The 60,948-nt window shown below is 40.5% G+C and overlaps 3 protein-coding genes, 1 long non-coding RNA gene and 1 other non-coding gene across 5 annotated transcripts; 2 read left to right on the plus strand and 3 right to left on the minus strand.

Annotated features, from left to right (window-relative positions):
* The first annotated feature begins 7,525 nt into the window (after nucleotides 1–7,525).
* Nucleotides 7,526–8,443, plus strand: LOC106362768. The gene has a single exon (XM_013802615.1). It carries the CDS (start codon nucleotides 7,526–7,528, stop codon nucleotides 8,441–8,443), a length of 918 nt encoding a protein of 305 aa, XP_013658069.1.
* A 20,423-nt stretch (nucleotides 8,444–28,866) lies between these two features.
* Nucleotides 28,867–28,973, plus strand: LOC125593574. The gene has a single exon (XR_007329477.1). It is a non-coding gene; the product is annotated as a small nucleolar RNA R71 (small nucleolar RNA).
* Nucleotides 28,974–50,748: 21,775 nt separating this feature from the next.
* On the minus strand, nucleotides 50,749–52,702 carry BNAC09G26950D. The gene is made up of 3 exons (XM_013803822.3): nucleotides 51,640–52,702; nucleotides 51,293–51,357; nucleotides 50,749–51,214 (listed from the first exon to the last, which is right to left on the minus strand). Exons 1-3 carry the CDS (start codon nucleotides 52,271–52,273, stop codon nucleotides 51,047–51,049), a joined length of 867 nt encoding a protein of 288 aa, XP_013659276.1. The 5' UTR covers nucleotides 52,274–52,702; the 3' UTR covers nucleotides 50,749–51,046.
* Nucleotides 52,703–54,428: 1,726 nt separating this feature from the next.
* On the minus strand, nucleotides 54,429–58,561 carry LOC125593348. The gene is made up of 5 exons (XR_007329271.1): nucleotides 57,272–58,561; nucleotides 56,444–56,880; nucleotides 56,311–56,358; nucleotides 55,751–55,992; nucleotides 54,429–55,660 (listed from the first exon to the last, which is right to left on the minus strand). It is a non-coding gene; the product is annotated as an uncharacterized LOC125593348 (long non-coding RNA).
* A 609-nt stretch (nucleotides 58,562–59,170) lies between these two features.
* On the minus strand, nucleotides 59,171–60,471 carry LOC106364199 (NAC domain-containing protein 41-like). The gene is made up of 3 exons (XM_013803823.3): nucleotides 60,025–60,471; nucleotides 59,666–59,937; nucleotides 59,171–59,573 (listed from the first exon to the last, which is right to left on the minus strand). Exons 1-3 carry the CDS (start codon nucleotides 60,209–60,211, stop codon nucleotides 59,451–59,453), a joined length of 582 nt encoding a protein of 193 aa, XP_013659277.1. The 5' UTR covers nucleotides 60,212–60,471; the 3' UTR covers nucleotides 59,171–59,450.
* Between the last annotated feature and the right edge of the window lie 477 nt (nucleotides 60,472–60,948).

The raw sequence follows: 60,948 nt of genomic DNA on the forward strand, positions 1-60,948 counted from the left end.
ATGTCTGAGTAGTTTACTTGTTAGATTCAGGGTTCAAATAGGTTAGAGGGATTAGCCCCAACTATAGAATTGCTTAGTTGTGATATTCATTGATTGATTGTTCTTAATGCTTCTTCTAGCCTTGCTAACTAGAATATTGAACCTAGGAATTTTCATGTGTCAAGCATCCTTGATCATCCTGTCCAGAATCTAATCTGTCATGCTAGGACTGCTAGAGAGAGCTAACTGCTGATCTACGAGACTAGTGAGCATTATCAACCTACGCCTAGGGCTTAACTAGAAGCTATCGATCGATATCGTCATCTGACAATCGATCGATATTGTGAAAGGTGTATCGATTGATATCCCTATAGGATCATCGATCGACACTTTCTTGTGATCAAAAGGCGACAGTTGAAATCCAAGATCTAGTTAGTTAACCAGTGAAACATTGCCATCGCTGATCACTGTGATTAAGGAGTTGAGCTCTAATATATCATGCATGCAACTGTTAGGCATCTATAGGATTATAATCTCCAACACCTGAATAGAAACCCTGCATCTAATACCTTACAATAAAGTTACACCCCCAATCATCTTGTTAATAAAGTAATAGACTTGCACAATTAGGATTGTTATTTACTTTTAAACCCATAAAACAACAAACACCTAGAATTAATAACCTGACTAGATTTAATAGGTTCCCTAGCTCCTTGTGGATTCGATCCCTAAGTACTGCAATTGAACCTCTTATTTGAGAGAGTAATTCACTCCTTAGGGTAATTTGAGTGGTATCAAGTCTACAAAGATGATCATGGACATGCCCGAGATGTAGATGGACACATCATCCGTGTATCCAAAGATGATATCAGAAGTCTTTTGGAAAGAGCCTCAATGGATGAGCACAGCTACCTATGTCTTCCAGAAAATGCTAGGTCATTCACACAGACCAAGTTAGTACAAGAGACCTACACCAAGGATGAGATAAATGAGATGCTTTGTGGAATCTGTGGAGCCCAAGAAAAGAATGAAGATGACCTCCAGATGAAGCTTGATGGTGTCTACTACCCACTGAATGATAGCATTAGTTGGTTGACTACATGCATGGAGGAGATGAGGCAAGACATAGCCAGTATGCAGGCACAACGTGCGGCCAAAGCAACAACACCATAATTGATCGACATAATCATTTCAACATCGATCGACAGAGACCTTCCAAAATTGATCGACGATGACCCGTAACCACTAAAAATCCGATGAAGTCTCAACCAGATTCTTACACCAGAGCAGAGATTGATCAGATGGTAAAAGAGATCTACAGAACTCTGGGAGCTGCAGAAGAGAGGCTTGATAAGAGATGTGATGACATCTATTTCACCTGGGACATTACCATCAGTTTTTTGACTTCTCAGACAGAGGCAATGCAGAGGGAGATAGTGGAGATTCAGCGATATATCGCTCGTCGACCAGAGGCATCAACATCGATCGACAGACACATCAACATATCGACCGACAGTAACAAAAGGACATCGATCGACGAAGCTATACCAACAAACCGAGGAAGGCTAGTAGCAACGGTGAAATCAGATATGTCTGATACAAACAACCATGGAGAGGAGATCTCAGCTGACGCATAAGCTACACTTGTGAGACATCAGTTCAAACTTGAATTTCTTGGAGACAGATTGCATAGGATAGAAAATACAACTGCAACAATGAAAGACAAATGGCGCAAAGGAGACGAAGCAATGCGAGACTTCACTAGTACATGGTTCAACAAGAGCAGAGAAGAGATGGAAACTTGATTCCCAGCAAGTATTTGCTTTCCACATTACTAACCAAATCGCCTCCAAAGTCAAGCTAAATGACTATAACAAAGCGCTGAGTGGAAGACAACCCACTATTAGGTAATTTCTAATTGGTTTTCATTAGTTTAGTACTTATGCTAGTTTTGGAATTTTTGCAGGTTATAAAAAAAAAGAAAAGATCTGAGTAGACGTTCGCCAAGAGTATTGACTGATGAAACACTATCGACATCGATCGACAGAACATCACCAGCAGCGACCGATGTCAACACCTTTACATCGATCGACATCTAATCCGGTCTAGTATATCGTTCTTACTTGTTCATTTAAGTACTTATGCTTTAGTTTTCACCATAACTCCAACTGAATTTACACTGGGGACATTGTTGTTTAAGTCTGGGGGAGGTTTACTGACATTAGTCTATTCATGAGTCTTATTAAAATATTTTCAAAAAGGTTTTTATTGAGTCAAGAAGAAGATGATGAACTTATTGATTTTGCTTGTTATCTAACCACACCATTCTAGACTTACAAGTTGCAGATAGCACTAAAGATACCGAAGTTGATCAACCTGTCAACTATGTTACACTTGCTGAGAATGTTTGAAGAAACCAAAGCTGACCTCCAACCTAATTGAGCTCAACTCTGCTTGTCTTGGGGTTTGGTATACATGAGATCGGATTCTTCAAACAAGTCTGGAAGGTAAAACCTTGTGTAGATTTATCACTCTCTCTTTCTTTATTTCAAAATATATAGATATGATAAAATATATATATATATATATATATATATATATTTATTTATATATAGTTATAGATAATAACTTTGGAAAAAGAATTTGAACATGACTTGGTGGCTACAACCATTAAGGCTTGATTCAAAAGAATTCTATAGGTAAAGGATTAGAACAGGACTTGTTGGCTACAACCATTAAGGCTTGATTCACAAATAATTATAGGATATATGTCAAGAAGAAGTGAACATGATTTGGTGGCTAAAACCATTAAAGCTTGATTCATGGAAGCATGTCCAATCTTAGTCAATGATCTTGCAATATAAGCAGACTTTGGCTGAGAGAGAAATTAGCAGAGAGAGAGGAAAGAAATTTTTATTTATCTGCAGGTCCAAATACTTGTTTGAGCATCCTTGCATCATGTGATCGATACCCCCAAGGTAAAGCCTACACTTTTATTTATGCAAGAATTGAGGTTGGTAGAGGGGATTGTCAGACAAAATTTGCTAAGTTATTGACTAGATGAACTTGGTTGCTAGACTAGGATATGGTATAATATGCTTCTGAGATTAGGACTTTCTAAGGTGTTGATTCTAAGTTTTAAATCTGTGAGTCCCTGCTGTTTAAAAACCTCTTTCAGAGAGACTGACTGTATGTTTTGCTTGAGGACAAGCAAAAGGGTAAGTCTGGGTGAGTTGATAGGCAATGGATTTTACCTACTTTTAGACATGGTTTATAAGTGTTTTTATAACTAATTATTAAATTCTAGAGTATATTTAGTATATTTATAGGATCATGAGTGATTTGGAAGAAAGTGATGATTTTGGAGCATTTTGGAGATATTTGGAGAAAGCATCCGAGCTGACCATCGAACAAGACCATTGGTCGACATTCAGAGACAATAATCGATCTATGCACACCCTGTGACATCGATCGATGGTGAAGCGCGCAGAAGCCCGTTTGGTTCCAGCCGACGTAGAGACCAAGACTTTACCAATTTACAAGATTACCCCTGACGAGTTTTAACCTAATTATTTATAGCTTGCCAACATGTTAGAGGAAAAGTGTGCTTTCTTGTTTTCTTATTTTCACAGCAAATGTTTTCTAGGATTTTTAGTAGATTGGAGAGAAGATCCAAAGAGATTTGCGATTGGAACCCCACTGATATCTATCTATTTATCTATGCAGTTTTTATACCTAATTGTTGTTATGAATTGCTTAGCCATGTCTGAGTAGTTATATTGTTAGGTTTATGGTTTAAATAGGTTATGAGGGATTAACCCCAACTATAGGTTGCTAAGTTGTGATATTCATCATTAGGATTGTCATTAAAGCTTGTTTCTAGATTAGCTAGCTAGAACTTGATCTAAGAGTTGTAGACTCAAGTCATCACTTGCATCTCACCCTGAATCCACCCTAATTGAGCTAGGATTTCTAGAGTAAGACGAGAGCTGATCTAGGAAGCCTAGTGAGCACAATTCAACCCGCGCGTAAAGCTTGACTAAACGCGTCGATTGAGATTTTAATCGAATAATCGATCGACGGTTCGACAAGTGTATCGATCGAAATTCATATAGAATCATCGATCGACACTTATATATGGTCAGTAGACAAACCTAGAAAGCGAGAGCCGATCGGTTTGTTTATAAGTGTTGAGCTCTATAATATCATGCATACAACTTATTAGACATTTGTAAGATTATAATTCTGAATACCTGAATGGAAACCCTAAGTCTAGCTATTTCATCTAAAGCACCAAAACCCCAATCAAATCAATTGAGCAACTGCCTTACTCACAAACCTGCTATTTACATTTAATCATAATCAACCTAGCTTAATCACTCTGATTAGATTTATTAGGTTCCCTAGCTCCCTGTGAATTCGATCCCTAAGTACTGCAACTGAACCTCTTATTTGAGAGAGTAATTCACTCCTTAGGATAATTTGAGTGAGATCAGCTTCGCCGTCGATCACAGAGTGTGTGTCGATCGATTATCATCTTTGATCATCGATCGCTAGGCTGGTCGATGGTCAGTTACGGGTATTTATCATTTTATATCCAAAATACACCAAAATCACCACTTTTCTCCGAATCACTCCAAAACCTGAATACATACTAAAAAGACTCCAAAACAACTAATATGTAGTTAAGAACACATATATACCATGGCTAAAAATGAGTAAAATCCATGGTATATCACTAACCTAGCTTAATCACTGATGATTAGGATCTATTGTGTGCCCTAGCTCCTTGTGGATTCGATCCCTAAGTACTACAATTTAACCTCTATTTGAGAGAGAAAAATCACTCCTTATGATAATTTGAGTAATATCAAGGACCAACGACAAGTGATCAAATAAATCAAATAAATGCGGAAAATAAAGATAAACAACAAAACAAATTTAAGAAAAAGTAGATCTTTATTTTCAGCTTGCATATGAGCACTCCAGAGACGAAAACGTATAGGAAGTACGTCTGTAAACATGATTACAACATAAATCAAATAACATAGGCAGCAAAAGCTAATAAGTTCGCTAGCATAACCCCCTATGTCGTGAAGACCTATGTGCGCCGCAGCTCGTGTAGAAAAAGATGAAAAATGCGAAAAAGACGAAAAAGATGCAAAAATGGTTTTATTGATTTTGGACTTAACCTTATGAAAGGATGCGTACATACCCTTTCGAGGATCAAGCCAAACGTAGTTCGATTTACAAAGAGTTGAACAAGAGATCAAACTACTTTTGCGACGTTCGTCTAGTAATGGAGTGCAAGACATAGAAAACTAAGCATGTCGAGAATAGTGCCTAAGGTTTCTAAGTGTAGAGAGTTCTAAGAGCCTAAAATCTTCTCTTTCTCTTCTCTGCCCCGATTTTGTTTCTATATGCCTCTTGAGTCGGCCATCTTACCTTATCCATTGTTATGTGTGTTTATCCTCTCCGAAGATTTTTCCTTTTCTCCTCGAGATTTCAGTTTATCATCGGATACCTTCCATTTATCCTCTTTTCCTAAGTCTTCTCCAAGCCAAGTAAACCGACATTGCGATCTGGGTTGGTTCTTGATCGAAGTCAGATTGGGGTTTCATCGTGTTTTCTTGCTTATTTTCTTCGTAAAATTTAAACGGAAACTCTGATTGCGCGAAACGAGAGACATTTCGAACGAGATTCAAAAGAGAACATGATGAGAGCCTCATTTGGCAATGAGGGAGCAAGAAGGGTGACATTTACCTGATAAGGGAGAAGAATGGCGATGTTAACTAAGGAGAGAGTGAGTTGGCCGAAATTGACCATGTACAGAAGGAATGGTGACTTTGACCTTCTAGAGAGAGAGAATGGCGACATTGACCATCTAGAGAGAGAGATATTGGCAACACTGACTATATAGAGCGGGACAATGACGACATTAACCATATAGAGAGAGGGACAATGACGACATTAACCATCTAGACAGAGAGAATGGCGACATAAACCATGTAGAGAGAGAGTGGCGACATTGACCATGTAGAGAGAGAGAGAGAATGGCGACATTGAGTACATGAAAAAGGGTGGTAATGCCTGTTGGACCCAATTTTGAGTAATACCTTAACGGGCCGCGATCAAAGACATGGGCCTTAGGGAGCTGAAGCCCATAGCAAATAGTCAAGCTCGAGGAGGAGGAGTCGAGGTTACAGAGATCGTGGAACAAGAGACAGAGATCTCGGAGCAGTTACGAAGATCCCAAAGTTGGCACACTATAAAGGAAGAAGAAGGGAGGTGAAGAAGGACACATTGAAAACCCTAGAGAGAGCTACACAATAACATCGACCTTGTTTTCCTCCAGACCTTACGGATCTCATTTGTATCATTCGATCTAGTTCAACTCATTGTATTCGATCTTTACGGATCTCATTTGTATCATTCGATCTAGTTCAACTCATTGTATTCGATCTTATTCATCAATAAAGTCCATTTTTGCCTACTGGAAACTGTTTAACATCGTTGTGTTCTAAAGATATCGTTGCCTACATCATTTGTCTTCCCTATATCAAACCCCGATCACTATCAAATACGTAGTGTAGAATTTAGGTTCTACATTTTGGTGCCGACTGTGGGGAAGATAAACGATAAACATTTTTCCTAAGAAACCGATCTAAGTTTCCTAAGCGCGACTATGGATCCCAACCAAACCATCGGAACCGCACCCTCAAGAGTCAACGACATCGATCCCATCGGATCTGAATCCGGGACCAAAGTAACACCAACTAGGTTATAGGGTGCCAACGACGCAACCGGAACAACCCGGACGCAATGAATCCCTCCGATCGCGACTTCAAGTCAAGATCAAAATATTCTGGTCAATCAGACATCGATCCCAGAACGAGTCGGGCCTCGAGTCTGGAACCATTCTGGGGACAGATAATCCACTGATGACATGACCCGATCTCAATCCAGACCAATTTCACCGACCCCTCTAGCACAAGCTCGAGAAGGAATGACAAAACTTCGAGGAATACTCTCATCTCTGATCGACGAAATTCGTAACCAAAGGATCGCCAATCAAACCATCACTAACCGACTAGACCAGGCTGAGAGGGAACTCGCAGAGCATCGAGCTGCAAACACTCGAGATAGAAATCAAACGCCCCTAGATCCGTAAAGAACGGTGTCGAACCCCCAAAGCACCGGTCTATTCGGCACTCCAGAGATCCCAAGCGCTCGATACGGACGCTACACGGGGGAAAACTCACAACGACCCCCGCTGCAGGGCATGATCCACTGAAGCTTAAGCTACAGCGGATTGGACGAGATCGACACCGGGCTCCAACACCCACGAAGCACTCTGATCCACTTCCAGAACGGATCAACGGAAAGACAGGGAGAACCAAGAACACGGATCCCGCCGACGAACCATTCGATCCCCAAAAATCAAACTCCATCCGCCACGAGGACCTTCCACCAAGCGGGATTTGATAACTCTACAGAACAAGCTCGAAGGCATGATCTTCGCGGTCCCGTCAATATCAATCTCCAAATGGAGGACCTAGGGATCACGAGTGAAACCAAAGCGTTTCTGAATTATATCAGGAGGAACGATGCCGAGCTCAAAAGGATACATGCGATCGTGCATATGGCAACGAGCTCTGCCCCTTTTACAAACAGAATCGCCAGCGTCAGACTACATCACGTTGGGAAGTTAAAATTTCCCAAAAATGCAGGAAACACAGACCCAAAGGCCCACGTCCGAGCTTTCCGTTTAGCAATATCGAGAGCACACCTCACCGACGACGAAAAAGAAGCCGGTTACTGCCGCTTCTTCGTCGAGAACCTCACTGGGGCCGCCCTCGAATGGTTCACTGGACTAGAAGAAAACTCGATTGACAATTTCACTCAGTTGGTATCTACGTTCCTCAAACAGTATTCAGTCTTCATAGAGACAAGAGTTATCGAGGCAGATCTTTGGAATCTCAAGCAAGCACCTTTCGAGCCGTTGAGAGCGTACATAAACAAGTTCCGAGAAATCAAGGCCAAGATTTCGCATCCGAACAAGGTCGTTGCCCTAGCAGCATTAAAGAATGGCGTCTGGTTCTCATCCAAATTCAGGGAAGAATTGGCAGTACGAGCACCTATCTCGTTGGATGACGCCCTACACCGAGCCTCTTATTTCGCCACCCACGAAGAGGAGGTCGCAGCCTTGAATGAACAATATAGCGCGAACAAGAATAACGCAACCAAAAAGCCTGCTACTCCAAAAGAGCCAACCACCAAAGGGCAACATTCCTATGCAATAAATAACTCGCCGCAAAAGTCTTCCACATACGACCTCAGCAAATACTGCGCCTTCCATGATCGCAAGGGCCACTCGACCGAAGAATGTCGAGCCGCACTTCGCAGACAAAACAAAAATAAGAAAACCACTGGAGAAGCCGGAGAGGAAGAAGAAGAGCAGTGACTCCAAAATCCAACCAAAAGGCCAAATTCTCAACAAACAAAAGAGGCAGGGAGATCGAGCAGGAATCACCGAGCTCTCCACCCCCAGCTCCGAAGAAAAGAGTCGACATAATTTCGTGGGGGCCAAGCAACAACGCAACCGACGAAATAAAGAGCCAGACAGAAGGAAACATCCGCTTCGAGATCACGGTAGCAATCCGCACATTGGAAAAAACCGATGAGACCACTCCTCCTCTCAGGGTCACTCAGTACAACCCAAACACAGAGTCCCCTCGCGGAAAAATCTCCAACTTCAAACGAAAGAACAAAATAAACAAAATTCGCGAGCTATTAGAAAAACCGATTGCCCAACAGATTCAAAAAAAAGACAGAATGCAGACCCTTAATCGCAATCTGTCTGGGGGGCAGAGACACTACCGACCAGTACAGACTAAGAGATGGAATTTTTCGGCCCACGACGAAGGCAAAAAACGGATCGACTTCATTTACGGAGGTTCCAAGTTTTGCAATTCGGTCAACTCAATCAAAGCGTACCAACTGAGAGACGAAAACAACGTAGGAGTGAGAGAACCCCTATCAGGTCCCGATCATGAAATCACCTTTGACGAAAACGAGACCGCAGATCTCGATAAACCACACGACGATGCTTTTGTGATACGACTCGACGTCGGCGGCTGCAAACTATCCCGAGTAATGATCGACGCCGTAAGCTCGGCCGATGTCATCTGCTACGACGCGTTCAAAAGGATGGGATTCACCAAAGCACTCCTAAAGCAAGAGCAAACTCCCCTCATCGGGTTCGTAGGAGAAACCACTTACTCCCTCGGATCGATCGAGCTCGCGGTAACCGCTGGAGAAATTAGGAAAATCGTAGAATTCATCGTGATAGACCGTCCAGCCCCGTTTAATGCAATCCTTGGGAGGCCTTGGCTATATAGCATGAAGGCAGTCCCCTCAACATATCACCAATGCCTGAAATTTCCAACCCCGAAAGGAGTCGAGACTATCAGAGGAAGCCAGAAGAGCTCCAGGACATGCTACCTCGCGAGCTTTAAGGACATCGAGCAACACCCTTAATCAGGCAGCCAAAATCAACAACAAACGTACCTATGTACACGAAACATCGAACAACAGACCCTTTCCCTGGGAAAATAATCGAACTACATTATGACTTGATTCCTCGTTGAGGGTACGTAGGCAACTCACGACACGAGTCCAGTCACCCTCCAACTACAAAAGCTCGGAGTAAGCATACCACAGCACCCGGGGAACAACGACACGACAATACTAAACTGTCTTCTTTTCACAAATCTGTAATAAAACAAAACCCAACATCTTAATAAATACAGTTCTTAGATATCGCAGCTCGAGCATATCAGATTCCCTATATCTACAAATCGCAAAACCATTACAGTTGACCAAAAACCAAGACCTTGATCAAGTCTTCTGTTGCGGCCAACTCCGCCAACTAGCGCGACAAAGTTAGATAACAAAATCTTTTGTTACACCAAAACAGTCGATAAAAGTATCTACAGCAGATCGACTCACGGCCCCAAAAGATCGGCCTCGCATAAACACAAAAATAACAGCAAAACAAATCGGGACTCACGATCCACTCTTTATTAATAAATAATAAATAAAGCAACAAAAGCAAAAAGGGAAAACAGAAACAAAAAACCCCTAAATCTACTCTTCGATGCCGAATTCGCCATCCTCGAACTGACCACCAGAGCACTTCGTCACTTCATCTGCACCATTCACCGCAGAAGAGTCCCTAGCAAAGAAATCTTCTGGCAGATCCTCCGAAATTTGCCAACGGAAAAATCCGAAACCGCCATCACATTGAGCTCGGACCCGAGCTCGACCTCCTTCGTTCGAAGTCGCAACATTTCGTCAAAGGCGAAAAGATTGTTGTTCATGATTTCCTTAAAGAGATCTATATTTGCCATAACCTCCCTAAGACGAGCTTCACAATCAGTTGCGGCCTTCTTCTTCTCCCACTTTTCCTTCAGAGATACCAACACGTCCAAGTAGCTGTCCGCCAGAGCCTTTTTCGCGTCATAAGCTGCACGACGAAGGTCGTCAGAGAACATATTAGCAGAAGATTCAACCTTCGCTTCCAAAAAGGAAACTTGCTCGAGGGTCGATTTCCTCTCGTTACTCACAACTCGGAGACGAGGTTCGAGCGAAGCCGCCTGATTCCCCAATATCTCAGCAGTGGCCAGTTGAGCGGCATCTGTACGCTCCCGATCTTGAGCCATCTTCAAACCGAGCTTTAGCTCTCGAACGACTTTCTTTATCTCGTAAAGCTCGTCAGAGCGCGGGACATCTTGCAGGCGCTTTTCCAAAGTCACCGCGAACTCGTTGTTAGCCTTCATAGCCTGGAATGTAGCAAATCAGCACAGACAAAACAAACCAAAGATTCAATAAGGATCAAGTGTCAAAAGGAACGACCTTAGCATGAGCCACAGCCATCTTTACACAAGCCTCGCGTTCCGTCATATTTCACAAAGAAGGAAGCGGACATCCAGCAGGTTTGAAGTGCCTCACCAAGTGAGCAACACTATCCGGATCTTCTGTAATAGGGCAATCCTTAGAGTGTGAGAACTGCCAATGAAACGGTTTAGCAACAGCCGCTTCACCTAAGACACCGAGACGATGGTCTGAGCCATTCGAGGTCCTTGGCCTCTTAGGTTGAAGCCCGCGGAAGTCGGGTCTCCTCACGAAGAACTTCTGTGAGCGCTTCGCTCACGTCTCCGGATCGAATGCATTTCGCATTAGTACTACAAGTTCGAGTTTGCACCTTATCGGAATCGCGGAGGTTTGATCTTCTCGAAGCCATGTTCCGTTGACAAGCAAAAAAACAAAATTAAACGACACACTATGGTAAGTCCCAGAACAAAGCAAAGCTTTATAAGGATCAAGGCCTCGCCGTATCTCAACGACCCAAACAAAATCTCGAAGGTTAAAGAAACAAAGATATTCTGAAACATTATGCTTATCCGTTAAGAATAACCAAGATACCACGATCAGAGATCGCGAAAAACAAAAGACATTAAACAAAAAAAGAAAATAAATTTTTTTTAACTGGAACCGGAATCATCGGGGACAGACGATCCCCCGACTTGATCCGCCAAATCAACTGAGACTTGAGGAAGATCAAGCTCGGAGATCGACCAATCCGGCACGTCGGGTGAAGGGACGAGATCCTCACAATCTCCTTCCATCTTCTTTAAACGAGCAAGCTCTGCGTCCTCAGTCAGGCCCCCATCCTTGAGCTCGTTCAGAAGATCGATGTTGGCGATCACTTCTTAAAGCTGGATCTCAGGCGACACTTCCTTCTTCTTGCTCGTCCATTTATCCTTCAAGGACTCAAGGATTTCCCGGTACCGGGTTGCAATAGCACGACTAGCAATACGGGAAGCGCGACGAATGTCCCGATCTCTCTCGATCTCGAGCGCCGCGATTCTTTCCTTTTGAGCAACCATCTGGGTCATAAGAGCCTTATTCTCCAGGTGAATTCTCCTCCAATTTCAGTCAAAGCCTCGATCTTTTCGGCATCCTTCTTCCCTTCTCGCTTGGTGGCTTCGAGCTCCTTCGAAAGCCTCTTGATCTCGGAACCGATACTCTCGATCTCTTTGTCATTCCGAGAAGCCACGACCTAATCTTCCATCACCACAACGTATTCGTTAAAAGATTCCATCACCTGAGAAGAAGTCGAAATAAGCGAGCGAATACCTCGAAGGAAGTTGTCAAGGAAAATAAGGCAAGAGACAAACCTTAGACGATCAACCTTGGCGTAGGCTTGCTTCTCGGCTGAGGAAGCAAGAGATGGGAGACGGCAACCTGCAGACCTCATACGACCAGCGAGGGAAATTAGGTCACTTTGGGCCGCAAACAAAGAACCATCTCCCTCAGGAATGAACCTAGGACGAGATGAACCGGCAAGGCACCCTCCGACGATCGGCGTCGTTTGCGAGTCGCCACAATGGTCTCGTCTTCCGAGCCAGGACTCAACGAGACAGGAGGCCTCCTCTCTCCTAAAACATTTCATCGTCAGAGTCGTGAATCAAGATCAAGGGAGATTTTCCAGAAGATCAGCCCCTTGATGCAGACCCGGAAGTGCGGAACGATGACCTCCTCACAATCTGTCTAGTTAATCGATCTGAAGACTGGGTCTGAACAGAAGGAGTAGCTATTATAACACCCCCGAACCGTTCTAGGCATAGGTCGAACCACCGGCCAACATTCAAACAAGAACATGACCGACGGCCCGACCGTCTACCAAGGTTCGGGAGCGCTACAAGACGGGTTAACGGGCGCTCCGGCCAAGGTCACAAAAAGTGCAATTCATGACTAGGCCAGCCCGCCCACTAACACGTCCCGTCAGGTCAAAGCCTAAGGCTTCTCAACCCGTACCTCAACCTGACGTTGTGTTAGCTCGGACAAGCTAATATCAGAAACAACAAGGCATTTCTACAAAACGTCGATTTTATTTATCTTATATAATATCTGGTTCACAACACACAAAATATTATACAAGTAGTGGCATGCCAAGCGAGAAAAAGTACATACTTATAGTCTGAAAGCGTCTTAAGCAAAAAGATGCAAATCTACATCAGCCAGCCTAGCTTCCCGCGACCTCTAAAAGTTCACTACTGGCCACCTGAAACAACAACGAGTGAGGAGTGAGTAATCTAGCATTACTCAGCGAGTTACAATCCCCAACTAACAAATACAACCCCTCGCTATCCCACCCCAAATAATCTAAAGCGAGAGGTTCACCTAACCACAAGTCAACCCAATTCAATGAATAATAGTAAGCAATATCAGAAATACGCAGCAGGATAGTAAGATAGATAACTAGCATTATCCTAGCTCACAACCAAACTCAACTTCGAAATAAATTAGGGTTTAACGACCCAAAACACGATATAATATATATAACTAACTCGGGGCCCTGTGACGTTAGGTTCCTTCTTCACTATCGGCTATATACTATCTCCCTACCACAAAGGCCGGAAGAAGGAACTTTCAACCGACCGCGGCCCACAGTCCTTCAGGTCACCGCGAGACAGCCCACAATCCTTCGGGTCACTGCCACATTACACCGTCGTATAATACTCATCCATAGGACATGACCCCGTTCGTCTGAGAGTTGGGGTCAAAATCGGTCACGACAGAATCAATTTCTGAAAGTCCCTAAAAATCGGTATGAACGTTCTTACGAAAAATATATCTTTGGAAAAGATTTATTCTTACGAAGAGCCCTGCAAAAGAAACACGAAACATCGGACAAAAGCCCAAAAAGGGTCGCACGATCGCTACGTAGAGACCGAGCTCGAGCTAATCTCGATCGCCACGTAGCGACCGAGCACACGTCCCGCTCGGTCGCTACATAGCAACCGAGCTCGAGCCAAGCGCGGTCGTTACGTAGCGACCGAGCGTCCGTCCCGCCCGGTCGCTACGTAGCCACCAAGCTCGAGCCAAGCTTGGTTGCTACGTAGCGACTGAGCACACGTCCCGCTCGATCGCTACGTAGCGACCGAGCTCGAGCCAAGCTCGGTCGCTACGTAGATCTCGGTCGCTACATAGTGACCGACCGTCCGTCCCGCTCAGTCGCTACATAGTGACCGAGCTCGAGCCAAGCTCGGTTGCTACGTAGCGACCGAGCGTCCATCCCGCTCGATCGCTACGTAGAGCTCAAGCCAAGCTCGGTCGCTACGTAGCGACCGAGCGTCCGTCCCGCTCGCTCGCTACGTAGCGAGCGAGCGTGCGTTCCGTTCGGTCGCTACGTAGCGACCGAGCTCTTCCGAAACGTCGATACGACATGAATCCATGCATTCTCGTCTACCCTTCGATGCTGTCTCCCGAAGACCGTAGCGAACCCATTTCATGTTTTTGCCATTCGAAGTCATCAATCAAAATTTACGATAAAAACCGCGGAAAGTTCATTTTTTCGAAAGAAGTCGTAATAAACGCTTCAAGTCGAAAGACGGCCCAAAGGGACCTAAGGCATGACTCGAAGCCCACCTTATGATTTCTTAACCAGCAGCCCGTAAACAAGTCGAAAGCTTGGTTCGCAAGAAAAGATAAATGTCAAGTTTCCGAAGATAAATACGAAATTTTGAAGATAATTACGAAGATCGGGAAAAATGGAATATCTCCATTTTTAGGCTATGACGGCTTAAGGGCAGAAGGGGAAAAGCGTAAACCGACCTAGGAACGAGTATATAAGGAGTCCTAGGCGAGAGGCATGAGGGAAAACTTTTTAGACTCAGAACTCTCGGCACTTAGAAACTCTGAGGCATTATTCTTGACATGCTCTGTTTCCATGACTGGCACCCAATTACCAGACGAACGTGCACAAGCAGTTCAATCTCTTGGTTCACTCTTGAACTACGTTCGGCTTGATCCTCGAAAGGGGTATGTAGGCAGCCTTTCATAAGGTTCAGTCCGAAATCAATCAAAAACCTTTTCTGTATTTTCTTCGTCTTTTGTTATCGAGCTGCGAGTCAACTAGGTTTGAGCTTTTAGGCCGCTAGAACTAGGTAACTCGCTGACAGCCTTTGCGGCCAAAGCATTTATGATCTCTTGTAATGATCGCAACGCTCTCACGCGGACTTGAAATAAGATCTACTGTTTTCTCTAAACTCGTTTGTTATCTTTTTATGATTTCCGCATATATTTGGTCACTTGCCGTTGGCTCTCGCAGAGATCCGGGACCTCTGGGAAATTTGGGTTTTCCTAGTTTCCTAATTTTAACTTAAATCGACAGTGCGAATTTCGGTTCCCACAGTTTGGCGCTAGAAGGAGGGGAGGTACGGATTACTCTAACTCATAGCCGCAAAACGCTTGATCAAAACAGTGTCTGAAAATACGAAAGAGAAAATCGCAGTTCGCAACAACGTTGGTAAGAAAACTCCAGCCGCCACTGCGCCTATGGCCAACGCCTATGCAAACGCCACAGTTCTTGAGAAAATCGAAAACCTTGCTGCAACTTTTCGCCACTGGAAGTGCAATGAAACGAGCTTACGATTTCTCTTTTTAAACATAAAGGGAAACGATAAATCTTATCAAACCCCGTAAGTTTGGCTCATTACCGAACAAAAGAAATCTCAATGCGTAAGGGTTTTACCAAAACACGTTTTCCGAAAACATTTCGGAAGGGCAAAACTTGTTCTTCCAAAAACCGCAGAAAACCCCTAGGTTAATCGCGGAAAAAAGAAGCGCAACAAATCGATTACACAGCTCGGTTGCTACGTAGCGACTGAGCAAGCACACGGCTCGGTTGCTACGTAGCGACCAAGCTCAAGCCAAGCTCAATCGCTACGTAGCGACCGAACACGCACAAAGCTCGGTCGCGACGTAGCGACCGAGCTCCAACCAAGCTCGGTAGCTACGTAGCGACCGAGCATGCACACAGCTCGGTCGCTACGTAGCGACCGTGCACGCACACGTTAGCGACCGAGCACGCACACAGTAGCGACCGAAGCCAACTCTCCACTCGCTACGTAGCGACCTGTCAGGCCTAAAAAGGGTCTTCCTTTGCGTTCTCTTTTGAATCCTCATCGTAACGCTTTTTGTTTCGTCTCAACCGGAGTTTCCGTTGAGATTTTACGACGAAAACAAGCAGGACTCTTCTTCGCTTGCTTCCACTCGCTACGTAGCGACCTGTCAGACTTACACTCGCTATGTATCGACCTGTCAGGCCTAAAAAGGGTCCTCCTTTGCGTTCTCTTTTGAATCCTCATCGTAACGCTTTTCGTTTCGTCTCAATCGGAGTTTCCGTTGAGATTTTACGACGAAAACAAGCAGGACTCTTCTTGGCTTGCATCCACTCGCTACATAGCGACCTGTCAGACTTCCACTCGCTTTATAGCGACCTGTCAGGCCTAAAAAGGGTCCTTCTTTGCGTTCTTTTTTGAATCCTCATCGTAACGCTTTTCGTTTCGTCTCAATCGGAGTTTCCGTTGAGATTTTACGACGAAAACAAGCAGGACTCTTCTTGGCTTTCTTCCACTCGCTACGTTGCGACCTGTCAGACCTCCACTCGCTATATAGCGACCTGTCAGGCCTCAGAAAAGTCCTCCTTTGCGTTCTCTTTTGAATCCTCATCGAAACGCTTTTCGTTTCGTCACAATCGGAGTTTCCGTTGAGATTTTACGTCGAAAACAAGTAGGACTCTTCTTGGCTTACTTCTACTCGCTACATAGCGACCTGTCAGACCTCCAGCTCGCTACATAGCGACCTGTCAGGCCTTAAAAAGCTCCTCCTTTGTGTTATCTTTTGAATCCCGATCGAAATGTTTTTCGTTTCGTCTCAATCGGAGTTTCCGTTGAGATTTTACGACGAAAACAAGTAAGACTCGTCTAAACTCCTTCGCTTGCTCCTACTCGCCCTTACCTCCATCTTTGTGTTCTCCTTCAATTCTCGATCGAAACGTCTATTGTTTCATCTCGATTGGAGTTACCATTGAAACTTTACGATAAAAAAAAAAAAAAAACCCGCAAAGACTAGTTTTCTCGCGTGTATTCATATTAATCGTATAATACGGCAACGGTTAACTTAACACCTTAGCCGCCTCAACTATACGATTACGTTGAACCTTTTTATTGACTTCGTATCAGTCAAGTTCGGAAGATAAATGTCAAGTTTCAAAGGATAAACACTAATATCAAAAAAGGCGAACATACACAAGAAGAGGAAGGGGAAATGAGCAAGCAAAACTGAGAAAAGACAAAACTGCATCTTCGAGGGAACTAAGGTATTTGCGACTTGAAATTTTTGAAATCAGACTTGGAGTTTTCGTAGGAAATTACTAAGAAATAAAAACGCCTTTGAGACTGCCATAGAACTTTAAGGAACGTAAAACCTAGGTGGATAGTCTAGCGAACTAAGTCTTAGGTGATTTTTCCTGTCTCGATATATAGTCCCATAACTGTTCATCCAGATCTTGCAAACCGATCTAAACTCTCCGAAAATTGAGAAATGATCGCCATGCATATCAAGCTCGCTTCCTAAGGAGAGAAAAACTAGAGACATGAACGTCGTCTTAAAACCGATTCGTTTCTGGCAATTCTCTCGGAGCTGACATATTCCAAGTCTTCAACCTGGAAACAACCAAATCACAGTCCAAGCGTCGTCTTCAAACCGACTCGGACTGTCGATCATTCTATTCCTCGAGAAAAAAGGGACGGAGTAGGTGCGTATACTATACTCGTATACTCCCATACTTCAAAAACATATTCAAACAATGCGATGTCTCGTCAAGATCAAGAAAACGCTTTCAACAAGAAAACGCTTTTGACAAAGCAAACTCTCGTAGAAATATGAGGAAAAATATTCATACAATGCGATGTCTCGTCAAGATCATCCTAAAAGCAAACAACAATCTGAGATTCGTCTAAACGCTAGGAACTGATCCAAACCATGTTGGAAAAATTCCCAAAGACTGTACAGTATCTATCATCGCAATCATTCGTTTAGAAAACCTCTGCCAAACTTCAGAATGAAAGTCGATGATTTTCTGAAGTCACAAAGATATTTTCCGATTTGATAAAACGAGTTTCGCATAAGAATCATTATACGAGAACTCTTTAGGCATCAAAGCATCACTCTCATTTTCCGTTGAACCAACCGACTCACGGAAAAACATCAAAAACATTTGCGACAAAGCAAAATCAAGAACAAAAGTAACAGAAAATACGACAAAGAGAACACGTCCTCCCCGCTCGTCGACTAAGTCTATCTCTGTTTAACTGATTCATTCAAGAAACCTGCAAAAATGTTTCGCGACTAGATCTCGGTGAAATAACCTTTGGTAAAACTCCATGAGTGACTCAGAGAAACTTTCACCGAAGAATAAAAACAAAAGCGAAAACGTTTCTCAAAAATCTGCGGAAACATCGTTATTTTGACATCTCCATATGTCGCGTCAATTTAATAAATTCGTAAAAACCGGTCGCCCGTTACTTACGCAAAAAATCCTTCGTATAATCAGATCATGTCATACGAAGTAACTTTCGAAAGTAAACGTAACAAGTTTTACGAAAAAGTACTTTCCTTATAGCAAAAATCCAAGCTGTATGATCCGACATTGGACGACCAATATAAACTTTACTTCCTCGCATCACGATCTGAAAGGTCTCATTCGTTAGCCCTGCGACTCACTGGCATCCGCTCTCATTCCGCTTGGTCACGTCCGAGCAGGAAATCACCCCACAACTGACTCCGCACGGGCTCTGTATCGAGCTTCTTAGGCTTTATCTCCCTCGGAAACAAAGGAAACAACTTCCATACGAATAAAGGAAACATTATACGAAACTTTCATCGTATAAATTAACCCTAAAGTGGAAAAACGTTTTCTACCACCATGGGCATACTCGGCCTATCAATCTCGATAAACGCCATTCGTCACTCGCCCAATTACGCCTTTCCTTCGAAGCCGAACTAGGTTACAGCATCCCCTTTAAGGACGATTCTAACCGATTTGACCTTATTGACAGCACGAAAGTGTCATGGTCTAATCCTTTGGCAACAACATCCTTGGCTATAAAGCTGAGCACAACCTTCATGCAAAGCCAAAACAATTTAGCGACCACCGCTCCAATAACTTGACGGCTAAACGGTAATCCGAAATTTGTCTTGAAACGCCAAGTAACGATTACACAAACAATTATTGTACCACCCAAAAACGGGAATCATACGGTAAATTTCGTCATAACAAAACTCAGTCCTAACAACCAAACAGTTAACGGAAAGGATCCACTTGTCAAAAATCGACCAAGTTCCATATACTACGATTCACTTTAAGCCCGCTGTGTTTTACTCGTAAACTGCGGCATGTAAGGAAAACTCGTAACAGAGCTCCTATAGCTATACGGAACATCCTCAAATAGACACGAAAGAAATTTCGGAAGGCCAACACCACACAAAGCACAGTATAGGATGATGCCTCTTTCCGGGGACAAATTTACGCGACCCCTTGGTCTTAACTCCTCGATCGCAAATCAAATCCAAACAGGAACAACAATTCTGGCTGCGAACATCCATAGTCAAACCAGAATGTTTCCCAAACGCAGGGCTAAGACTAATCCCTTGCAACATCGCGAAACATCTACAAGCCCGCGAACATTTCAAGCACGAAACGCGGCATACGAAAGAATAACAAATCTTCAGCGTCGCGAGACGTCGCAGACGCCTGAAGATTCGTTCTTCGAAGAAATTTCCTTCCTCGATAAAAACACTTTCTTGGAAGACCAGACAGTCATACGCACTAACATCTTCTCAAAACATATCCTTCATGAAGACTCGAAACAGTAATTTTAACCATTAAGTTTGTTGCTGATCACAACAAACTCTTAACGTCCTAAACAGACTTAGCCATCTCGTAGAGATGACTCTCGTACATCCGACACAAGGATAATAGCGGTATAAAAGAAACCCAATTTTTTTGGTCAGCACTTCCAGGAGGCTTAAAAATTGTCCTTGGAGAGATTCTCGGTTCCAACCATACAAGTCGTATAAGCCAAGAACCTATCGCGGACTTTAAATAGGTATGGAATTAGGATGAAACTGAAACGGGATACGTAACTCGAATTAGTCATCGCACCCTCTAAAACCAGGAGTAAAACTAGGTCTTGCCCTAAACCCAGCGCACTGGTCTCTAACATCTCTAGGTATAGTATCAAAAACCTTGATACGAGATCACAAAATTTGTCTCTTTGCCAATATTCGAGCGTCTTCAGAAATCCCGCAAGTTTACACACTACGGAAAACTCTCGAAACAGATCACGGATATAGCAGTTCACACAGAGTTAGATTACGAGATGACAACTCGTTCTCTTCCTTCTACACCCATATAAAATGCCATCGGCAGCAACACGCCTGATAACCTCTACATAAAAACCAGACCGTAAAGGTCTCGCTGGAAAACTAGTCATACAAACCTTAACTCCAAGACGAACTACGAAAGGCTTGATCCCTTCAACAAGGGTACGTAGGCAGCCGTCATAAGGCGCAGTCCCAATCTTATTGCGTTCTACTTTTAGAAGAGCGAGAAGACCACTTACCACAGACCTTTTCGACCATAAATTCCGCCTAACTCACCTAACTTGCCTAACTTGCCAAGCCACACGCTAGAACCTCACGCTCGAAGCTCATGGTTCTAACAAGCTGGGGGCTAACTGTTGGGGTCAAAATCGGTCACGACGGAATCAATGTATGAAAGTCCGTAAAAATCGGCATGAACGTTTTTACGAAAAATAAATCTTCCGAAATCCGTAAAAATCGGCATAAATGTCTGAAAGTCCGTAAAAATCGGCATGAATGTCTGAAAGTCCGTAAAAATCGGCATGAGCGTCCGTCCCGCTCGGCCGCTACGTAGCGACCGAGCGTCCATCCCGCTCGGTCGCTACGTAGCGACCGAGCGTCCGTCCCGCTCGGTCGCTACGAAGCGAACGAGCGTGCGTTCCGTTCGGTCGCTACGTAGCGACCGAGCTCTTCCGAAACGTCGATACGACACGAATCCATGCATTCTCGTCTACCCTTCGATGCTGTCTCCCGAAGACCGTAGCAAACCCATTTCATGTTTTCCACCATTCGAAGTCATCAATCAAACTTTACGATAAAAACCGCGGAAAGTTTGTTTTATCGAAAGAAGTCGTAATAAACACTTCAAGTCGAAAGACGGCCCAAAGGGACCTAAGGCATGACTCGAAGCCCACCTTACGATTTCTTAACCAGCTGCCCGTAAATCGTGGGACGGTTTACGCTTGGTTTGCAAGGAAAGATAAATGTCAAGTTTCCGCAGATAAATACGAAATTTTGAAGATAATTACGAAGATCGGGAAAAATGGAATATCTCCATTTTTAGGCTATGACGGCTTAAGGGCAGAAGGGAAAAAGTGTAAACCGACCTAGAAGCGAGTATATAAGGAGTCCTAGGCGAGAGGCATGAGAGACAACTTTTTAGACTCAGAACTCTCGGCACTTAGAAACTCTGAGGCATTATTCTCGACATGCTCTGTTTCCATGACTGGCACCTGATTACCAGACGAACGTGCACAAGCAGTTCGATCTCTTAGTTCACTCTTGAACTACGTTCGGCTTGATCCTCGAAAGGGGTACGTAGGCAGCCTTTCATAAGGTTCAGTCCGAAATCAATCAAAAACTTTTTCTGTATTTTCTTCGTCTTTTGTTATCGAGCTGTGGGTCAACTAGGTTTGAGCTTTTAGGCCGCTAGAACTAGGTAACTCGCTGACAGCCTTTTCGGCCAAAGCTTTTATGATCTCTTGTAATGATCGCAACGCTCTCACGCGGACTCAAAATAAGATCTATTGTTTTCTCTAAACTCGTTTGTTATCTTTTCATGATTTCCGCATATATTTGGTCACTTGCCGTTGGCTCTCGCAGAGATCCGGGACCTCTGGGAAATTAGGGTTTTCCTAGTTTCCTAATTTTAACTTAAATCGACAGTGCGAATTTCGGTTCCCACACTGAGTCTTCCCGATCCAGCGGATAAGGGGTTTCCTTAAACCTGCTGGGTACGAGGTCTGAAGGAACACTAACTCACCCCTAATATGCATAGCATTGTGGGTTACACAAATGTTGTCGGCCAAAATATAACCAATACTAAACCCGGTAATATAACCAAGGTTTCAAGTAACAATCACAACACAATCAACCACGTTCCAGAATCTAGAATAAAGACTAATTCCAGAATACCTAACTATCCACAACTTAGCGATATCATATAAGCATTCAGCATTCGCTAACTAACCAATCAACCTAACCATTAGCATGCTACTACGGTTCTTAAGCAATAACAAGTATGTTATTACCTCAATCAACATAACCTCAACTATTAACTAATCAAACCGTTACTCAGTTAGACCCGGTCTCCTGCCATGATCCAACTTCCAAGTAACGGGAACCTACATGAAAACAACTCAGCAATCAACTGATCATAACTCACAGTTTTTGGTTGACGGTGGCCTTGACCCCAAACCCGACTTCTGCGATCCGAACCCTTTCTCGACCTTCTCAAGCAGACCCACGTCCAGACTGGTCTTGAACTGGTCTTCACTAGATCTGATCTCTCTTCACTTGAACAGAACCTTCTCTAGGTGCTGACTCCAAATCAGCAGAGTAACTTTCTCGAAAACTGCCTAAATCGCTCAAAAACTATCGAAACTCGATCTTTCTCTCTTTGCTTTCTCTCTCACGTTTTAAACTGACTTTGCATTTATCTGGATGTGTTGAAATGAGAGGGGCTCATGGGCTATTTATAGGAATCAGCAACCAATCAGAAACAAGCCGTGTGGTAGCCCGTGTGTCGCTTCGCATGGCTCCGGACGCATGCGCAGCGGCACCTCGTCCTCCACTTGTCTTTCAGCATGGCCTGCCCACATGAAAGGTGACACCACGCCCTCTACCTGTCTGGATGAATGGCCTGGCTCCATGCAAGGAGACACCACGTCCCCCACATGTCAGACTGCATGCTTCGGTTGCATGCATCGCGACATCTCGTGCTTGGCCGTTCCACCTCGTGCTTCTATGTGTTACTTCGCATGCTGTGATCATTTTTACTGCAACACCTCATGCTTCCCTTGCCACATACTATGCCAGGAAGTTGGCACCACGTCCTGATCTCATAGATCAAGCCACCTCGAGCTTCTCGGTCCATTCGTCCAATTTCGGCCTTTCCGGTGAATTTTTCGTCCCACGATCAATCCCAATATTTTTTGAAGCCCGTTCTGATGATCTGATTATTTTTAATAAACTCCAAATAAATCCTGACCTGACGGAAAAATATTTCCCGAGCCTCCGGCTTCCCCGAAAAATTCATAATACCGAAATTAGGGTTTCCGGCCAACTTCGGGTTTTCCCGTCATGCTTTGATCCCATCCTGCTTACTTCCCGTCCTGCTTGGATTCATCCTGCTTCAAACTTATGATGTCTCTGAATTAATATTCCGCTGATACAAAGTTTCGTGGATTACTTCGTGGTTAAGAAACGTCGTTCTTCTAAAACGTCGAGCTTCTAAAACGTCATTCTTCTAAAAATGTTTTGCTTCCAAAACGTTCGTCTGATCAATCTAAGACATCTTTTAACTATGTTCAAGCATCTTATTCGACTCATAGTTCACTCACGATGAATTCTTCTACCACCTCGTTCTTCGAAACCTCTCGATCGATCTGATCGCTCGCGACTCAACCACCCAAAAGATACTCGACCACCTTTTTTTTTTAAAGGGTTTCTACAGCTATGACTTTCTGGGAGTGTTCGGCCTCGTCCTCAGAACCCCCAACCAAAGGAGCGCTGTCGTCCCCCTCCGGCATAGCAAAAACAGCTCGAATCCGAGCTTGGTCAAACGTTGACCAGTACGAACGATCTCTCCGAAGAATCCCGATCAGACCACGAATCTCGTCTGACATCGAGGAGCTCCCAGAAGAAGCTGAATCGATCGAAGAAAAAGGAAAAGTTGAGTCACCAATTTCCCAAAGAGAAAAATTGACACATAGATAAAAGAAAACTAACCGATATTCTCGGCCCAACGCCGAGGAAGCCAAGAGAAGTCGAATTCACCCATGGATCCTCGATCCATATTGAAAACTAAAAACTGTTCACGCCACTTCTCATCGCGATAAGGGATGTCCTCGATGACGTGGCGACCTGGGCGCGGACACACGAAGAAGGTACCAGGGTTCTACTGGTTCCGCTTCACCAGAACAAGCTGTCGGAACTCACTAAGGCCAAAAGAAAGACCTTCCTCCCTAGCCTTAACCAAGAAGGCGATAACATACCTAAGAAAGTTTGGGAGGATCTGAGTAAGCGATAACCCAAGCTCCGCCAGAATCTCAAGTATTGGCTCAGGGATCGGGAAGATAAGATCACAAGAGTGAAAGAAAGAAAGATAGGCTCCGTAGTTAATACACTAAAATTGGATCTTTCGTCTACTGTCAAGTTAACAGTGTAGTTGTAATATCTTTAGATTCAATTCCAGAGGACCAGTTCACATTTTATCTTTATGGAATCAAAATTTAGCTAAAACGAAATGGAGGTTTTTTAAAATTTAAATAACGTAAATAAAGAGTAACAAGATTAGGTTGTTTTGAATTGATTTAAAGATGCTAGTCTAAGGTTTCTTCTTCAGGTTATGAAATCGCAAACCAAGCAATTATTCAAGTCCAGTTTATAGTAAGTCTAAACTCGGATCACTCTAATTGAATCAACCCACTTTCATGGTGTTGATTCCTTTGCAAATCGGTTTTGATGCCTAAACTCTCGTTTGGATCAAGACACGATGGCAAGCTTTAGACGTCAAGTCCGATATGTTCACAATACACCCTAATATCTACTCTCGCTGACCAGGGATGCAAAGCTCATTCAAATCATATCAGGTTATCAATTAACGGCTAGCTAAATCGATCAACCCTAATTCATGCACTAAGTGATCGGTTCAATGCAAGCAATAGGAACATATATGAATGTAGACAATCTCAAGATGACTTATTTATGCTTAGCTCACGAATCCAAAACCCTAGAACCCTACACTAACTCGGTGACTACTCAGACATAACACAAGAACAGAGAAGCATGATTTCTGAATAATACTGCATGTAATAGATCAAAGAAATCAAAGGGTTCAGGATAATCTTCTCTATGAGATAGATGAGGCCTTCTCCCTTACAAGTAGCAATCGCTAAAATCAAAGCTCTCTCAGGTCTTTTCTTGCATAAAAACTAAGGTAGGTCTAAAATAATAAATAGGAAACTATATATATAGGAGCCATAGGCGGCTAGAGGAAAGAATAGGAAATCTAGGGAAAATCCCGAAATATTTGGAAATTTTCTTTTTTATCTCTGTCGCTGGAGCAGGCACTCAGGCTACTCTGGTTGGCTGTTCCGCGTGAAGACTCCAAATCATTATTTTCTCTCTTCTTTTCCTCTAGCAGGTCCATTTCCCATCCAATGCAACTCTAGACCTGTTATGACTCAAAAGGGATTAAAAAGACTCGATAAAACCTTGAAAACTATTAGTAAAACATTCGTATAATGTGCCAAAAACACAATATATCAGTAGTAGCCTTCTCGCACGGTTTCGGGAGTCTCATGCGTACCGGCCAAATCAAGAACGACGGAGCGATCGACCCCGTACGCCTTGTAAAGGTCCTCGAGATCATCGGCTTTAGTAGTCGGATGTGGGAAATTGAACGACGAAGACATCTCAAGCTCAACGAACAGAGAATTTCAGAGCAAAGGAAAGAGACAAGAAAGAGGAAACGAAATTGAGGAAAAAAATAAGATCCTCTACGTATATAAAAGCCACCTTAACGGCTCTATCATCGCTTTCAAGAAAAAAAAATGATGACCTAGTTTACGCCCCAGCGGCGGCTGAGATAGCCGTTACCGATTAAAATAATAATAAAAAAACGCGCCAACAAACGGCTTTTTCAAAAGCCATCATTAAATCGAATCCGAGCGATATCGGTTACCAAGCGGCGAGACCCAGATTAAATGATTACCGCCTCTTTTCTTTTCGATCAAATCAAAAGAGACTGGGGGAAAAATGTTGGACCCAATTTTGGGTAATACATTAACGGGCCGCGATCAAAGACATGGGCCTTAGGGAGCTGAAGCCCATAGCAAATAGTCGAGCTCGAGGAGGAGTCGTCGAGGTCGCAGAGATCGTGGAACAAGATGCGGATATTTCGGAGCAGTTACAAAGATCCCGAAGTTGACACACTATAAAGGAAGAAGAAGGGAGGTAAAGAAGGACACGTTGGAAATCCTAGAGAGAGCTACACAATAACATCGGCCTTGTTTTCCTCCCGATCTTAGACTCTTTCTTTACGGATCTCATTTGTATCATTCGATCTAGTTCAACTCATTGTATTCGATCTTATTCATCAATAAAGTCCATTTCTACCTATTCATGAATGCAACCTATATGCTCTAGACTCAATCCTAAGAATGCAAGTGATGCAACTACATGCTTCTTTTTGTGTGTTTTCAAATTTTTCAAAAAAATTTTGGTTTTTCTATGCATATATGTATGTACAATGCAAGACTCAATGCAATATCATCAAAGCAAACATGATCAAATACTTGGTATTTCCCCCAAACTTAGTTCACACAGTCTTTGTGTTAGTAAGTTGAAAGAAATACCCAAAAGAAAGAATAAATGAAAAGAAAAATTGGTATATACATTGGAAAGGTTGGAGTGGTACCTCAAGCGGAGAGTGGAGAAGGACGATTCTTCCCACTTTCAAGAGTGATGGTGAGAACTTGAGAGAGAAGCTCTTGAAGCTTGATTGGATCATCTTGGAGCTGTGGAGTGATGATGGCCTTTGCACTTGAGAATGGTGTAGACTTTCCCTTGCATTTTATCTTGTACTCAATAGCTCCATCCTTGAACTTCATTGGGTGAAGAGTGAGAGTGTGTGGCATCATATCAAGAGGTGGAGGGTGAGGTTCTTTCATCATCTTCTTCTTGTCATGAGCAGCCTTTGTGGCTCTACTCACCTCCTCCTTTGTAGCACTTTGCAAGTGCTCATCACATATCTCTTTAGAGGACTCTCCATCAAGACCTTCTTTTCCACTAACAACCATTTCATCCTTAATATTTTCAATGGAAGGTTCTCCACAAGTGATGGTTCCACAGTACTCAACATTCATCATTGGAAACTTGATTGGGTAGGAGACAACTTTGTTTATATTGAGGAGTGTGACCTTCTTGTTGGCAAAGTCAAAGCAAGCTCCTACTGTTGTGAGAAATGGTGTTCCAAGGATCAATGGGACTCTCTTCCCAGTTGCCATCTTCAAAACAGTGAGGTCAATAGGAATGGTGCAAGCTCCAATCTTCAAAGGAAAGTCCTTGATGAGACCAATTGGAGTTGTAGAAGAGGAGTCCCCAAACATTAGTAAGGATGTGTTTAGTTCCATGTTTTCAATCCCAAGACTCTTCACCATCTCCATTGAGATCACATTCACACTTGCACCAGAATCAACAAGAGCATCATCAAGTGTGAACTTACCAAGGGAGCAAGACAAGGTGAACTGCCCTTGGGTTTCTAGTTTGGGAATAGACTTTGGTGTGACTGGTGGATCAAGCTGCATAGTAGAGATGTCTAGAAGCTCTGCTACTTCTTCTTTGTGAGGTAGAATGTCCCTGATGAGCATCATTTGAACATGAGCATCACGCATATGTGGGATCTCTTGAAGCTTGACTCCTACAGCACTCATGTCCTTTCTGAACTTGGAGATCACCTTCTTTTGAGCTTTGGTGAGGACCCTTTGTGGAAATGGGAGCTTATCATAAGGTGACTGCTCAACCTCAGTGGTTCCTTTCAACTTTACTTCCTTTAGCCTATGCACAACCTCTCTTTCAACTTGATTCTCAGCCTTGTGCTCATCACTCTTCAGATTCTCTGCTGCAACCTTAAGTTCAGCGTGTGCCTTTACCCTCTCCATAGCCTTGTGTTCAATCTTATCCACAATCTGTCATGCAGCCTGGGAAACAAATTCTGTTCCATACAAGAAGCTGTCAATTTGATCCACCTCTTTCTCATGATCACTCAGCTCAATCTCAGAAGAAGTAGTAGAGAGGATAACATTGCAATACTCTTTGGGATTCTGCTCTAATTTTCCTAGTAGAGATCTCATTGGGCGCTTGGAGGTTGAAGGCATAGAGGAAAACTGATTCTCCAAAGCCTTGAAGTGAGAGGAGAGTTGTAGGAACTTGTTGTTGAGGTCATTGTAGCTTCCATCAACTTTGGTGTGAAGGTTCTTCAGCTCATATCCAATGTGCTTCTCACTTCTAGTTTGGGACTCCAAGATCTGTTTCAACATTGCATCAGTGCTACTCTCTTGTGGAGCAGAAGTAGAAGATCCGGCTTAGCCTTGTGTAGACTGATTTCCTTTGGAGGAGAAGCCTTGAGAGTAGTTTTGCTTAGCTTGGTAACCACCTTGTTGGTTGTTGTAGAAGGGCTTTTGTTGGTAGTTGTTGTACTGAAAGTTAGGCTCCTTCTTGTACCATGTCCCATTAGCATTCACAAAACATACCTCTTCTTGACCTTCTAGACCATCAACTTCATGAACCACAACTGTCTCCTCTTGTTTCTGCTCACCAACAAAGTTTACTTTCTCTTGTTTGGCTCTATCAGAAAGAAGCAAATCCATCTTATCTTGTAGAGCCTTCAACTTTTTCTTTGTGTTTGTGTCATCACCTCCACTGCCTCTGTTGCTTCTATCATGCTCATCATTGTAGACTGAATCACTCTTAGCCATATTCTCTACAATCTCCAAAGCATATGCTTCAGTTCTCCCCAAGAAGAAACCATTGCTAGCAGTATCAAGGTGGCTTCTAAATTTAGGCAAAGCACCTCTGTAGAAAGTACTAAACAAACTCTCCATATTGAAGCCATGATGAGGACATTGAGAGATGTAGTTGTTGAACCTTTCTCATGCTTCTCCAAAGCCTTCAAGATTCCTTTGATGAAATCTAGAGATTTCATTCCTTAGCTTAGCAGTTCTTGAAGTAGAGAAGAACTTGGTGAGGAAAGCTTTCTTGCACTCATCCCATGTCGTGATTGAATTTCTTGAAAGGCTCTTCTCCCATGTGTGAGCTTTGTCTCCCAAAGAGAATGGAAACAGCCTTAGCTTGAATGCATCTTCAGAGACACCATTGATCTTTGTTGTTCCACACAGCTTATCAAAGTTATCCAAGTGGTCTAGTGGATCCTCCAAGGCAAGACCATGGTACTTGTTGCTCTGGATCATGTTTATCAAGCTTGACTTGATCTCAAAGTTGTTGTTTTCCACAGCTGGTGCTCTGATGCCAGCTCTATGCCCATGGATATTGGGCTCATCATGTGTGCCAATAGCTCTAGCTTGGCGCGGTGGGTGTTGTCGCCTAAGGTTGGTACCTCCTTGGTCATTACCCTCTCCATCTTGAGGCTGATTCTGATGTTGATCCATCACAAACCCCAATCTGTCTAAGTGAGCATGTTGCTCTTCTTCTCTTCTTCTCTTCTTCTCCTTACAATATCCCTTTCAAGTGCTCTAATGTCTTCAACTCTTGGAACTAGGTCTGTTTGACTTCCGCTCCGCAAGTTCATGCACCTGAGATACAAAAAGGCTAGGAGAGAGTATCAGTACTAGATATAATAATAATAAGACTTAGTCTCAAGTAAGGATCAAATCTCAATGTCAAAATCAACTTAGAATCGGCAACGGCGCCAAATTTGAAATGGCCTTTTCAAGGGTCCTAATTCAAATCATGTAGTATTTAAGATGTCCATTCATTTCTAAGCATTTTGAAGCAAAGAGAATGAAGGTTCAAACTTAATCTAAGTGCATTCAGTTCAATGAAGTGGTTTGATTAAACTAACAATGTTCTAACACAACTAACTAGGAACTTTCAAGCAATTGGATAAAGGAGGAGCCATGGGTATAGGAATTTGATTTCAGATGACTAAGGTTTAATCTAAAATGGCAAGCTTCAATCAACACATTTCCCTAACTCTAGATAACATTTCTAAGCTAGTTATTTATTAATACAAAAGCTCATTTACTCTCATAGATCAAACATCAAATTTCTTTGGTTTGTGTCTAGCTAGCAATCATTAAGAATAGATCATTCAACTATCAAAACTCCCCCAACATCAAATGTCTTTGGTAGGGTAAGTTAAGAGCATGTTGAGTTGGCTCAGACATTTCATCAAACACCTTTCAGGCGATGAAATGTCTAAATTTCTAATCTGAGTTGGCCAACTCTAGATTAGCATTAAGATCACTTAATCAAACAAGGAAACATATTAATCTATTCGAAACATTCTAGATCATCACTTAATCATCCTAATCATCCTAACCCATGAATCCAAAGATGACTACTTACTCATTATCATGGTAGACACTAAATCATTAGTTGATCTAAGTCTAAACATGATTAATGATCAAAGCAATCAAGCAATCACAAAAGATAATGATCAAGTATAGATCTTTCACTCCAAAAATGGTCTTTGATTTGATAGATAATAAGATAAGTCCCAACTTTTGGATAATAAGGGTATTTATACAATCCCTAGAAAACCTAATGGTTTCCATTAAAAAGTCTAAAAAGCCCTTAAAAATGTGTAAATTCGACTAAGGCAAAGTTACGACTCGGGTAAAGTTCATCGGCCCCAACCCGCGTCGTTTCAACCCGCGTCGGATTGTCGCCAAACGTCTCATCTTGCGCGCGGGTAGGAGACCCCGCGTGCTCCAACTCGCGTCGGATTGTCGTCGAGCGTCTCTGTCATGCGCGCGGGTAAGCCGTGCTCCACCCAGCGTCGGATTGTTGTCGAGGCTTCTCTTTTATGCGCGCGGGTCCACGATCCTGCGTCCTCGACCTCGCGTCGGCTCGCTTTCTAGGTTAGGCTACGCGGGTAGGCGATCCCATGGTCTCGACCTCGCGTCGGCTTGCTCCAACTCGACCAATGTTCACTTTCCATCTCTTCTTGAACCACAAATCTTCTAAACACTCCAAATCGCTCCATAGGACACTCCAATACCTGATAAAGACATATGAATGCAATATGGATCCTAAAGATGCTTAATTTCTAATTTATATGATCAATATGTACAAAATGGATGGTTAAAACAATGCAAATATGAAATATATCAAAGATGTGAAGAAAAGAACCTTGTTCTAAATTGGGAAAACTGCAACTTCGTGGTTAGCGATGGAATCGTCCTTGGACACAAAGTATCTGCTACTGGTATAGAAGTAGATCGAGCCAAAATTGAGGTAATGACCGGTTTACCTGCACCCACAAACGTAAAAGATGTGAGAAATTTTCTCGGGCATGCCGGATTTTATATGAGGTTTATACAGGATTTCAGCAAAATTGCCAGACCACTCACAACCCTCCTATGCAAAGAACTTAAATTTAACATCACACCGGAATGCGTAAAAGCTTTTGAAGAGATAAAGAAAGCCTTAATAACTGTCCCCGTCGTACAAGCACCTGACTAGAATCTTCCTTTCGAAATTATGTGTGATGCGTGCGATTTCGCTGTAGGAGCAGTTCTAGGCCAAAGGAGAGACAAAAAGTTACATGTTGTTTACTATGCCAGTCGAACTCTCGATGAGGCACAAAGGAATTATGCAACAACAGAAAAAGAACTACTTGCTGTAGTTTATGCATTTGGAAAATTCTGCCAATACCTAGTCGGTTCGCGAGTCATTGTTCACACCGACCACGCTGCGATAAAATATTTAATGCAGAAGAAAGAAGCGGAACCACGACTCTTGCGATGGATCCTGGTACTCCGGGAATTTGACTTAGAGATTAAAGACAAACGAGGAGTAGAAAACGGAGTCGTAAATCACCTTTCCCGAATACGAGTAGAGGATGACGTCCATGTCGACGATTTCTTGCCGACAGAGAATGTTTACCAAACGGATTCATCATTCGTCGGTAACGTATGTCTTACATCAGAGGAGCCATCGATCGACACCAGCGATGCTGCGTCAATCGACACTCCCGATGATCAAGACCAAGACACTTCCTCCATAACCATCACTATTGATATAAAAGTCAGTGTCGCCTGCAACACCTTACATCCTGAACACGATACTCCCGGAGATAGAAGTTTAAGTTGGGGGGGGGGGGTGCATGCAGTCGAAAGAAGTTTAAGGAATAGACCTTGGTACGCTGATATAGTTATAGTAAACTATCTAGCTGCTGACGTAGAACCTGAAGAACTCAGGGGTTATACAAGAAATAAAAATTGAGAGAAGTTAGGAGATATCATTGGGATGAACCATACCTCTACAGACATTTCCCTGACGGGATATATAGACGTTGTGTTGCCGAAACTGAAACACCAGACATTTTATTCCAATGCCATGGATCCGACTACGGCCTGGCTATTTTGTAACCTTTCAAACGGTATCAAAAATTCTTCAAGCAGGATTATGGTGGCCAACCATGTTTCGCGATGCTCATGCATATATAGCACAATGCGACAGATGCCAACGAAGTGGAAAAATCAGCAAAAGACATGAAATGGACCAGAAATCTATTTTAGAGGTAGAAGTCTTTGATTGCTGGGGGATAGACTTCATGGGTCCTTTCCCTTCCTCGTACGGGAACGAGTACATCCTAGTTGCTGTTGATTATGTATCCAAATGGGTTGAAGCAGTAGCTTCCCCGACAAATGACGCATCTGCAGTTATCAAGCTTTTCAAGAGCATTATTTTTCCAAGATTTGGAGTTCTTCGAGTAGTCATCAGTGACGGTGGCTCTCATTTTATCAACAAAGTTTTTGACGGATTACTCCAGAAAAACGGAGTGCACCATAGAGTTGCTACACCTTACCATCCGCAAACAAGTGGACAAGTAGAAGTCTCAAATCGACAGATCAAAGAAATCTTAGAAAAGATTGTACGAACCTCTAGGAAAGATTGGTCTAGAAAACTGGACAATTCACTTTGGGCTTACCGAACTGCATTCAAAACTCCACTAGGAACAACCCTATTTCATCTGCTCTATGTAAAATCTTGTCACTTACCAGTTGAGCTAGAACACAAAGCAGCATGGGCATTAAAATTGTTAAATTTCGACACTAAACCAGCTGCCGAAAAGAGACTCATGCAGCTTAACGAGCTGGATGAAATCAGACACTTAGACTATGAGAACTCGAAAATATATCAAGAGAATACAAAAGCATATCATGATAAAAAGATCATCTCTAGACAGTTCGAACCAAATGAACAAGTACTGTTATATAACTCTCGGCTTACTCTGTTTCCTGGAAAACTCCGATCTTGTTGGTCAGGTCCTTTCACTATTGTGGATGTCAAACTTTATGGAGCCATTACACTTATAAATGATAAAGGGGAAGAATTTACAGTGAATGGGCAACGAGTGAAACATTATTGGGCAAAACCGCCAAATAGTAGGCCTTTACATTTAGGCCTTCCTGATCATTAGACAGATCGGATCTTAAGTCAAGCTCAAGACTTAAAATAAGCGCTGAATGAGAGGCAACCCATTTCTAGTTTTAGAATTTTCAGAATTTAGTTTAAGTATAAAGAAAAAACAAAACAAAACAAAAATCGTAGCGGCTGTCGATCGACAGAAAATGCAAAACACGGACCTACTTAAGTTAACATTAAGTCAAAAATTAACAAAACCAAAAACCCTTTCGAAACATCCGCTCCTTGCTTTCTCTCTTGTTTCTCGACCAAATCGGACGATTCTTTAGCTCAATCTACTCGATTTTCAACCCCTTATCTGTTTAATTCACTTAATCAATGAATCAACATGGTATGAACTCTTAATTTTCTAAATTTTCGTGCATGTTAGGGTTGAGATAGAAGATGAACTACAACCGGGATTATAGGGCGTGTATAGATCAATTTGTGTTGATGGAACGATAGAATAGGGATTACGAAACGATTTTAATGATTATTATGCTATGCAGACGAAATTGCATTTAATGGGTTTTTGCAGGTTTTCGCAATGGAAATATCAATCGATGATACTACACTTCCATCAATCGGTTTTAACACTGATATGTCGATCGATATCGACACAAAACTATCGATCAATATTGAACACTGATTCTCTTTTGTGAACTTTAGTTTCAGCTCACTAAAAGAAAACGGCTCATATATAGCATGAGGAAAACATTATTACAAGCTAGCACAGCATTTTGGCGAACGTTGTATCTTCTACGCAATCTTTTCTTAGGCACTTTAAATAGCATTTAGTTTGTGCTATGTTAAAGTACCAGTTCAATAGCATTTTATTAATTGTGCAATTGTATAACTTATAATAGCAGATAATAATTGTTATTATAGTCTTATTAAATATAAAATAAAAAATAAAAAATGCAAATAAAAATATTTTTAAAATTTATATATCGAAATTGTTTACATATTTATGAACTGTATACAAACTAAACCAAACTAAACCAATTTTTTTTTTCCAAAAAAAATAAATCTACACATAAAATTCTATACCTAACGTTCTATCTCCTTAGGCCACACCACACTACGACCGACGCCGTCACAACGAGTACCCCAACGTCACCGTTTTCTAGTAACACACCCGAGTTTGGACCTTCTCCACTCTAAACCTAATGTCTCTGAGGCTAGCGACCCACCCTTTTGCTACCTCCTCTTAGCAGCTGAAACAAGATTTAATACAAAACAGTTGATCATAATCAGTGAACTCGTTTAGTTGGATTCTATTGCATTTGATAATAAGATACCTTCGAATTCACGTTCAATTTCTTCAAGCATACTGTCTCTTAGCAGCTGTAACAATACATCAAAATTTGTCTCAGATTAGTTATTCAAGATCTTTTGTAGCGGCTACAGGTAGGAAGGGTATGTTGAGAATCTTTGAAGTCTCGTTCCATGTCTTCCAACATCTTCTGTCTCTCAGCAGCTGAACAAGAGACACAAAAGAACATGAGAAACAAAAAAATCATATTTTTTAAAGTGTAAAATAGGAGGTTGTATACAAGCCACAAACAAAATAACATGAACAAGAGACAAAAGAACATGAAAACACAAAAAAAATCATATTTTAAAGTGTAAATTCAAGCTACGAACCTGCAGAACATATAAAGAACCCTTGTCATGTCATGTAATCTTTGTAATGACATTTAAAGAACATAGAGCCCGTGTTTTGGGACACCTCAGGAGAATAAAACAAGCATTACCAGTAAATATTCAAGGAATATGAAGTAGCAGACTGTGCTGATTAGTACAAGCACTACAAACTCTTGGCCCACACTGCAACATGTAATCGATCTTCAGTTGTTAGTGTCTGGAAAAAATAAGCCATAGACTGTGTTCATGCTTTGAGGGTTAACACTCAATTGTTTTAAGATTGACTCTCTCAATCAAGCTGAGACAAAAGAAAGGAGTCTTACCTCAGAGGAACTCTTTAGCAGCTGTAACTCCACCAGCTACCTAAACAAGCAAGAAAGATTCAATCTCTCAAACTTGTAAGAGACTCAAGAAGATCTCTCTACCTGTTTCCAAGAGCCTTCAGGTAGAGATATTGGAGCTGTCTGATATGTTACCAGACGCCTCTTCCGTGGTTATTGCCACCGTAGTTTTTTTTAATTTAAAATTATCAGCTTACTTGCATCCAAGAACCATCATCTTGTCATCAACCGTAAGAGCCTTAGGCCTCTACACTCCAGAAGAACATGATCAGACAATTTAAAAGAAATATTCAGGTTGAACTCTTTTTTTTTTTCATCTTAGCAACAAGAGTCACAAAGAGCTGATAGTAAGTAATTAAAATCAGTATTAATAACCTTGGTTACAAACAAGCAAGAGGACGAAGCATACATGAATCAGACTAACCGCTTGATGCCACAGCACTTAAACATCAGACAAAACCTCGCGAGTCTGCTGCATAAGCTCTTCCATAGCTGCAGCACCTGCACCACTAGCTGCTTGATACGTACTAACCACCATCCTCTTCACCTGTGATATAACCAATCAAACGTTACTCATAGTATCACAAAACCCAGAGTTTAAACTCAGAAAATTAATTGAACCTTGGCGTGATGATGAAGAGGCATAACGGCCATCAAGCAGATAATCGTCGAGCAATTAGGGTTCGCAATCAAGACCCCTTTACCATTTCCCACTCTAATCCCTTTCACCGCCTCAGGGTATCACCAACGGAACGCCGTCAGCCATTCTAAACGCGGAGCTATTGTCGACGACGACGACCGTTCCTCTCTCCGCCGCCAAAGGTCCGAACTTTCTGCTTATGGATCCTCCGGTGCTGAACAAAGCGATATCCACGCCGTCGAAGCTCTCCGCCGTGAGCTCCTCCACCGCGTGCTCGCCCCCCGTCGAAAGCAGACCCATCTCAGGATCTCCTCTTCACACCGCTCACCGAAACTCCAGAGATCGGCCGTCACCTAGCTTGCCTCAGCGCCGCCGCAGACAGATTTGAGGCAGGAGGCTTCACCGACTTCCAGAGCTTCAGACTAGGGTTTTCTTTTGGGGGGAGAGGGTTGTCGAGAGAGAGAGCGAGAGAGGCGGGGGGGGGGCTAAATTTTTTTTGTTTTTAAGTGTGGAAAAATGAATATATTTGGCTCACTTCTACTTAGCCGCGGGAAAAGTGAAATTATTTTCGGCCTAGACTAAAGATAACGTTTTAAAATTATATATGGCTTTTTTATGGCATCGATAAAACAAAACGCTATCTTAAATGATGAGTTATGTCAAAAATAACATTCTGAACCAGAACGCTATCTTATTATGCTATCTTTACTCTCTCTCTTTATAGTGGTTGAATGAGAAGAGAACGAAGAGGAGATTCGACATCGGCAGCACCAGCGCAGCTCCCCCTCCACCACCAGTTCACGACCGAGACCCTTGGCCAAGAGAGTGGGAAGAAGACCCCATCCCACTCTTTGCACACTTCGATCACCCTCGTAATGCGGTCAAAAGCACGAAATGCATAAACCGTGAGATCAGGGATGCGTGGGATGACTATGACAGCATGTTCTACAACGAGTGGCTGAAGGTTTCCATTGAGCCGACACAGTTCGTTGATCCGGATGTGATTAGACCGATGGGCATCAAAGAAGACCTCGAGGACATGTTCGTGGAGTTGGGAGTGGGTAATATGGCCACCAACCCACACAGCCTCTACCCGGAGCTGGTCCGTCAGTTCCTGGCCACGGTGCAGGTCTACTACGCCAACGAGAGGGTGAAAAGGGCGAACGAGGGTACCTTGACTTTCTTCATCCACATCATCCGTTACAGAGTCCCTCTCATGACTCTCTGCACCATCTACGGGTTTCAGAACTCGTGCCTTCAGCTTGCCTCTGTTCCAGGTTTCACGGGGAGATCGCAGTTCTGGGAGCATATAGCTTCTGGCCATTTCGAGTCAGGCTCAGCCACTCACACGGACATTTGTCACCCGACTCTGCGCTACTTTCATCGAGGCCCTTGCCAACACTATGTTGTGCAAGATGGAACCGAACAAGGTTCGGGTGCATGAGCTCTCATTAGTCTACTATGCGGTCAGGAGCATGGTTCACATGGAAGGTATAGCGGAGCCAGACGACGACGACATGTGGCCCAACCTTAGAGCCCTTTTCGCTGAGCACCTCGTCAAGCTCAAGATGAAGCCGTTCCAGACAGCGGGAGCAAAGAAGTAGATGGTCGGGATTCTGCTTACACCGATCTTCATGCACTGCAGGATACCGTTGGATGAGGCTGAGGTTGTTGGCCAGCGCGTCTATATGGATACAACACACCTGACGAGCGCACATTGGCTCAAGGATAGTCGCTACTGGAGTTTCAGGGACGCGGATGGCATAGACTGGATAGAGCTACCCAGGCGTTAAGTCACATACTTCTCAGACGGCCTCGCCAGCATCCAGTTTCACCTTGATCTGCGCCTCCTTCGTGACCCAGCTACCATGCCACGCCGCTACACCGTACAGCGAGCTGCAGGACCTCATCAAGAGTATTCAGAGCCAACACTCCCACCATTCCCGCCTATGCCAGACATGTCTACACGACTTGAGGGAGATTTCCAGCGCGTCGTAGTTGATGCTCTTACCGCCATCTGGGCTAAAGTATCGAGATGCCGCTGTTCGAGCAGGGCGAGTGTCAGAGCCAGCTTACCATCAGCTGCAGGACCATCACGCCAGCGTAGGGACGACTCCAAGGAGACCACCGATGAGACTACTGATGAGGACTAGTCATCATATTTCTATCCCTATCTACTTATGTTCTATTTTGCTATCATACTATTAGGATCTCTTTTCGGATTTATTCTATTATGTTATGACTTGAGTTTATATATTGCTGATCTAGCATGTGTTTGAAGTGTCTAACAGAGCTAACCTTGCTAACTAATACTCATATTGTGATGAGTTGGACCCTTTAACACGTTGCAGCTAGCACATAAATTTTCTGTCTCCGCGTCATCAATCAACAAAGAGGTGCTTATGTCAATCGACGCTCGAGACATAAGGGTACGAAAATCTTTTCTCTTGTCTAACATCTAACTAAGTATTTATGATCTATTCTCTAACCAATCTTAGATTGAATATCACTGAGGACAGTGAAATTTAAGTCTGGGAGAGGTATTTACTGATACTAGTTTGTTATTTGATTCTTATTAAAATGTTTCCTAAAAAGAGTTTTATCGAGTCAAGAAGGGGACAATGAACTTCTTTAGATTTTTACATGTTTTTTAACCATTCTATAGCGCCACTCTTAGACTTACTGACTGCAAAAAGTACTAGAGATACTAAAGTGGATCAACCTGTCAACTATGACAACACTTGCTGAGAATGTTTGAAGGAACCAAATCTGACCTCCAACCTAACCCGACTCAACTGTTTTCCTTGGGGCTTGGTATACATGGGATTGGATACTTCAAAAAAGTCTGGAAGGTAAAACCTTGTGTGGATTTATCACCCTCTCTCTCTCTATTTCGAATTTAAAAAGACTTGGTGGCTACAACCATTGAGGCTTGATTCATAAGAATTCTAAACGTAAAAGATTCGAACATGACTCGGTGGCTACAACCATTAAGGCTTGATTCACAAAGAATCATAGGATATAGGTCAAAAAGAAGTGAACATGATTTGGTGGTTAAAACCATTAAAGCTTAATTCATGGAAGCTTGTCCAATCTTGGTCAATGATCCTGTGATGAAAGCAGACTTTGACTGAGAGAGAAATAAGGAGAGAGAGAGGATAGGAACTTCTTTTTACCTGCAGGTTCAGATACGTTTTTGAGCATCCTTGCATCATGTGATCGATACTCCAAAGGTAAAGCCTACACTTTTATTTATGCAAGAAATGAGGTTAGTGAAGGAGAGTGTCAGACAAGATTTGTTGAGTTGTTGGCTAGATGAATTTGGAAGCTATACTAGGATATTCTATGATGTGCTTCTAAAGTTAGGAATTCATTGATGCGGTTAGCAACATATTAGAAGTGATGATTCTAAGTTTAAAAATTAGGTGAGTTCCCGTTGTTTTCAAACCTCTCTCAGAGAGACTGCTCTTATTTTGCTAGAGGACAAGCAAAAGGGTAAGTCTGAGGGAGTAGATAGGTCATGGATTTTACTCATTTTCAACCATGATTTATATATGTTTTTAGAGTCTTTTATATGGATTTGGACCCTTTTTAGAGTAATTACAGGTTCAAGTACTTACTTGAGGAAAATGATGAATTTGGGGGCAATTTGGAGACTTTTTGAGAGCTTTGCTGGAAACAGAGAAGGTGTCGATTATTGAATCAGAATATCGACCGGTAATTACCAAGAATAATCGATCGACGGAAGGTTCTTACCATTGATCGACAGCGAAGCCACCCGCGAGTTAATGACAAATTAGTAGATTGCAAGTTTCACAAAAGTTCCAATAATTACATCTTAAGTCCCTTGCCGCCTGTTAGGCTATATTATTGAAGATTTTGTACCATTTTAGAGGCAGACTTGCCTAGAAACCTTTTAGACCTAGTTTGGAGAGAAGCAATCCAATTACCATTGGAGAGAGAGCTTAGGCGTGGAGAGAGAGATCTGAATTTCATAACAGAGAAGATCTTGAACTCCCCTGCTATCTTTACTCTATTTATTGTTTCTCTTGTTATTCATTTATTTAAAGTATTATTCATACCATCATAACTATGTCTCTTATGAATATTGCTGAGTAGTCTTACTGTTAGATTTAGGTTTCTCATAAGGTTGATTTATGTATTGCTAACATGAACTGTTGCTAGGGTGTTTAAAATATAGTTCTTCATCTAGTTACTCTTAATGCTAAGTTTAGGTTTTATCACCCTTTAACTTAGATCCTAGGATTAATTGAGACAAGCAATAGATTGGACCAATACCTGAAACTAAACTAGTATGATCTAACTGACTAGATACACACGAAAGTTGGTCTAGTAAGTTAGAGAACAGTAATAAAACCCGCTCTTAAAGCATTCTAGAAGAAGCATCGATCGACGCGACAATCGTTGTTTCGATCGATATTTGGAAAGGTGTATCGATCGGTATTCTTTAAGAATCATTGATCAACACTTTCTCGTGATTGATATACGAAAGTTGAAATCCGAGATCTAGATATAGATAATCCAATTTATTTTACCCAAGTTTGATTTTGAGAACAATTAATATCTATAAACCCCTAATAGCCCAAATAAGTTGCTTACTTATCATACCTGAGATAATACCTGAATCTAGCTATTTTCCCAACTGTTAACAACCTCAAATCAAACCAATCGAACAACTACCTTGTTCACTACTTCATTTACTGCTTAAAACCTATTTGTCTAGCTTTATTTCGAAGACTATAAATCTACTGTGTAATCCTAGAGTCTATGTGGATTCGATCCTTAAGTACTACATCTAAACCTCTTATTTGAGAGATTAATTCACTTTTTAGGGTAATTTGAGTGATATCACTTTTCGTGATGACGGCTAGGTTAATAGGTAAGAAGGAGATCTTTATCTTTTCGTGATGACGACTAGGTTAATAGGTAAGAAGGAGATCTTTATTATATATATATAATAAAAAATTGGCTTATATGTCCTCTCCTGCGTCTACATCACTCTAGAGAGAGGGGCGTTTTGCGCCACGTGTCGCGACATCAGAGCTCCTGCGATTTTTGCTCCCCGGCGCTCTTTGATCTATCAAATATTATCTGAGCTTTTATTATAATAGTTAGAGTAGGCCCAGACATTGAGCCATATTAGAGACCCATCCAAAATTAGGTTTCGCCTTCCTCTTCCTAATCCTCTTGCACGTGTGAACTCCACGATGAGATTCAGACTTTAAGCGCCGATCCGAATTCAGTAACTTCACACCAATCCATAAATCATTTCTTTACTCCTTGAGTTTTTCGTTATTACTCCGCCTACTTGAAGCAATCAATCTATCTCTTCGTTTTCCACAGTAACCGTTGAAGCTTCGACTATAAATATCGGTCCTTCATGCGATGATCAGTACAACTCAAACGATATCCAAAAGCAATTTTTTCTTAGCAACCCATCCGAGAATGGCTAATTCCTTCATCATTCTTGCAGAATTGAAAAACAGGGACCAGTCTCTCCAAGGCCACCCTCTCGATCACTCTAACTTTTGTTATCATCTCCTTGCTACTTTCGATTTCAAAATTTTAGTGTCTTGTTCTTTATTTTTCTGTTGTGGAATAGTGTTGGAGGATCAAAGGATTGATCTTTTGGTTTTAAAAACGTTTGCTTTTAATTTTCTGCGCAGGAAGATGACATGCTTAAAGTATGTGATCAGTGATGCTACTGAGATTGTCCCGACAAGATTATATAGATGCTGACGTATAATATCGATGCAAACGTATAACAAGGTTATATTGATGCTAATGTATAATATCGTGGACCGTACAATATACCAGGCTCCACAGCGTTGTAGTGCCTTTGCAGCTCGAGTTGTATGTTTCTTCATCCTTTCTATTTAAGTTCATGTGTTGCTTGGAGGGCATAGATTAAGCGAAGGTTTTTTTTTAGTTGCTGCTAAAGTGTTTTTTGTTTTCTTCTCTTTCTCCATTTGGTTTCTCTGCAGCTGCATTAAAGTTGGGGACGATTAGGCAGGGTAAGATTTTGTTATCTTTAATAAGTTGGTTCTGTCTCAGTTTCATGTGATTAAATCTTTTCTGCTACCATGTGATTAAATCTTTTCTGTCTAGATCGGCTTCCTCTGTCTTAACGGATTCAAAAGAGTTACCATTTGCTCGTGCAATTTATAAGACACAAAGAATTAACTAAATTTGTTGCAACCCCTGAGTGTTACCTGATCGCTAGAGTTGGAGATGAACGTGTTTAAATCTCCAATTGACACAAGCTCTTTCTTTTTGATCCCTTCCATGGTATCAATACATGGAATACCTCTGCTGCTGCACCTCCCAAACTGCAGGAAGAACGTATGTTTGACGAAGATTGACAGACATTTAAATTTGAATTTAAACCAAGACATAATTAGTTGTAACCTGCTTGTGAACTCTTCGATGGCAGGAATGTTCCTGTCAAAATAAAACTTGGATGCGGGTGTGGAGTTTAGATAGAGGTAACCTGCATAAGCAAGTTTTCCAGACTCTGGTATTAAGTAAAAGATTTACGGAAACTACAGAAGTAAACATGTTGTAAACTTAACAATACATGACCATACCTCAATAATTTTAGGATTGACAGATTGGGTTTTATTGCCAGAGCTTAGAAGACCCCTGAACGTTGCTGCAACTTTGTCCCATAAGGACAGGTAAACAACCACCGTACTGGTATTGGAGAATATAAGAGTTATTTCAAATAAGGAGGAAATGGAGATAAGATTATATTTTTTTGTAGCTCAGTTAATGACTTTATGTGTCAATGAGAAAGCGTACCACAAATCGAGCTGTTGCTGCAGCGTTGTTAAGGGCACACCCTTGGACGGACCAAATTTGCCCAACAACATCTGAAAGTTAACGAAATCAAATATTACACTATGGTTGTGTCATAATTATATGGTAAGGAATTTTTTTGAAATTCCTTAAAAATACCATGGAGTTCTAAGTTTGTGTTTGCAAGAGAGATGGTCAAACTTGCGATCGTGGATCACAAAATTCTGCATCAGGAGACATAAGAGTAAAACCACACATTATTTAGAGAATTGATAAGGCAGAGTTGGAGTATACGATTTGTGATAAAGTGAAGATAATGATACCTTTTCATCCATTAAGAGAAGGGTGGTTCTCATAAATTCACCGTTTGTCTTGACGTTTCGCGAATCCCATATATCATATATGGGGGCATGGAATGAGATGACTCGCTTGAGCAACAGAAAAATCAGAGGAAGACATTTTCGATGAGTAGATGAAATCTAATCCGGTTCAGAAAAACTGTGAATTGAAATGAGATGCAAGGGCCTGGTGTTCGACATGAACTGGGAGAAATTCGAAGCGGATATATAACCCAGCCATTATCGAAGGGTTGAGTAAAGACTGGAAGATGTAGAGATAGATGAAGATTAAGAGTTTAAGGATTCAATTTGAGAAGTATAAAGGTTAAGGTTAAGGTTAAGGTTTTTATTTTTTTTTATCATAATACGGTTTTAGTAAAATGGACCTAAGCTGGACATTCTATTAATGGGCCACCGAACGCATTGGAGTGAGTGATGCCACAAAACAGATGGAAATAACAAACGTAAAGATTAATTAACCACTTAATTTCTATGCGGAACCCACTTATATAAGGAAGTCGCTGACGTGGCAAAAAAGAGAGTTCTGATTGGTCGATTTTATTTGGGGACGTGGAGAACCTCCCTACTCCTCATATATCCCTTTTAGTATTAGTTAGATTACCAAGAATTGATTTAATTTTACCCTAACATAAAGTATTTTTTCTTCTTTGACTCCAATTTTCATATCTTCAGCCGAAATTTAATTAAAAATAAAAACACTACAAGAAAACACAACTATAGCGACTAAAATTAATGAAAAAATTTAATCCTCGTAAATTTACGTCGACTTTACGAGTATCTTACGAAGAAATCTAAAAGCAACGTTAGTTCGTCGTAAAATAACGACGAAACGATTTCCTCGTAAACACAACGTACATAACGTGGTTTTTACGAGGAAAAATTTTTTCCTCGTAAATTCGACGTAACAATAGAGATTCTACTTTACGAGGAAATTATTTACGTTTACTTAACGACAAAATTTTGAGTCCACCAACTTTGTAGTTGTAACACGTTTTTTGTTTCGGCTACCTAACTAAATTTCAGCGTAAATTCGTAGTAAACTTTCAACTACCAGATTCGAAAATTTCCTATAAATATGGACGTTTGAACATCATTTTAAACACACCAACAAGAAAAAAAATAAAAACGTGAAAGAAAAAAAAAATTCGGGCTCTGAGAATATTTTCGAGTTGCGGAGGTGGATGTATATGCACAAAGATGCTAACGGGAGAGTGATGAAAGAATACCTCGAAGGGCTGGAGACATTTATGCATCAAGCAGATTTCACACCGCTCGCCCAAGAAAGCGGTAAGATGTTATGTCCTTGTCGGAAATGCAACAATTCGAAATTGGCGAATCGTGAAAATGTTTGAAAGCATTTAATAAATACAGGTTTCACGCCAAATTACTATATCTGGTTTTAACATGGAGAAGGTTATAATTATGAGAATGAATCTAGTAGTAGTAGTAGTAATAGCAATTTTCAGGAAGAACCGGTTGATCATCATTTGCATAATGAACATAGTTACCATCAGGAGGAGCAAATGGTAGATTATGACAGGGTTCATGATATGGTAGCTGATTCATTCGTAGCTCATGATGAAGATGAAGAACCTAACATAGATGCAAAAAAAGTTTTATGAAATGTTAGATGCTGCGAATCAGCCACTTTACAGTGGTTGTAGAGAAGATCTCTCTAAATTGTCGTTGGCTGCTAGAATGATGAATATTAAAACTAATCACAATCTACCTGAAAGTTGCATGAATGAATGGGAAGACTTGCTTAATGAGTATTTGCCGGAAGACAATGTGTCTGCTGATTCTTATTATGAGATTCAGAAACTAGTTTATAGTCTTGGGTTGCCTTCAGAGATGATAGATGTTTGCATCGACAATTGCATGATCTACTAGGGAGATGATGAGAAGTTAGAAGAATGTCGATTCTACAAGAAGCCACGATTCAAGCCGCAAGGACGAGGACGTAATAGGGTACTTACCAATTACAGACAGATTGAAAAGATTGTACCAATCTGAGTAGACTGCCGGAGGGATGAGATGGCATGCCGAGCATACTCAGGCGGATGGTGAGATGACTCATCCATCAGATGCAAGAGCCTGGAAACATTTTAACAAAGTACATCCGGAATTCGCTAGCAATAGCCGGAATGTGTATCTCGGATTATGCATAGATGGATTTAGTCCATTTGGAATGTCAGGGAGACAATATTCATTTTCATATTTGTTTCTCAAGTCGAAGAAACATTCCCAGGTATATCCACAAGTGACGTAGATAGAAGGAAAGATCAACACTTTAATAAGTGGTTGAAGAATCAGGTATTAACTCAAACTCTTAATTTTTGCAGGTTGATCGATCAAACTCTTTTTTCATACATGATCTGTATTTCAACGTTCTCTTTTTTTTGGCACATGATCTGTATGATTAATTTCTATGTTGTTTTTATTTTTGCAGGTACAACAAATTCGAGCCTTTCATCTTATCTTCACAAGCATACCAAGTTAGCTTCTTTCCATACCCTCGGATGAGAGAATCGTCGGATGAGAGAATCGGGAATAAATTGGTTAGCCGTGATCAAAGTTGCACCTCGTGGACGAATCATCAGTAGAGAAGAACCACCATTGCAAGAAGAACAGATAAATGAAGTCGAGGAACCTGAACAACAAATTGTTGACATCCTTCTCATTGATCCGCATAATCATGAGTACGAAGATCTTACCGACGATGCCACAGACGAAGCTGTTGAAGACGAGTTTAATGAAAGTGATGATGTTTCTAGTGATGACGAGAATGTCGATGTATCCGATTGATGTATTTGTTTTTAATATGATTGATTTTCAGACTTAATGCATGTGATTTGATGGATTTAATCATGAAAATCTATTTATATAATTTGATTTTGTGTAAGGTAATGGGGGGGGGGGGGGGGGGTTGAATTAGAAAGAAGAGATTGAGATTATAAATTAAGGAATTAGAAAGGGAAGATGGGTTTGGGGTTTGGAATATATGAAGTAGAAGATAAGGAAGATGGAGTTTGGGGTTTCAAATTTTAGGGATTTAAACATAATCCGCATTATTTCCTCGTAAACTAACGAGGAACTTACGACGAATCCTAAAAATAAAGAACGCGGGACTCGTTAATTCCAGGTAAGTAGAATTCGTCGTAAAGACCTCGTAATAGGAAAACGCGGTATTTCATCTTAAACAAAAACATGGGCCTTGCTATTTCCTCGTAAATTAACGAGGACATTACGAGGAAACAAAACGCAGGACTTGCTAATTCCTCGTAAAAAAAACACGGGCCTCGCGAGTTCCTCGTAACTTTATGAGGAAATTATGAGGATTACTAATTTCTTATATATACACGCGAGCTTCTCACTTCCATTTCGTCTCCACTTCCTCTTTCTTTCGTAGCAATGGTAGGTTCTCTCTATTTCCTCTCTAATTTGATTAATTTAGGGTAGATTTGGTGGTTAGTGTAGGGAATTTAGATAGGTTTACGGATTTTATGTTAATTAGTGTTGATTAGGTGGTTAATCTAGGGAATTTAGCTAGATTTATAGAATTTGTTAATTACATAATTTGTTAATTACTGTTGATGTTAATTTTAAAAATTAAAATTTTTTCCAGGTTCGAAAGAACAGACTTACTCCCCATTACAGAGAGATGTTCGGTGAGCCTAGTAGTCGTTTAGACCCGTATTCTTCAGCTCCCGGTTCTTCTTGAACTCCCGGTTCTTCGGGTCCGGAGACTGTCCCTGAGACAGTATTCTCAGAGAGTCTCTCGGTCGCCTCCTTCTGGTGAACCATCGGTTCCTCGATTCGTTGCACCACCGGCTCCTCATGCTCAAGTCCCAGAGGTGCCTCCTCCTGTACCTCCTCCGATGGCTCCTCTGATGCCGGCCAGGATTCATCCCGATTTGATGGTGCCTCCGAGTGCTCCTTACACGCAGTACACTGTCGAGGACCTTCTCGCTCAGCCAGGCAGAGAAGGTTTATCAGTCCTAGACCCCGACCGACCGGACGGAACATTGTGGTACCTTTCATTTTTTTTTTAAATTCTTTTTAAATTCTTTTATAACAATAATAAATAATTTATACTTTAAATTTGTTTTTTTTTTCAGGTTTGGGGTTGACAATTGTGTTGCTCGGAACGTAACCGAGACGATCAAAGGTTACTTCTCCGAGCCACGATCTACGTCAGAAACACATGGTTCAAATCTTTTGCTGTAAGTTACTATTAATCAATTATATATACTTTAATTTTTTATGATTTAGATTTTTTTAATGTTTTAAAACTAATTTTTAATTTAATTTTTTCTGTTACAGCAAAAATACCATTGGTCCATGGGGGTCAATGAGAGGGTGAAGAAAGCGTTTAACGCGAAGGCGAAAGCTCACTTGTTGGACACGGTCTCCAACTGGAAGGGTGACTGGATCGTGAAGGGGTATGAGCGTGGCAAACCCCCTGAGCCCACCACGGAGGTGTGGGATGGCCTCATGCGTTATTGGCGGGATCCTGACTCCATTAGATTCGCCGAATCTTGCTCTGCCTCCCGTTAGACGGTATATGAGCACGGCCACGGGCCGACGCTTCACTCTACGGGTCAAAAACTCCACGCCGGTGTCCGTCTGGATATGGTAATTAAATATTTAATATAATTAATATATATATATATATATATATATATATATATCTTTATATATAAAGAAGGGTTTCCTTCACTCCTAGGCCATCCACATCAGATTCCATGTCACTTATTCGGAGTTTGTGGTGACGACACGTGTCACGGTTAATCAAAAGTCAATGCTTCATTAATTCTTGAGTTTAATAGGTTTTATGTGTTTACTACGGTCCAAATACATCTTCTCTAAAAAAAAATGTATACGAAACTTAAGGAAAGTGGTCGTCGAGCAACAATTCTCATTCAGTCAACTTTCAATAGAAATCCAACGGTTTCACCGGTGACGAACGATTCCGATCGATGTAAGTTGGAAGCCGAACAGACTTCTTTAATCTGGCGCCGTTACAGAAATTAACTTGGTTCATGCATCTTCGTTAACATTCACATTAATACCTACCCTCTACTTCTCATACGATCTCACATTTAATGGATCCCTTCATTCATTCCTTTGTATTAATCCTCCATTATAAATACGAAGGTTTTCTTCCAACAAAATCATCAGTTCATTTCTCTTAATAAACAACACGAAAAGGTGATGAAAAAATATTAGTTAATCCCATGGTTGTACTTAACGGATTGTGACAGAAAAGTGATAAGAAACAGAAAAAATGAGATGAGAAACATAATAAACAGGGAAGAAGAGAAAAGAGGAAGACGATAGAAAAGGAGAGATAACTTTTTTTAGTGAACCTTTTTTTTAAGATCTATTTATCTTTAGTTCATAATAATTTCCAACATCTTGGTGTTGATTTTTCATTATTGTGGCTCCCTAAAAGGTTGATGGCCCTGATCTCAAAGATACAACAGTTAGTGCAGACAATTATGGATATAAAATCTTGTGTGAGTATGCATGATTGTTATTTGTGAGTATATTTCAATTATATATTTTCCATACCAACTACTAGACTGTGAATTCAATTTAACTTGGCTGATTCTGTGTCACCAAAATTGGTTGAGTTTTGATATATACATAGAATGCATTTTTCTTATTATACTTCTAAACTTGAGTCGGCATATATCACAATAAAATGAGGACGGTGGACGAATGAGCTGAGTGTGGAACACTAAACGTGTTCTTACATGAAATTGAAGCGTTGTAGTTTTGTCCAAACACTAACGTGTTCTTACATTTTAATATTAAGATGATCACGATCTATAAAAAAAATAACAAAACATACACAATAAAAGTTAATATCACCTTAAATTTGAAGTAAGCTAAACATTTTGAAATACTCGTTAACTGATATATTTATGTATTTTTGGTTACTAACACGCCCGTAGCGTGGAGAGAGAGAGAGAGAGAGAGAGAGAGAGAGAGAGAGAGAGAGAGAGAGAGAGAGAGAGAGAGAGAGAGAGAGAGAGAGAGAGAGAGAGAGAGAGAGAGAGAGAGAGAGAGAGAGAGAGAGAGAGAAGAGAGAGAAGAGAGAGAGAGAGAGAGAGAGGGAGAGAGAGAGAAGAGAGAGAGAGAGTAAAATTATGCTAATAGTAAAAATTAGTTTTTTGGTTAATTTTAAATTAAAAAAAATATTATATCTCATATACTTCTCTTGAAAATGTAAACCTAAAACACAAACCACAAATCATATAAAAAATAATAATCTTGATTACAAGTAAAGTATATCCCGCCTGTAGGGCGGGCCGACCCTAGTATATATATATTCTAACTTTCTTAAATGTTTTTTAGGCCAAAGAGTTCTCCCGTCTCTTTTGCAACTTTACGAGAGGACCACAAGAACAAGACGGGCCAATTTCTAGATGCTAGGTCCGAGGAGATCTTCAACGACTTGGCTGGTCGGGTTGAAGACCGCCAGACCCAGCTGACCTAGGAGTACACTGACAGATTACCCGTCATCTTATCCACACTTGAAGTGGATAGAGTTTACGAGGAGGTAATTTTTTTAAAAATTTAATTTTTTTTTTATTATTCATTTAATTTAACTTTAACTTTTTACTAACAATATTTATTTTTTGTTTTTAATGTTGTCCCTAAGAAAAAGGGACGTATGTTGGGGATTGGTTCCGTCAACGAAGTTCCGAGAGCGACATCGTCTTATGGTCAGAGACGGGATGATGAAGTCACTCAGTTGCGTAACGAGTTGGACTCGACGCAATCTTCGTTCACAGCTCGTATTGGTGGAGTCGAGGGCTTCTTGGACGTTATAGCGGCCACAAATCCAGAATGGGAGTCCTTGTTGAGGAACATGCGATGACAAAATCCCATTCCAGACGAGTCATCCGGCACACATGACGAGGCGGATGTAGAGAGGAGTGAGGAATTCTACCGGACGATGAACGACCCTTAGTTCTTTTTTTTCTTTTCGTTGGTTGTATTATAAATTCAAAACTTATTTATGTATAAAATATTTTCGTATTTACGTTTATTTTTAAATTATATTTTTATTAATAAATTAAATAATTTTTATTATATTTTTTAATTCTGGAAAATAAAAAATCGAAGTAAATTCATAGCTAAATTACGACTACATTACATGGAAAGTTTACGAGGAGGTTACGAGGAAAACCTTTACGGCAACACTACGAGGAAAGCTTAACGAGTATTTTACGTGAAATGGTTTACGTGTAATTTACGAGGAAATACTTTCGAGGTATTTACAGGAAATATAGCGTCATTCTTACGTGGAAAGGTTACGTGGTTTTTACGACGAATACTGTTCTTCGTCTTTACGACAAAATGTGTTTCTCGCTAGTTTACGACGAATTGGCGAGGAAATATGCGTAACGATGAACGAATAACGACGAAACTTGTTTCTTCGCTAATTCTTCGTAAAGCTTATTTTATGACGAAATTACTACGAATTTCGCCGTCGTTAATGTTGTGTTTTCTTGTAGTGAAATACAGTTACAGATAGACAACATTTTCTCATTGCACACGTTCAATTACTTACATTTATCCACGTGAAAGTAAAAAGGTAAAATTCGTTAAACACTAACTTATCCTGAGAGAAAGCAAAGAGACGAAGAGGTGTACAAATTCTTAAATAAGCGTCTCTCAAAACAAATAAAGGTATAATTAAAAGGGTATTAGTGTTTTCCATGTTGGGGTGGTTTTTAAATATTCATTGGCCTTGTACGAACACCACACATCATTCTTCCCTCAACAAATCAATTCAAAGATGGCAAACATATTATTCACTGGCTCGATTTCTCTTGCACACGACGAGTGTGAGTGTTATTGCCCATGCATCCTGCATTCGCATAGCACTGTGCAGTCACATTAGATAAATACTTCCTTGGCAATGCTATTCCGAATTTATTTCCTTTTCTTTCTCTTTTCTCCTTTTTCACGATGCTTTCTTCCTATTGTATAATGAATGAATGTGATTCACTTTTTGTTTATTGGTAATTCATTTAAATTGTTGTAAAACGATATTTTACCTCTTTTGGTTCTATGATGACGCTTTCAGTTTCCATCGACTTTCTCGGGACTTCACCTTCTTCTTCTGCAAAAGACAATGGATAATTTGTTTTAATGAAGTCAATTTGAACCTTACTGTGCATCGAAAACCATACAAAAACTAAACAAACCATATCTTACGTAATATCTACATAGTTTTTTGATTTAAGAATTTTCAGCAATTTATGCATACGTGTAACGTGCATGTCGCTATGATTAATGTTGCCATATTTCACCTTATTTACAATTTTATTTGGTACGCATATATGTAAAATGGCGTTAAGAACTTTAGGTTTTTTTAAAACAAATTTAAGAACGTAAGGTTTACCTTCTTTGTCATCATCAGAAGCAACATCGATGCAATAAACCCTAAAGCTTGGAGATCCAGGACATATCATCCTCTCATCTAAATTGCTCATCCTCCCTTCATCATGATCAACACCCTTTTCTCCTTCCTTCTTAGCAATGATGACCTCATCAAGATTTAAACAATCATCATGAGCAACACCATCATCTCCTTCCTTCTTAGCAATGAGGACCCCATCATGATTTATACCATTATTTCCTTCTTTATTAACGTTGATGGCATCATCAATTTTCTCATCTTGTTTCTTAACAACCTCTTTCTCCTCTTTAATCTCATCTATGGACGAAATCTTCTTATAAATAACCTCTTTCTTCTCTTCCACGTGATGATCAGGCGTAGGAGCCACCTTAGCCGATAACTTCAAGCTGTCGAAGTTCTCCTCCTTCTCGTCTCCGTCCTCGGATGAGTTGTGCCATAGAAGCTCCGTCTTGGATAGCGTATCGTTCCCTTTAAAAACGTTTGCATGGCTCCGTTTCTTCATCTCCTCAAATCTCCGCCGGAGAAGCGGACGTATTCCCGCCGGAAGTGGGACAACGCCGCCCTCATCCGCTCTAGCCGCCGCTGGACCTCCTAGCCTTGAACCACCGCAACCCATATCAATACAAATAACAAAAAGATGATTTAACCGCTGCCACGAAACAGATCATACGGCGGCGGGTGGGTGGCGGGAGTATATTCTTGAGAAAAAAGGAGACAAGAGGAGAGAAGAGAGCCAATTAATTGAGAGGGTGATGAATGGAAGATAATATTTATGAAGAAGAGGGAGAGAATGCGAGACTGTTAAAGGGTTGAGATTGTGTGATGAATTAATTGGTTAGTTGCAATTTATTTGCTAAATTTGGCAACTAGTGATTTATTAAGGCAAATTTATCTAAGTGACATATTCATTCTTGTTGTCATTTTTGACTTACAGTTAGCCTCTCCTCAATTACAGATAATTTCGGTGACTAATTTACTGTAATCTTCAACGCATTGTTCAACGTATCCTGCCTGATCTTTCACTTTAGAAGAATCTTCTTCGTATTTACTCATGAAGCTCTTAATATTTTTTTTTTTTTTGATAAACCCTATCGGCTGATCCGGTCGGCCCCGGGAGGAACGCAATTAGTTCTACAGAGTGGACTAGTCCGAAAGCGTACCACACTGTCTGACCCGAGTTTGGAATACCTTCCGACTAATGCCAAGGGGTGGACCAATCATCTGTTATGGCCCACCATGTAAACCACTTGGGCCGAAGCCCAAGCCCAGACTGGCCAAGTAGTGATAATTTAGTTCCCAGTGGGAATCGAACCCAGGACTGATGTGGGTACACACCAAGCCCCAAGAGATTGCCACTAGGCTACCACCATTTGGTTAGCTCTTAATATTATGTACTAGGGTCGGCCCGCCCTACGGGCGGAATATAGTTTACTTGTGATTTAGGTTATTATTATTTGTATAATTTATTGGTTTATGTTTTAGATTTGCATTTGCAAGAGATGTGTATGATAGATTTTTGACTTTTAGAAAATTTTAGGTGAGAAGATTTTATATGTGATGAGATATATTTTGTTTTTTACAATAATTGCTTTGGTTGTCCAAACAAATTAACTTTATGATACTAAATATTAGTTAAATTTTTTCTACTTAAATTAAATTATTTGATATATATAATGTGCGTTGAATTTGATGGTAGTACATAAGTGTCTTTTATCTATAATTCAATTAAAACATCAGAATAGTGATTTTTTTTATAAAGAAAAGATGAAAGATGAATTCATTTTTTTTAAATGATTTGTTTATGTTTGTATAAAGTTATATATAATAGTAATGTTATTATTATTTTACCGAATTAAGTTATATTTTACATATGTCTAATTCAAGACCAGTTGTGTCTATTCATTTGTCGAGTATTAATTTATAGACTTTCTTCTATATATATATATATATATTTATATATTTATTTATTATTTTGTGTTGATATAATGGATCTCCAAGTTATTGGTTAAATATTTTTATTACCAAACATTATCGACTAAAGCAATGACTTTATTGATTGTACAATTTGTTAAGCAAATACATTTCAAACTGAAGCAAACATATAATGGAGTACAAACCAAAACCAAATTATTTTGTGTTAAGAGTATCTCCAAAAGAAATTTCAAAATTTAAAATATGAAACTTTACATGCTCTAAAAATAATTTCAAATTTTCAAATTTGTATTGTCAAGCTTCGTATTTGAAGTTCTGATGTACAAAATTTCATATTGTTTAGTTTGGAAAAACTATGAATGGGAAGGTTGGAAAATCTAAATAAGCTTTACAGTTGATGTAGATTTTATTATGCCGTGTAAAGTTGTGGTTTCATCCGAATTGCAGCAGTTCTTTGCCATATAAGGTATGTAACGTCAGTTAGTGTATGATATCTGAGCAACCTAGACCAGAGCAAAACATTATCTAGAATAGGTTCTGTCATATTACGGGAAACATATCCGGTGTGTAATTGGTAACAGTTTTTGTTTGTTATACCGTTATTACTCATGTATAAAACGAAGACTGAGTGATTCATTGATAATTGGCCAAGTACGATTAGGAAATCAAAATTTGATTGTCCTTAGGGCATCCACAATGGGAGCTCTTGAGGGAGTCCTTAGAGAGTGTGGAGCCCATTTTCTTAGAGTTTGTGCAAAAAAGAGTGCTTAAAATCCTTTGGTAAGGATTGATCGTTACGCTGTTCACGGGTCCCATTAACTACGTGGCGGCCCATGAATGGTCATTTTTTTTTTTTTTTAAAAAATCCAAAATATCCAGGATTAATCCGAAATACCATTGTCGCTAAGGACTCCAATGAGTCTCACCGTTGCGCACGGTCTTAGTTGTAAAAAAACAGTAATGAGAAGGTGTTGTAAAAAATAACAAACAGGCTTGATCATTATTCTAGTACCTACCATGTCGACAAATATTACATATAACATAAAAGTTGCAAGATTTGTCAATGAGATTTGCTTGTAGCACCGTTAAATTTCAAAGGTGGGTCAGTTCATTGATACATGGGAAAATATGAGGAAAACCAAATACAATATTCTTTATAGTTTGAGGGTAATTGTCAACGGCAGATGAAGTTTTACAAAAAATAAATAAAAAAACTATGGTTAAGCACCATTCTAGTAGCTGCTTCTGTGAGTCTGTGACTAAGAAACTGCATCCTCCTCCAACTATGCAATGTGTGCCTTCTTATGTGCCTTGGAAGACGTTGGGAACAGAGAGACCAGTTGTTTCATTATAAGTGGTAATTTGGATTGATTTTTTTTTTTTCAAAATAGCTTCATATATTTTTGGATTAATTCTTATCATCAGCATGGCTTGTACTTTCAAAAATGCTTACTTAAAAGATTTATCAAATACCGTGAAGTCATACTTCTATCAATTACTTCATATTAATTATCTTTCAAATTACATAAAAACTTATTCAACAGATTTTATAAACAAAATTTCTAATTTATAGTAAATTAAACTTTGAAAGAGTTTTTATAATAAAATTGTATTTCTTATATTTTTTTAGATGATGAATCGAATAAAACAATATTTTAAGGAGAAAACGAAATCATCTCAATTTCTTAAATCTATTAAAATATATATTTTTAAAAGTGAATCGTTATATAAAACAATCAATCTAGAGAACACATATTATAAAAATATTTATATAGTACTGCATCTAGTTTCAAGATTAACTATTGTTTGTCCACATTAAAACGGTAAACAGTTTGAATATTTGATGATCAGTTTATTAAACCAAAGGCAGAATGTTTATTATTACTACTCATTTGAAAACAACAAATTCATTAAAAAAACATTGTACATCTCAAACGACAACATCCTCATCCATTCAACCATTCACCATAAGGAAAAACTATCAAAACTTTATATGAAAAATGTGACTTGGTCGTTCTCTAGTCTCTTTTTGGAGGATAAATACCGCCCCAATTGTGCCACTTATGCTCTCCTACATTAGTTTATACATAATCATTAATCACGTTGTTCATATTAAAAGTTTTTAGCTTTTACAGCTCTATCTTGAGTTAAGCGTAGTTACCTGCACGGCTTCTGCTGACTTGCAACTTCTGATTCTTTGACACAACTATGTTGTTGTTGTCCATTGCTCCACCATTTGGTCTCTTGCTTCGTGGTTCCACCTTTTCTTTATTCCTTACATTATTGATCCAAAGCAAAAAAGTTTGCAAGCTCTCAATGCAAAGGGCCAATTCTTTAGGAAAATACCTTTACTCTTGTTTCCTCCTCTTCTTCTGACTTATCATCATTTGAACCCATCTAAAACTAAATAAAGAAAACATGCCTTACATTTCCGAAATCAGTATCAAGATCATGGCTCTCAACAAATTAAGTGAGTCTATGCTACTCACAACTCATCAAAAAAAAAAAAGGTTGCACTACTTAAACGTAGTTAAAATCTACCTCATCAGAGTCAAGAGTCAGATTTATCTTCGTAATCTAACTCAGATTCACCAGCTTCAAGGTTGGGCTTTTGATCATTTAGCCCAGTGGCGTTGGATTTTTCCAATTCTAAATAATAGTGTCAATCTAATAGCGTAACAATGCCACAAAACAAACTTTAACACAGTAAAGTAAACCTACCATTTTGAGACCCATCCATGGTTATTTCCTCATCTTCTGAATGAAATTCTGGAAAAATTAAACATAAACAAAAGATAAGCTTCCAGCCTCAATACAGATAAAACCATCATATTATAAGAACGTCAGAACTTACCAGAGTTAAGCTCACCTCTTAGACCACAGTTATTAAAATTCTTTAAATTCTTTAAATGAATGGAAACGAAACCTGTCCAACACATTTAGAAGAGAAATTCCAGATTCTTCTAGAGATTAAGACACTAATCTTAAGATTTCACAAAAAAATAACTAAGATGAGTTTCTCATAAATGTAAAAATTAAAACACTGCTGTTAGGATTACCTTGCCGAGAAATAGCATGTCGACACACATTAGCTACATCTTCTGTACATATCATGACATTCACCCATAATTTCTTATGTCCTCTTTGTCCTGTATTTGAAAACCTTGGCTTTGTCATTAATAGGCTTGGTGGTGTCTGAGCAGAAGCAGCCATTAAGAATGTTTTGAGAGATACTTCAGCTTCTTAGCAGACTCCTTGGCTTTCTAAATCAAATCTGCCACAGTTTCTGACCTGCAATGCATGTTTCAGTTCAGAACATAAGAATCAAAGCGTAATAATTGGTACTCTTTGGGTGATATCAGTAAGGCGAATTAACAAATGACAATTAGCAGCATCCAAACTTATAGATTCATGTGAAAGTGAAATCGACCATGGGATATATAACGTTGGAAAAAACAGTAGATTCTAATAGTAACATAGAAAGTACAGACATACAAAACCATAGCTTCTAATATATTGCATATTTCAATTCAAAACCTAAGAATCAAAGTTACAAAGAAACTTTCTATATGATATTATCAAAGCGCATTATAAAATTAAAACTATCAGTGTTCACACCGTAGCTTCTAATAGCAACATGGGAAGCACATATATGACAAATACTCAGGATATAGAAAACTACCTCAAAGCTTTAATAGTAGAATCTTCCATGGATTTTTTTTTCTTTTATCGAAGACAATCTTCGGCGATGGAGACAACCAATCGTCATCAACTGCTACTTCAATCACTTTCATCTCTCTCCTCTGGCATATCCCTTCTCAGTGAACTTTAAAAGTTCGACCCGGTACGCCGCAAAGCCCTCTTACCGCTAGAAGTAAATACCATACTAAATGGAGACGAATCGCACGAAGATGCCGCCTCTGAAGAGTATGATGCATTCATGGAGATACCGTTCGGATGGAAAGACTCACCTTTTGCAACGTCAAACTCGTGAAATTTGATGTCGATCACGCCTTGTGTGTAGGCGCAGCCGCAAAGCCACAAAGCCAATGATAAGCATAAGGTCAAAGTAAACTTAATTTGAGGATTAGGTGAGAATGAGCCTTATGTTTTGATTAGAGGAAGACACAATTGAAGACCCACTCAGAGATTCTCCACAACAATTTGAGTCAATCGTTGAAACTCCATTGTTGTTGTCTGAAATTGAAGAAGATGGAAAACCCTAAAATCGGTGGGAAGACGACGATAAGCGTCTCTCGTGATTGAGTTAAACAGATAGCTCAGTAAACGTAGTAAGAAAGAATTAGAAGATGGTTTCGAGAGGAGGAATGCTGACCCCTTTATACTCTTCGATATACTGACTCGCCGAAGAAAAAGATCACATTCAAGGCTTCGAATTAAGAAGGGATTAAACACAAAGATACATAACTGAAAGCGTTTCAGTTATACAGAGGAAGATCAGAAGTCGCTGCAGAACAAAGCGAAGAGACGAACCCTAAACGCCGCCAAGTTCCGCCAAAGAGAGGTCTCGTTAGAATGCGTTTTCAATCTTCTCGGGCCGGATGGCAAAACCAGAGCCCAACATGCACCAAACAAAGAAAGCCCACGACGATACACATTTAAATGAAACGCTGAGTTTCGTTCGTACGGGACACGTGTCAACACGACATTAAACGAATTTCCATGCTGTCATCTGAGGTGGCTTAGTGGGAGGGATTAAAACCCTCTTTTATATATATAGATAGATATATAATACCAAAAATAAAAATTCTTTATTGGTTCTATTGATGCACATAAAAGTAGTTGAACCACTTTGTAACAACCCGTCCGGCGGACCCTAGATTTTACAACGCTGCAGCTCACCGTCCCTAATCCTTCACCATGGGAGGAACTGCCTCCACATCCACCGGTAGGTTATTGATGCGCTTGGCGTTACTCGAACCCAAGACCTGCAGTTCAATTGGTGACAACTTGTCCTGTGGAGAGTTGTTAAAGGGTGAGGTCTTGGGTTCGAGTAACGCCAAGCGCATCAATAACCTACGGGTGGATGTGGAGGCAGTTGCTCCCACGGTGAGGGATTAGAGTCGGTGCGCTGCAGCGCTGTGAAATCTGGGGTCCGCAGGACGGGTTGTCACACACTTGCTTACAAAAGAATATGAAAACAATAACCTAAATTGAACTCATACACAACCAACAAATTAAGAGCTGTAATTATTCTAGTTACATTGCTTCAATCTTTTCGTGACAAAAAAGAAAAAAAAACATTGCTTCAATCTTTTATTTTATCGAGTATCCAGAACTGTGATATTGTAGAAAATAATAAAACAAGGACAGTCACTCAAAAAAAAAAAAGAAGAATAAATTATTATCGTCACCCATATGTACTAGAAATCTATATAATTAGTCAATAACCTTCATGAACTAACCATGTATATGTTTTTCGAAGAAGTTGAATATAAGAGAACCGCTATGTTACACCCCCTGAAATATATACATCTAATCAAGTCAATAAGCCCCATAAGTTAGCAATGTATGGATTTCAGGGTTCTTATATTAAGGAATCTAGAATTCAAGATAACTATTGATGAAAGGATAATAGATAATTAAATATATATTTGGGAGAAGATAAATAAGACGGGAGAGTCAAAGCCACATGTGGCAACACATCCTCTATTACATTCCAAAAGGCTTGGAAGCCAATAAGACAAATTAAGCAGCCTCATTTTCATCTAGATACTTCCCTATATTGATCAGTACCAAGTTACTAACTAAACTCAAATGATTTGCCACTTACAAAACCATTTGCGTACATAATACACGTGGCATCAACATCGATCGGTCGTCACCGGCTTTGAACAACCTCACCGGCTTTGAACAACCTCTTCGCCATCTGACTCATCCGACGCCTGCTCCTCCTCCTCGATCTCCTCCTCATTCTCTTCCTTTACGATCACCTTCACCGCTCTCCAGTTCTCTACCGCACCCTTAACCGCCAAAACATTAACCAAAACTATCAAAACATTAAAATAACCGCTCGAATCTAATACGAGAACGAACGAGTGGACGCATGGCTTACGCGAGGCAGAGAGGACGATGACCACCGTGTAGCCCTAGAGGAAAGAAGCCGAAACTCGTACATTATCCATGGAGTTATTGTTCCTCGAGGTCTTTTCCCAATATAGAAAGCAAATGTCTTTTTCCTTCCTTCTAAATGATTACAACCACGATCTCCAGATTCCATTACTTCCTCTTCTTCACACTCTTCCCAGTAACCGGATAACGTCTCTCTTCCTTTCTTCTCTATCTCTTCCTTCTTCACAAAGTAATACATTTCCGTGTTCTTATCTCCTATAACAACGTATACGTACAATACATTCTTTAAACCACATTAATCAATACATTTAATATGACTAGAGAGAAGAGTTTGGAGCAAACCTAGCAAGTCCCAAGGATCAACATTGCAAGAACGGAGCTCAGGGAGGTCGAAGTCCATCGGACCGTGGAGGACCTTCTTGGCTAGATACTCGAAAACAAGATCTTCATCATCCGGATCGAACCGAAACCCAGGAGGTAGTCTCATACTTCTTCCGTTCATGGCAAATCTTTGCGTAGAAATGTCCATCCGTACTTATCGATATGTTTTGTGTTTGGTTTATGTTGTTTATGTACTTATATGAGTATCACCTTTAGTTCGGCAAAAGCGGATAATACTTTTCCTTTAAATACTTTACAATTAATTTCAAGAGATTAAATGATAAATTATCGTTACTTAACTGCCAATTCAGAGTTGGAGTTCAATTGATATTATTTTTGTAGAACAAAAAGGGAGGATCGCGATTAAATTGTTGTTCATGTGCCCATGCAGTCAACGTTATTAAGATTTTAAATACGACTTTTCTTTTTCCGTGGGGGTTCATTGGTTTAGGCCGTAGATGTTCTAGAAAGCCAAAAATTAGTTTAACGTCATACATGTCATCCAATCAATTTTTTTTTTTTTTTTTAAATTTCAACAAAATTTTTTTTGAAAAATTAAAAAAGGGCCGTAGAAAGCTTTGTTTCTAGAGCAAAAAAAAAATAGTGCTTTACAAAGCTACAACAAAAATAGTTACAGCAAATAAATCTACAACTATAATTTTAAAACCAAAAAATAAAATCCACAACACTTACCAATCACCCCCGTAACAAAATAACCAAGTCTTTTTTTTTTTCCGATAAAGTTCCTCTCCCAAAATGAGGCTCTATAGCTCCTACCTCCTATACACAATATTTTCTCGTTTTTGTAAAATATTAAATTTTATAAAAAAATTCCAAAATTTTAACTGTAATTGCACAAATAACTAGTATTGGAATACTGTAAAT

The sequence above is a fragment of the Brassica napus genome, chromosome C9, assembly GCF_020379485.1.
Source record: "Brassica napus cultivar Da-Ae chromosome C9, Da-Ae, whole genome shotgun sequence".
In the NCBI taxonomy this organism is placed as follows: Eukaryota; Viridiplantae; Streptophyta; class Magnoliopsida; order Brassicales; family Brassicaceae; genus Brassica; species Brassica napus.

Bases quoted from the DNA above. Each gene is read 5' to 3' on its own strand.
- LOC106362768 (XM_013802615.1), top strand. From the start codon at position 7,526: ATGGAGGACCTAGGGATCACGAGTGAAACCAAAGCGTTTCTGAATTAT.
- BNAC09G26950D (XM_013803822.3), bottom strand. From the start codon at position 52,273: ATGGGTTGCGGTGGTTCAAGGCTAGGAGGTCCAGCGGCGGCTAGAGCG. The intron at 51,358-51,639 runs GTAAACCTTACG...TGTCTTTTGCAG, and splicing joins TTCTGATGATGACAAAGAAG to AAGAAGAAGGTGAAGTCCCG. The intron at 51,215-51,292 runs GTAAAATATCGT...ATTATACAATAG, and splicing joins TCATCATAGAACCAAAAGAG to GAAGAAAGCATCGTGAAAAA.
- LOC106364199 (XM_013803823.3), bottom strand. From the start codon at position 60,211: ATGGACATTTCTACGCAAAGATTTGCCATGAACGGAAGAAGTATGAGA. The intron at 59,938-60,024 runs GTTTGCTCCAAA...ACGTTGTTATAG, and splicing joins TGATCCTTGGGACTTGCTAG to GAGATAAGAACACGGAAATG. The intron at 59,574-59,665 runs GTAAGCCATGCG...TTGGCGGTTAAG, and splicing joins CATCGTCCTCTCTGCCTCGC to GGTGCGGTAGAGAACTGGAG.